At 39.1% G+C, this 72089-nt stretch overlaps 1 protein-coding gene across 1 annotated transcript; it reads left to right on the top strand.

Annotated features, from left to right (window-relative positions):
• Window positions 1-16889: 16889 nt before the first annotated feature.
• On the top strand, window positions 16890-45013 carry psmb2 (proteasome 20S subunit beta 2). Its single transcript, XM_055656276.1, has 6 exons — window positions 16890-17107; window positions 19765-19887; window positions 25237-25307; window positions 42526-42688; window positions 44178-44227; window positions 44831-45013. Exons 1-6 carry the CDS (start codon window positions 17017-17019, stop codon window positions 44930-44932), a joined length of 600 nt encoding a protein of 199 aa, XP_055512251.1. The 5' UTR covers window positions 16890-17016; the 3' UTR covers window positions 44933-45013.
• The last annotated feature ends 27076 nt before the right edge of the window (window positions 45014-72089 follow it).

Genomic DNA, 72089 nt, shown 5'->3' with positions numbered 1-72089 from the left:
AGTTTCCACACAATATCACTCTATGACTATAACTGCAGATGCTGGTTTGCAAAAAAAGACACAACATGCTGGAATAACTCAGGAGGTCAGGCAGCATCTCTGGAGAACATGCATAGGTTCTTGGGTCGGGATACTCTTCAAGCATTGTGTGTCTTTTTTTTAAACTTATTCCAAGCATGTCTCCTGTGTAACTAATAAGATATTAGGAAAAATCAACAAAAATATTAACAATTTATCTTTTTTTAAGACCGTAAGAAGTGATTGATGTCCAATTTGGAAGCAGATTTGTTTCAGTATTGCATCTCCTTTTGTTTTACTACACAGATGACTGCTGCAGATTAGCGACTGGTGAAGATTTGTCATTGGTATTGCATCCAGGGGTCATTTCATAAACTTTTGAAATTATGCCAACAGAAAATCACTGCAAAGTGGTAAAATAGCACTACTTCAGGGTAAACATAAATCAAGAGGAAATGTTCAAAAATCTTATATGTAAATATTGCCTTAAAGGGATCTGTCAAATGTAGTTATTGTGTCCGGATTACAGTCACCACAGGCAAGAGATGTGGGTGAAAGCAATCCCTGATAACCTCAATCTTCAAGGGTCAATCCCAGTTACAGACCCTCTACAATCTTGACAGGCTATTAGATTTGGTAAGAGCAGCGTGAAGAATTGTTAACAATTTGATTCAAACTCCTGGATAGGTAAATGATTAAATTACCATAAACTAGCCGAAATTTTTACACTTTTACAATTTACAATTTTTGTGCATGGGGCCTATGAATCTTTGAAGCAACATGACAAGTATTGGTGATCCTACACTTGATGGATGAAAGATTCATCATAGCCTTTGACATTATTAAGTGAGTGACACAGGCTGACAACTAAATAGTGTCATTCAGAATTAACTGAAACATTGTCACTATTTAAGAGATTATAATATCATTGTGCATGAACAATTCACGTCGACTTCTACTATGTTTTTAGACCTATATTACTGAATACTAATTGAATATTGAATACCTGTGAGATTATCACCTTCTTGTAATTGAGCGTTAGGTGCTGAGAAATGACCAGTTGAGTATTGGAGTATTGATTATACTGGGGAAGAGATTTTCATTCAGATCAAATACATCTTGGGAGCCGAGCAGTTGTGAATATATCTGTGATCTGCAAGATTTGTAACGAAAAGAAAGGAGCACTGATGGATCAAGCAAATGCTGTGGTTTGGGAAAGACAGATGTATACTGCTATTTGTGCTTTAGGTCTATTAAATTTGTGCAATTTAGAATTTTTTTTCCCTCCGTGTACAAAATATAATTTCAGCCACATTTTCAATTTGAAGTGCCTACATTTCAAGTGAGGTAACATGGATTATCAGTTACTAATATAACTTGAGCCTGCCGTCCATAATGTTTCCAATCTTTAATGAACAATCAGATGTCCTCATTAGAGGATTTTTACATCATTTAATAGGTATTTAAATTTCAGAAATTCTTTGGAAGGATGGATGGATGGATGGAACAAACTTCAGCTACTGGTAGCCAGGGGAGAAAAAAACATGGCTCACATATTAAGATGTGATGGGAAAATTGTTTAATGGTGGTATTTATGGTACAGAATGTGGGGGGGGGGGGGGGGGGGGGGGGGGGGGGGGACTAATGAGTTAGCTTCCTTTAATTCTGCAAGATTTGATCTGATGGAAAAGAGGGTGTAATATTATAGTTAGAAACTGTGATCTAGTCAAAAAGTGGTGTGATATAGGAAACTAATCTAATTAATCACGTACACTGTGATAAGAATAACATTGAAGCTATCAGCAATCATTATTGTAATGAAGGATATCTGACAGGGGCTTTTGTAGTACATATGCAGTTAAAGGCAGAAAATTGGACAGAGTTAACATTGATTCTTTGTTCCCTTACAAGGAGCAGTCTTCTATTTCAAAGTTGTTTAGACTTTACTTTCGACTTTAGAGGCACAGCACAGAAACAGACCCTTTGACCCACAATTAACCTACAAAACTGTATGTTAAAACACACAGTCATGGGGAGAACGTACAAACTCCATTCAGTCAGCACACGTAGTCAGGATCGAACCTTGGTGTTGTAAGGCAACAACTCTACCATTCCACCACTGTGCCACCCCAGTTGTAGACTGCAGTTCAATTTTGTTCTTTGCCACATTTGGTGCATAAACAGGCAGCATTTGTTCTTCCTTTCTGAGGCCAAAAGAGGTAAATTCGAACAGCTCTTGAATTACGATCCCCTTTTCGCCTTTCTTCTCCTTCATTTTCTTCTGATCTTCTGATTTAAAATGTGGCACACAGACCGGGTCAGGTGGCCGGCCTGTTTGGGACCTATCCAGCCGATCAGCAGGTTGAAGTAACCTCCTGCGGCCAGAACTCTGGAACTCTGGCTCAACCGGAGCGGGCAGATCTGTTCCCATAGCTGCCTTTGTGGGCCATGTCTCTGCCCCTCGATGGCCTAGGCAGACCGTTCCAGTATCATTATGCTATCGTTCAACTATTCTCAGAGGCCGTGACCTCTGTTGGTCCAGCAAAATGGATAATCCAGAAAGGTTCTGGAGCCAAGGGTGCTGGAAGATTGGTGGTGGACCTGAATTGATAACTGCCTTGGAGCGCTTCCTACACATAAAAAAAACCCTCAGATTTCAAATCTTCACATGGTGCATTATCGGTGTACTCTTCCTTTCACTTTCTGGATCTCTATATCTCGGGGAATAGGGTAGTGACAATCATCTAATGCAAGTCTTCAAATGATCACAACTGTCTCTCCACTATGCTTCCTCCCGTCAAGCCTCTTGCAAAGACTCATTTCTAGTTCTCCGACTCCTTCGTATTTGCTCTGAGCCTTTCCACTTTGTTTTCTCCCTTTTTCTGTTCTGGCATACGATCTTTTATCTGACACATGAAAGCTCATTGTTTTTCTCTTTTCATCGGTACAGCCTTATAGCCAGAGTGTTTGCAGCATTTTGGGGTTTTTTCCAGATTTCCAGCATTTGCAGTTTTTGACTTTTTTTTTTCTCTTCGAATCGTCTCTGGTACAACAACAACATGGATAATTGATTGATTGAAAGATACAGAATAGAAACAGGCCCTTCCGCCCACCGAGTCTATGCCAACCATCAATCACCACTGCACACTTGTTCTATGCTATCCCACTTTTGCATCCACTCCCCACACTCTCGTGGCAATTTGCAAAAACAATTAAGGTACAAACTCGCACATCTTTTCAATATGGGAAGAAACCGGAGCACCTGGAGGAAAACGGGGGGAGGATGCAAACTCCACATAACAAGTACCAGAGGTCAGGATCTCAGGCAGTAACCTTATCAGCTGCGCCAAAGTGAATTTTAACTATTTATAATTTATTCAAAATATACTGAAAATTAGACAGCTTGTTTTACGAAGTGAATTATAATGGTGTAGAAAGCATCAATATCCTATCTGGCCCTGAACATGCATTAGTTTTATACTTCTGAGTCAGCTGTTATTAATTTATTTTTCAAAATTAATACCTTAGTAGCTTTTGTATGTGCCAATCTTTACTCTCCATAATTTTTTTTTAAATATCCCATAAAAATCAGTTTCTTATTTGGACTCCTTCCACATGATTGCTGCTCAGATTGCCTAATGGCATTAGAGTAGCAAAGATTCACTATAAACTGAATACACATTGGAGCAGCAAACCCTTGTGGAAAGCCCACATTAATATTGTAGCCAAAATCACTCATTTGTGGTTCAAAGTTACATAATCAGTGTTTTCATGTTAGTTATCCTCCCCAAGAGGAATCCTTTTTTTTGTGTGGGCTGTCATAACATAGAATTATGGAATGTTAAAGCATAGAAACAGACAATCTATGACTGATCTCTCAAATCAATACCTGGGTTTTTATCCACAATAACCTTGTGCTTAATTCCACTTTGGCTCACTTTCCTATCCTTTGACAATTTGCTTATTCACATAATTCTCTAACTCCCTTCCAAAAAGAATTAATGTACACTACTTCATTGATAAATTCCGTCAGACAATTACACATTGTAATAACGTTTTAGGTGGAATTGGATTACCATGGAAATGGAAGCAAAGATCATAATACGCAATGATCCCATGCCTGCTCTTTGCACTGCAGGCATGACAGATGTAGGACCACCACTGATTTTCCAGCATTTAATGGTCAGGCACTTCCTTTAATCCAGACAAAATAACTAGAGAATTGCATGTGGCGCATGCTCTTTCCAGCCATGTGCCTCTGTCCTGAAAGTTAATTGTTTACTTCTTTGTTAATTCTTTATTTAAGTTTCTAGCACTGCTATTTCAATGTTATGTATTTAAACACTTTGGGGTCCAATTGCTTTGTTACATTTGTAGCTGCTGACAATAGATACAAGTTGTGAGTATGTATTTTTGATTTCTGGTAGTGGTGCTTGTAGAGATGGGAGTACTGCTCCAAGTCGCTCCAGGTTTCCCAACTATATTCTGCTCCATTCACGCCTACAGATCAATCAATTGGAAGGGAAAGCTAGTGATAATCACATGGGTTGTGGCTGCAGACAGCAAGTTGAAGTCCATTTTCACCTTCAAATACAAATCGATTTCTCATAGTTTCCTTTGCAATATTACACTCAAATAACTCTTTCACAGATATAGACCGACTCTGAAGAATAATCAATGGCTCATGCACACTCTTAATGACAGCATTGTTTAGATTAATTTTCTCGATGTGCTTTCATGTGTTTTATAGTAAGCTATTGACCATACACAACGCTGTCATTGTTCATTCCCCAGTATACAACTCTGATTGAAGTATGTCCTATATTGTTAGTCACTGTAGGTTAACAGACACTACCTGACATCTTGACATTGTTCAATTTTGTTATATTTGAAAGCTGCTGACAATGAATTCAAGCCATGAAGCATAGAGTCATCTATGGTTCAGGATGGAACACCCTGACCTTCACTTGTAACTGCAATTGTGTTCCAATCACTGTACTGATGATTTTTGTTAAGTTCCTGCTCTGAAAAAACCACACATTAGAAAACACCAGCTTAGGGTTTCCTTTGTGACTAAGGCAAGACTTGTAGGTAACATCATTTTTTGCCAAATGGATCGCAATAAAGGATTTTAATTCTTCTATGAATGGTGTATAAGGCAACTTCTGATACATTCAAACATAAATCTGCTCCATATTCCTTTCGAAGGATGAAAAATGTTATCTTTGCTGCAAGTAATTCAATGTTTCAAAAATATATATAATTCATGGAACTGAGCAGACAAAATCCTCCGCCAGCTGACAGCTTTTTATGCGTCAGATTCCATGCAAAGTTCTAGATATCACATTAAAATACTATGGAATACCAGAACTTTCAACCCATTATTAAGAAACTGGCCATTCTCAGCTAGATTAGGTGGAGATATTTTGTAAAAACAGTGTCTTAAACATAGTGACACATTTAATCTTTCATTACTCTGCCCCGTCAAATTAATCTCCCATCCACGAAATTACAGATCGAATTCAAACCATGACCAACACTCATCACCATGTCATGGTTAGAGACATTCATGGAAGGAAAGATTCAACAGGGAGATTGATTTGTTTGGGTTAACAGGATTAATTGATTTTTTTTCTCCATGAATGCAAGCGAACAAGGTGATATATTTGTCATGATGTGTTGCTGATAATGACAACAATGTTTGAAAATCAACTGATTTCAAGTCTTCTCTCCTAAAGGACCACAGATATGACGGGTTAGTCTTCAATGAGCAGATGGTTTCATATTGTGTTTACCTTGCACCTTAGTTAATATTGAACTCAACAAAAAATATCAAATCCTTATGTTATAGTTCCAACTGCTTTAGTAATGCACCAGTTACCCGTTACTCAACTGTTTGGAAATTGCTTTGGTTCAGATTCTAGATCATCATGTGTCCATTCTAATTCTCCCTTTCCACTCACCTGGATCCCATTTCCCACATTTGCATTAAACTCTATCATCCCCTGTTTCCCCTACTGCATTAGGGGAAACAGGACCGTAGTGGTTTAAAAAACTCACTGGAGCCCCAGTGTCTACACTCCCTTTAAATCCAGCAGGGCCCCATTTAGCATGCTCTTGTTCCCTTCACCTACATCTGTTTACCCATTCCGTTGACATTAAACGAGACCCTCTAACCATAGCCCATTCCCCAGCTCTCCTTTTGAACTTACATGGACCATGGATTCCGCACTCACTTTAAACTTACCTGAGTCCATACTGCAGCCTTCCTTTTCAATCACCAGAACCCAGGTTCCCACGCTTCCCTTAAACATACCGAGTTCCTGTGCTCCAGGCTCCCTTTCTACTTCTTCTTCTTGTGTATTGCGTAATGGCGTGCACAGCCTAAAGTTGTAGGACAACTTGTTCTATTTGATTGTGGACACCAGGTTGATTGCATTCGCCGAAACAGGGTGGACCACGTGAAGTCTCTGATTTTTCGTTGAACCTGATAGAAGACATGCAATATTCTCACTGATTCCTGGCAATCTTTGGCTTATCACTACTCAATGTGAAAAATGAGCATTTTAGACATTGTAAACAATGTATTATAATCATAATAAGGCTCGCACAGGCCATTTTTTGAGCTGATAATCTCATAAAATACCAACTCACCCCATCAGTCAACATTGCGGAATAGTCTGCTGTTGCCACACTGGCATCACTCGCCACCTCAGAACCCACAAAACCAGAGTGGCACCCAAGGGACTGCCTAAGAAGATCTAATTTAATCTCTGCCAAAATGTCCACCGGGCACATTTTCATTGTTAATTAATTGTTTGAAAGATTCTTCATAAGAGTGAATCCATTTTTTAAAAAGTAAGCACATTGCGCGTGCCATTTTGTTGTTCTATTTGATACATTTATAATAAGCTGAAGGTTGCTTACATCTTCCATTTTGGTAATCATAATGTAAATGCCACTTCTTTTCCTCTCTACTTCCTCTACTGCTAGTTTCATTTTTATGTTAATTCATAATTTATCTGACAACATTTTGTCAAAATATATCAGCATCTTACAGAGTACAAAGAGTGAAACTACTGCAGCAAACTTTCAAATCACTAATTATCGTCACATTTCACAAAGAATTGCATTCTCATATCAGAATGAGTGAATTTAAGTAATTCAGAAGGATAGACAATTGTGCAAGAACATGGCATTTGTTAATAAATCCCCACACCCATCAGCCAATATAAATTGTGCACTAGACCCAGAGCTTTAGTCACTCAGTTCTTGCTTAAATCGCAAAGTTAAAAATTTGAACAAAACATCTGTGAAAAAAAACATTTCTTTGTGGTAACGTTTTCTCATGCCATTTTCCTCTAGTTTTTCCCAGATATATTTCTCCTCGGTATGTAAAACGAATCTTAAAGAATCTTATCATTACAAAATGTAATTTCACAATCAACCACAGACAGGATCTTCTTTCTGCAACAACACAATTGCAATTTACACAAAAGGTTTCCACACAGAAATGTCAGCAGTCTCACTTTATAGCACTACTTACCATTGAGGTTTTAGGCTCCAGTCTGCTGTCCTGCACTGTTATATTTGCCAGCTACTCTACCACCAACACTTTGACGCTTTCTATAACAGAACGCCAGAACTTGGGTACATCTAAATATTGGCTAGGATACATGCCAGTATTCACAGATACAAGCAGAAATTTGATACAAATTGAAATATTTATGAAACTGATCACTGATGTTGGCATTGGTTTAGTACAATCACGTGTACCAAGATACAATGCAAAGCTTTTATTTGAGTACAATCCAGTCAAATTAAATAATCTTATCCATAAATACAATCAAGCCATACACAAGTACAGTAAGTAGTGAAACGAGGAAAATACCAGTGTAGAATATAGTTTTATGGCTATGTAGCATTACAGTTACAGAGAAAACGGTTCAACATCCACAATCAGGTTGGGTTGAAACATTGGGACTACACCCTAGTTTATGGGTTAATGGGAGGAGCATTAAGTAGTCTGATAAGAGCAGGAAAGACGGTTTTCCATAAAGTGGTTTTCCTTAATGTGCTTTCAAACCTTTGTATCGTCCACCCATTGGGAGAGGGGAGCGAAGGGAATGACCAGGGCGAAAATGATCCTTGATTATATTTCCTGGAGATTTAATTCCCAAAGCAGCATGAACTGTAGATGGAGTCAATGGTGGAAATTCTGGACTTTATCTTGGGCTAAGTTGAATACACAACTCAATGCAATTTCTTGTGGTCTTAGGCAGTGCTGTTCCCTACCAAAGCTCTGATGCAACCCAATAGTATGCTTTTTATGGTGCCACTTGGTAATAGTTGTTGGGAACATGCCTTGCAGCCTTGGTCTCCTGAGGAAGTAGAAGTTCCTTAGTGTCCTGAGGAAGTAGAGGCGAAGGTATGCTTTTTTGGCCATAGCTTTAATGTGGTTGGTCCAGGACAAATTGCTGGTGTTATTTACGCCTCGGATCTTGAAACTCTTGACCATTTGCACTTCAGCACCATTAACATTTATTCTGAAATGTACTGCACCATGCTTCCTAAAATCAATAACTAGCATGTTCATCTTGCTGACATTGAGGGAGAGGTTGTCGTCTTGATACCATGTCACGAGGCACTCCATATTCCTTCCATACAATTATCTACAATCCCTACAATAAATTGTTTCAAATTAATTGATGGTTGTTTCAATGTAAAAGCCACCCTGTATCCTCTTCCAACACTCACTCAACCCTGGACTAGAAGACGCAATTCAGTCCTCTACATTTGCACGGTGACTGGGGCATCACTGGAAGAACAAAGAAGTTGATGGCAAAGCTGTAATTGCTACAGGGTTCTGCTATTTTCAAGGTTTTTCTCATTCACATAAAAAATGTCATCAAGGGGAATAAGCGAATAAAAATTTGGGATTTCTATGTTGAGTTCACCTGGGCAGTACTGGAACAATGAAGTGAGATTTATCAGTTTCTAGTTAGGGTGTCACAGGTTATGGTAAGAAGGCAGGAGAATGGGGTTGAGAGGGAAGGATAGATCAGGCATGAATGAATAGCGGAGTAGACTTGATGGGCCGAATGGCCTAATCCTGCTCCAAAAACATGAATTAAGCTTCCCCCGTCAGATGAGAGGTGAGGCATCAAAATAATCAGCAAATATTCCAAAGAGATGGAAAGTTATTTTCATGATTTCATAACCTCTTTACATAAGGAGGCAACACGGACATAGATGAACTGTGGAATGTGGTCACATAATGGCTCCATGTGGTTTGCCTACATTATCATTTTCAGCTGGAGGTGTTAGGCAGACAGACACTGAAGTTATATGGATGCTTTTCTGTCCCATGCATATTGGCTGTCTTTCTTCAGACCCCACAATTCACATTAGCTGCAGGACATTATCCTTTTGAAATGCTGCTTTTGTAGTCTATGCCAGGTTAGAAATATTATATTTATTTGCTGACAACATCAAATTGTGAAAGGGAATGAATAGGTTGTTATTTGACCAGTGCAGAAGTATTCTATTCCAAAACAGAAATAAGTAGTTTCATTGGAACTATTGGTGAACCAACTTCCCTTATATGTGTTTTAATGAATTACTTACATTATTTTTGAGATACAATTGCATTCCAAGGTATAAATTATAGTCCAACAGCTGGATAAACAAAAGTAATTTGTAAGGTTAAAATGTATTACTGTCAATTAAATGGTAAATCATCTTTAAATACCAGGTGTGTGAAAAGTAAAAATATTTGAAATTTTGTATTGCTGCTAATAATCTGTGTTTTTAAAAATATAATCAGGAGTAAACCAAATGATGACGTTCAATCTATATTATGCATTAATCATTTATAAAAAGTAAAACTAATGTGTCGGTTGCACACTTCCGGTTCACAACATGTCACCTTAGATTTTGGTTATGCAGTCCTGGCCACATTCATCACTGTCAATGAATACACTAACATTCCCCATTCAATTTTTTTATGTCAACTGTCACAAGTAGCTTCAGGATCTGGCCATTAGATGGCTCTTTGGCCTGGTTGGATGAGATCTGTCCAGAATCTATCAATAGCCTGAATAAAAAAACAACAATGTTATTATTTTCCAAATATGGGCGCAGTCCTGGTAATTCCTTAATAATATGAGGAATGTTATCAACATGTCCAAACCTCCCATTTTGTTACAGATGATGGACAGTCTTAAAATGCACCTGAGCTGCAGTCTAAAACTGACAAGCACATTGCAGTCTGCGAAATTCTATGCATAAACAGCAATTAAACTCTGAGTGCCCTCGGGCACCATTTGCATATAGCAATTAAACTTTCTAACCTCAAAAGGACATGCTAATGTAAATAAATCTCTATCTTAACGACAGAATAAAACATGATGCATTACCTGATTTAATATTCCTGTCATTATAAAACATCAGCTAATTACTATTATGACCGGTCATCTAATGTCACTATATATCATTCAATTTACAATGAACAATATCACAGCAGATCCATTAGTCTGTGACAGATTAAAAGTTTTACATCTCACAAGCATCCTTCACATTTCAGAAGTTACAATTAAAACTGTCAGTCTTTGTCTCATCTTCAACACAGAAAAATGCTCATCATTGACCTGCAAGCAATTACAACTGCCCTCCAGTTGACTTCAGCAATTTGAGTTGCTACCTGAGTTTCCATTCTTAAAATTCTAACCTTAATCACACTGGCAGGATTAACACCCAAGTCTTCTGTAGACTATCACTGTGGAACATCTTTGAATACCAAATGCATATAACTACATGCGGATGAAAAAATAGAAAGCAGATCTAGAAGAGTTGACTGTTTCAAGAGAATAGTCACATAAAAAAGACCTCCACTGCGATGGATTATTTCTGATTCATCTTTGGCCTACTACTTACAGCACTTAATTAGCATCTTTCTTCACCTGCTCACATTGGAATAAAATAAAGGTTTATTAAGTATTAACTGTAACTTCAAAAATGAATTTGGCTTCACCACTACAGTGGCACCCTGGCCATGGAAAACAATTAAGAGCAAATTCAACTGTCCTCTGATGAAGAAAACTATTTCTCACAGGGAAACTCCTCAACCAGTGGCGGACTGGGTGTAAAAATATTGGTTGCCAGAGGACAAAGGGGGTCCACCCACAATTACAATGCTATCATTTAACAGGGGCCCACTTGCCATCACTTGCTATCACTTCATCAGTGGCCTACTTGCCATCGGGCAAGCTGACACCCTGGCCAGTCCGCCACTGTCCTCAACACATGATAATAACCTGCTCATTAGAAAAGACTGAATTCCAAAGGATTAGCAAACTAACAAGGTTCTTCAGACTTTCAAAAAGTTTGCAAAGGTGATGACGTTTTCATTTGTGGGAGAGATGAGAATGGATTCCATTGAAACTTCAGAGGTTTTACACATAGAAAAATTACTTTATGTACATGCAAGGGCAAACTAGACAGATCAATGATGGAAGGGTTAGAATAGTATATTGATGGGGTTTGATGAACTGGAGTGGGAAAAGGCTCACATGAAACACATACATTAGAACTACCTATTTTGTCAAAGCCTGCTTCTGAGCTGTGAATTGTAATAATTCATCTAGTGCAACCAGTTATTTTTATATTAAAGGCAATTGTGAAAACCTTCCAAACCATTGTACATTACTATAAATATAATAAATAGGCACTATACCAGGTATTAAAATCATATATTCTAAAGCTGTTAGAAGCCACTAACAATAGCAAAACGGTATTCAATAATCCATAACTTTGTGGATTTATATGCCTTTCCAACCAATGCCATCAATGCAAGGCACAAGATCTGATGCAATGAGGAGCGAAAGCGACTATAGCAGGAGCTGCGCAAAGTGTCAACCTGGTGAAGCTGCAATGCAAGACTAAAAGCCTCCTAAAGTAGCAATTATGTTATGGACAGAGCTAGGTGACCTAACAACCAAAAGCCCTGCATTTCAACCACGTCCATCTGTGAATTGTGGCAGACGATTAAGCAGGGATGTTGATGGAAGAGGCTCCATGCACATCGCTGTCCTCGATGTTAGTGAAGCCCAGAAAGGGAAAAAAAGACTGAAATATTTGAAATTTTGCAACTGTCTTCAGTCAGAAGCCAAGTATCTTGACTCCATCTAGAAATCCCTGCCATCACAACAGTTTCTGCCAGTATACCATGTGACACCAAAAATAACAATGTCATGCCTATAGTGACAATAAACTAAATGCAAACTCAAAATGTGAAAACTTTCTACTTTCCAGAGGCATTGGATGAGAGATTTCCTTGATATCAAGGAATCGATTAACAGAGTGTGGTTCATATAGAATAAAAGTAAAAGTGTAGATCACTCAGTCCTCATGCCTTCTCTGGCATTTAATAAGATCATAGATGATCTTTAACATAGGTGCCCCTTTCCTCTACTCTTCTTCTTGCATATGGCGTCCACAGCCTAAAACTGTAGGACAACTTGTTCTATTTGATCTTATTTGATTGTGCACGCCAGGTTGATTGCATTCGTCAAAACATGGCGGACCACGTGAAGGTTGCAATCTCCCACCCCTTTCCTCTACTAATCCCAGGTGTCTTGATTCTGTCAATATGCTAAAATCTATCTTTCGCTTGTTGGAGAAGTCATTGTCTGGCACTTTTGGTGACAGATTTTATTTTTGCATTAATCGGTCTATGCCTGAATGTTGCATGAAGCTTCATTTGCTGAGAGATTGCAAATGGAATTGAGTGTTATACAATCGTCAGCAAACCTCTCCACTTAAGATGCAAACAAGGCCGTTGATGAAGCAGCCCTCGGACCCCACCCTGAGGAATGCTTGCAGTATCCTCAAACTAGAATGATTGATCTCTTTAGGGCAAGTTATGATTTTAACTAATTCAATGTTTTCCCCTCAATGCACAGTAACTTCAGTTTTAACAACACTCCTTGATGGCACATTCCCTCAAATGTTGCCAAGATACAAGGGTAGTCATTCTCACCCCACCTCTGGTTTCTATTTTTTTTTTTTTTTTGATACACATAGGAGCATCATTGGCATCAACATCCATCACTTTATAAATGATTGGGAGAAGACTATGATAATTGACAGATTATATTTGCAACTGTGCTGGAGGAGCTTGGCTCAAAAGAGCAGCTGGTTCTGGAGCACATCTTGTATGGGACAGGTTTAGGCAGCTGGGATCAAGCACATCCCTGGAGGAGTTTCGGGGACTGAGGAGTAAACTGAAAAAGGAGATCAGATGGGCAAAAAGGGGCCAGGAGATAGCTCTGGCAGAAAGCATTAAGGACAATCCCAAAATATTTAATAAATACATAAGGGGGGGGGGGGAAGGTGACTAAAGAAAAAGTGGGACCTCTCAGGAATCAAAGCGGACACCTCCGTGTGGAGCCACAGGAGATGGGCAAGGTCCTCAATGAGTATTTCTCCTCTGTATTTACCAAGGAGAAAGACAGTAGGACGGAGGAACTTGGGGCAGTCAATGGAAGTATCTAGGGAGCAGTCACTGTGACCGTCAAAGAAGTACTGAAGGTACTATCGGGTATGAAGGTAGACAAATCTCCAGGGCCTGATCAAATATATCCAAGGACAATGCAGGACACTAGAGTGGAAATTGCAGGAGCCCTGCTTGAAATTTACGAGTCGCCCTCAAACACAGGAGAGGTGCCGGAAGACTGGAGGGTGGCAAATGTTGTGCCTCTTTTCAAGAAGGGCTGCAGGGAAATGCTGGGAACTATAGACCGGTGAGCTTAACATCTGTAGTTGGAAAATTACTAGAGAGTATTCTGAGGTGTAGGTTATGCAGGCATTTGGATAGGCAATGGCTGATATGGGATAGTCATCATGGTTTTGTATGTGGGAGGTCGTGTCTCAGAAATCTGATTGATTTTTTTTGAAGACGTGACCAAAAAGGTCGATGAGCGCAGAGCTGTAGATGTTGTGTACATTGATTTCAGTAAGGCATACTGTGTCTTCGGTGTACACCAGCATCTGCAGTTCCTTCCTACACATACTATGATTTAAGTTGACTACATGTTTAATCCCATCTCTCAAACTTTCCAAGATGATCTGAGCAGGCAGTCCCTGATAAGTTCTACCGCTGTACCAAATCTTGCTTTTGTACTTGGGAGTTCGTGTCTCACAAATCTGATTGATTTTTTTGAAGACGTGACCAAAAAGGTCGATGAGGGCAGAGCTGTAGATGTTGTGTACATGGGTTTCAGTAACGTATTCGACAAGGTTCCGCAGTATATGCTGCTCTGGAAGGTTAGATCGCACAGGATCCAAGGAGAGATAGCTGAACGGCTCCATAGAAGGAAGCAAAGGGTGATGGTGGAAGATTGTTTCTCAGACTGGAGGCCTGTGACTAGTGATGTGCCTCAGGATTCGGTGCTGGGCCCGTTACTGTTTGTTATCTACATCAATGATTTGGATGAGAACATACAGGGCAAGAATAGCAAGTTTGCTGATGATAAAGAATTAGTAGTTTTGCAGATAGTGATGATGGTTGTGAAAGATTGCAGCAGTGTCTGGATCGATTGGCCAGGTGGGCTGAGGAAAGGATGATGGAATTTAATACAGAGAAGTGTGAGGTGTTGCATTTTGGGACGTCTAACAAGGGTAGGATCTACACAGTAAATGGTAGGCCTCCGGGGAGTGTTGTAGAGCAGAGGGATCTAGGAGTGCAGGTGCATGATTCCTTGAAGGTCGAGTTGCAGGTAGATAAGGTGGTCAAAAAGGCTTTTGGCACTTTGGTCTTCATCAGTCAGAGTATTGAGGGATTGCAGCGTAAGTTCACAAAGTTAATTCCCGTAATGGCGGGACTGTCATATGATGAAAGAATGGGGCGACTGGGCTTGTATTCACTGGAATTTAGAAGGATGAGAGGGTATCTTATAGAAACCTATAAAATTATTACGGGATTGGACACGCTAGATGCAGGAAACATCTAGCCCCAATGTTGGGGGAGCTCCGAACCAGGGGCCAAAGTTTAAGAATAAGGGGTAGGCCATTTAGAACTGAGATGAGGAAAAACCTTTTCACAGAGAGTTGTGAATTTGTGGAATTCTCTGCCTCAGAAGGCAGTGGATGCCGATTCACTGGATGTATTCAAAAGAGAGTTAAATAGAGCTATTCGGGCTAGCGGAATCAAGGGGTATGGGGAGATGGCAGGAACGGGGTACTGATTATGGATGATCAGCCATGATCATATTGAATGGTGGTACTGGCTCGAAGGGCCGAATTGCCTACTCCTGCACCTATTGTCTATGTATGTATGTATTGAGTATAGAAGTTGGGAGGTCATGTTGCAGTTGTATAAGACCTTGGTGAGACCGCATTTACAATATTGTGTTCAGTTCTGGGCACCATGTTATAGGAAAGATATTGCCAAGCTTGAAAGGGTTCTGAAAAGATTTATGAGTATGTTGCCAGAAACAGAGGATGTGAGCTTTCAGGAGAGGTTGAGTAGGCTGGGACTCTATTCCTTGGAGTACAGGAAGATGAGGGGTGATCTTATACAGATGTACAAAATCATGAGAGGATTAGATCAGGTAGATGCACAGTCTCTTGCCCAGAGTAAGGGAATCGAGGACCAGAGGACACAGGTTCAAGGTAAAGGGGAAAGATTTAATAAGAATCCAAGGGGTAACTTTTTCACACAAATGGTGGTGGGTGTATGGAATAAGCTGCCAGAGGAGGTAGTTGAAGCTGGGACTATCCCATTGTATAAGAAACAGTTAGACAAGTTCATGGATAGGACAGATTTGGAGGGATATGGACCAAGCACAGGCAGGTGGGACTAGTGTAGACAATAGACAATAGGTGCCTGCCATTCGGCCCTTCGAGCCATCTCCGCCATTTAATGTGATCATGGCTGATCATCCCCAATCAGTACCCCGTTCCTGCCTTGTCCCCATATCCCCTGACTGTAGCTGGGATATGTTTGCTGGTGTGGGCAAGTTGGGCCGAATGGGGCTGTTTCCTCACTGTATCACTCTGTGACTATGGCTAAGATGCTGTCTTGCCTTGGGAGTCTTAACAGTACTCAATGCTGTAATTTCTTGATTTCACGCGGTGCATTGAACTTCAGTGGTGATGATTTTTGGAAAAAGCTGTCGTTAATCATATATTTGGAGCTTCTAGCTAAACATGGTTACAAATCCTTCAGCCTGACATCTTCTGTCATCAAGAATGCGGATGTTCTTGTAGCCTCCTCCTTCTGGTTGGTGTTTAATTGTCCATTACCACTCTCAACTAGGTTACACAGAAAAGCTGGAGAAACTCAGCGGGTGCAGCAGCATCAGATGCTGCTGCACCCGCTGAGTTTCTCCAGCTTTTCTGTGTAACCTTCGATTCTCCAGCATCTGCAGTTCCCTCTTAAACACCACTCTCAACTAGATCTGCTGACTACCGGCCACCTGCATAGATCATTCCCAAAGGCTGCACTTTCTTGTGATAACTATCCCTGAACAACCCCTTATTCTATGACAATAACCAACCCATCCTGAGCAAAGATCCTTTGATCCTGAGCGTCACACTGTGAAGGACGGAACTGCAGATACCAGTTTACACTGAAGATAGATACAAAATGCTGGAGTGACTCAGCGGGACAGGCAGCATCATTGGAGAGAAGGAATGGGTGACGTTTCTGGTCGAGACCTGTCTTCAGATACAGATTTGTGTAACTGGATGTTCGTTGAGGCGCAAAGTTACACCTCTCTACAATTCTAACAACCAGCGGTCACGTGACTGGCGCGGCTTCCGGGCACGTGGGCTCTGGCAGCGCTGGCGCTCGTGACGTCCATACCGTGCGCGTCGGCGTGTGATGTCATTGCGCCGCGTCGGCAGGCTGTGAATTGCTGTCTCACAAGGCCGGCGCTTCAGTCAAAGCCACGGACTGACTTGACTTGACTTGACTCTCAGTGAGCGGGACCCGCAATGGAGTACTTAGTCGGCATCCAGGGCAGGGATTTTGTACTGGTGGCGTCCGATACCGTGGCTGCCAGCAGCATCATCGCCATGAAGCACGGTAAGGCGGCGAGAAGGGAAGGGGTGATCGGCACGACGCCGCTCTCGGGCCTGAGCCTGGGTCAACCAGTCACCCCATCAGCGGGGAATTAAGGCGCAGCAGCAGCGCCAAACCAGATCCATAAAGAACAGACGGATCTTCCTTACTATAAACACCGCAGTGGAATGCCATAGATAAACACAGTGCTGGAGGAACTCGGGCAGCATCTGTGAAAGGAAACATAGAAAATAGGTGCAGGAGGAGGCCATTCGGCCCTTCGAGCCAGCACTGCCATTCATTGTGATCATGGCTGATCGTCCCATATCAATAACCCGTGCCTGCCTTCTCCCCATATCTCTTGACTCCACTAGCCCCTAGAGCTCTCTCTCTCTCTTAAATCCATTCTACAGAATTCCTTCTGCAGATTCTGCATCGCCGGTGAGGTCCAACAGCAATTTGTTGGTCTGATCAGGATTAAAACCTCGGCAATCTCTTGTGTATAATTTCTGGAAAGGCTCAGGAAGTCGACCAGCGTCAGTATACTGCAAAATAAGGCTTTTTGCACCACACCTGAATTCTGACATTTTGAGCAGTTATCTGGTTACCACTTGTGAACTTGGCCCCAAATTATCCCATAACTAATATTAACAGAAGCAATTGGAACATTGCAATACTCGATAATGTAGCAATTTGAAAGTAAAATCTTCGATCACCCAGCATGTCGAGCAGCATTTGTGGATAGAGGAAATGACTGCCCTATGTAACATTTGTAGTATTTTTTATTTTTCTTTGGTCAAGTTTGGGGTACGTTGTGCAAATTGTTATGTACTCAGAACAGTCATGAACTTTCAAGGTTACTAATTAGGTTTGAAGTGTTGTGAAAGTGTAGTTTTGCTTTTGCACAGTTCATGTGCTTCATCTGAAGTAATGGATTTGGAATTTCCATCCACTCTTTAAAAAAAGATTTCAATAACTGAGAATATTGTCACAAGTTAGATTCAGTCTGAAGAAGTGTTCCAACCCAAAAGTTGCCTATCTATTCCCTTCACCGATGCTGCCTGACCTGCTGAATTACTCCAGTACTCTGTGTTTTTATCGCGATTCCAGCATCTGCAGTTCCTTATGTCCATATTAGCAATTTACGTGCTATGGGAGGTGTTTTCCTGTACTTGCTGCATAACTCTCAGATTTTTATATTAACCCGTGTAGAAAGTTGTGTAAAATTATGTACTGTCAAATTGGAGATCTACCTATACTAAATGACTACTAATAAATTAATTGTCTACATTATACACCCCAATTAATCATAACCACATGTGACTAGTTGTCACAGTTGTTTTATTTGTAAGTCAATAAGTAACTTGGGTTTTTATACTTTAAGTAGAGGATTGAAATGCCGATCACAAAGATGGAGAGCACCACCTTCTCTACTATTTATAGTAATGTAAAAACAGATTGCAACATTGCCTGCAGGCAATTATTTGAACATAATTTATAAAATATACCTTGTACATAATTCACATTTAATGAGCAATTGCAGCATAACCAAGGTACTGTTAAATCATCTTTAAACATTATTTTGGGCTTGTTTAAAATAAATTGATGAAATTGAGCAATTGATTTGATCCTTTACTCCCCAATGCTTGTGATTACTCTGAAAACAGTATAAAAGATCACCTTTAACCACTATGGATGTTGTCAAAATATTGCTCATAATTTCCAAAATAGTTGCAGTACTTGCATCATGCTCTTAGGTTCAGCAAAGCATTTTGTAAACAACGGTGGACATCTGGAATATTTTTGTAATAAACTATAAAGAACATTGAAAACATTGCCTTTATTGGTGGATGCTTAAAAACTCGATTTTCTTTTTGCATTTTAAGGAAACATTCATAAGCTGTCATGTAAATAGGAATTTGATGCATAGAAAAGTTCTCTCGAATAATATGAAAAGGGCAACTACAGTCCTGCGAGATTCTTAATTATATTGCACCAAAATATTTGCATCCCAATCACTTTTCACATATCGAGCTAAAGATCCATTTTATTCTCCAGTCTGTTATTTCATGTTGTGCTTCTGCTCACAATATTCTTAAGCAATCTGAAACTGAAAGTGAAAGAATAGCAAGGAAGGTTGAACAATCAGTTTCAAAGAGACAAAATGGGGATTAACATTTTATCAAAGATTTAACTGTTTGCCATTTACAAAGGCTTTATCTTCTGGGTTAAGATTGGGGTTTCTTATTTCTTTTTAACCGTCAAGTGTCTTACTATACTTCAATATACGATTTACCAATGGTTATATTCACTTCAATTAATTAAAGCATTTCAAAGCAACTTTTCCATGATCAGGCAATCTTTTCAAAACTAAAAATTAAATGCTCTTGGATGCTTTTTCATCTTCTGAATTTGATGTGGGTGTATATTTTGAACCATTTTGAGAGTTATTTAAGTGTTCAAATGTACATGTCAGCATATTTGGTTTTGAGAATTATTTAGGTTTGAGGGAGTCACATTGTCCAATCTACATATTGTCATGTATTTGTCTGTTTCTATGACTAGTGCACAAATAAAACCTTTAGCTCTTCTACTCATTAACATTGGTAGATTTTATTCAACTTATTTCCAGATTTTAATATTGGCAATGCTTTGTAATTTCTAACTTTTGTTTCATTTAGATTATGATAAAATGTTTAAACTAAGTGAGAAGATCCTACTGTTGTGTGTTGGAGAAGCTGGAGACACTGTCCAATTTGCAGAATACATTCAGAAAAATGTACAGCTTTACAAAATGAGAAATGGTGGGTAATTATATCTCATTCAACTTTTATGCTCAAAACACAATTTAAAATATGTTTTAATGTTGATAAATATTTATTAGGTTTGAGAAAGCATGACTGAAATGTTTGTCAAGAACATGGACAGGAGGGGTTTTGGAGGGATATGGACCAAATGTGGGCAGGTGCATCTCTGTATGGTTTGGGGACTGTAAAGTCTCCGACTGGAAGTCCGTGCCGAGGACAATCCAGGACATTGCATGCAAACGTTGCTTGTCCAAGACCAACAGCATCAAAAAAAGACCCCACACATCTCCATCATGGAAAGTTCACTCTGCTGCCCTCGGGCAAAAGGTATCGTAGTATAAGGAGCAGAACGGCCAGGTTCTGCAACAGCTTCTTCCCCTGAGCCATCAGACTCTTGAATTCCACATAATGTGCTGCCACTATCTATTTTATTTTTTCATCCATTTTATCCTTTTGTTGTTTTATGTTGCACGGTGAGCCAGATGCAACAAAATTTTGTTCAGACTTGCATCTGTTGGTGTATTTTTGAATGACAATAAAGTCTTTGATTGATTGATTGAGGTGGGACTAGTGTAGCTGGGACATGTTGGCTGGTGTGGGTGAGTTGGGGCGAAGGGCCTGTTTCCACACTATCACTCTGACTAACTACATATCCCATTTGCATTTCACTTGATCTTGTGCAACAGTTGAATTAGAAGTTCAAAGCTATTGTGGAACCATGAGTCTTAAGGCAAACAAAGCTGTACGAGAAATTAAGACAAAGTGCTGGAGTATCTCAGTGGGTCGGGCAGTATCGCTGGAGAATATGAACAGGAAGGGTCCTGATCCCAAACTTCAGAGTCTGAAGAAAGACTCCGACCCGAATCATCACCTATCCATGTTCTCCAGAGATGTTGCCTGACCCGCTGAGTTACTCCAGCACTTTTATTTTGTAAGCTAGCGCCTGCAGTTCCTTGTGTCTCCTTTACATGAGACATGCTGATCAATATGTGTGGTAGGAACTGCATACACAGAAGATAGACACAAAATACTGGAGTAACTCAGCGTGACAGGCAGCATCTCTGGATAGAAAGAATGGGTGATGTTTCGGGTCGAGGCCCTTCTTCAGACTGAAAGTCAGGAAAGAGAGAGGCACAGATATGGAAGGGTAAGGTGTGAAAACGTGACATCAAAGTGGATGAGATCAAAGAAAATGTAGAACATATTGTTCGCTCGGGGAAGATGACAACGAAGCATACAAAGTTAATATTTATTCAGGATGACAGTCAGACTGGTCGGAGAACTAGAATGGGGAGGGGTGGAGAGAGAGGGAAAGTAAGAATTACTCGAAGTTAGTGAAGTCGATATTCGAAGTCGAAGTGAGGTGCTCAAACGAAATATGAGGTGTTGTTCCTCCAATTTGCGTTGGGCCTCATTCTGACTGCAGGAGACCCAGGGCAGAAAGATCAGTAGGAGATCATGTAGGGTTAGGCGGACTGAGCGAGGTGTTCAGTGAAACGATCGCCAAGTGTACACTTGGTCTCGCAGATCAATATGTTCAGCTACTGAAATGTTCTAGATAAAATAAAATTGTGTTGCAACCTTGTTTTGTTTCATCCACAGTGCTATCATTCATCAGATTATTTATTTGTTGTTGCATATCTAAAAGCTTTCAATTTGAATACCAGGTATGGTATTTGCATCTTTGCAGCTGGTTCAAAATTCTTGTGTGACAATGTAATGTCCCGAACAACATCTTGAAATTGTTTCTTGTTGCAATGGTGTTCACTGAAATTGCATTTGGTGAGGACTATCTCAGAAATGTCCACAAATAGTGCATTGAAACCTGTCCATTCTCCGACACTCCATAATTTAATATCCCAACAACCAAACTAATTTAGTATGGGTGAACTCTGCATTATTGCTGCTCGTGTAATAGAATTTTGCCTTTTCGGTATCTCAAATCATGATCCAAAAATTTTAGTTATGGAATAAAAGTGAGAACTTTTGAGATGATACAACTTTGCGAATTGGTGAAACAGTTATTGGAAAATAGTGATGCACACCGTTTTCGGTGACGACAGTGGGCCGGTATCTGCTGGAGTTTAGAATGATGAGGAGGAACCTCATTGAAACATTGAATATTGAAAGGCTTGGATTGAGTAGATGTGGAGAGGATGTTTCCACCAGTGGGAGAGTCTAGGACTAGAGGTCATAGCCCCAGAATTAAAGGACGTTCCTTTAAGAAGGAGATGAGGAAGAATTTATTTAGTCAGAGGCTGGTGAATATGGAATTCTTTGTCACATAAGGCTGTGGAGGCCAAGTAAATGAATATTTTTAAGGTAGTGATAGATAGATTCTTGATTAGTACGGGTGTCAAGGGTTATGGGGACGAGAATGGGATTGAATGGTGGAGTAAACTTAATGGGCCGAATGGCCTAATTCTGCTCACCTTATGACCTTTCTAAAAATGCATCCCCCACCAACCCAACCCAACCCAACAGACTCCTAATAGAATTTTTGTTTTTCCTCTGAATGTTTGGGAAATGAATTGGTGTCAAAATGCTGGGGATGCTGCTTTAATTCCACATTAAATTTAAAGATTTGCTCAGAGTTGAGGAATGCATTGTGTAATAAAACCCTCATTCAGTTGTTTATTGCAGCACAGTAACTAACAGTTGAAAGGTTAAATTTCTGTTTCACACTTGCTCTGTACTAGCTTCTAAACTTTTTGCAAGCATCCAGATTGAAATTAACGCAGGTCCAACCATGTAGTCTGAAGAAGGGTCTTGACTCGAAATGTCACCCTTTCCTTCCCTCCATAGATGCTGCCTCACCCGCGGAGTTTCTCCAGCTTTTTGTCTACCTTCGATTTTTCCAGCATCTGCAGTTCTTCCTAAACATGTAGTTTGGTTTATTACATGAAATATTCAGAAACCAATCTCATTTTCAAATAATTTAATGTTAAAAATTGTTGATTCTCGTAAAGGAATTTGAAATGCGACTGAGTAAATAATGTAATTTTTACAATGCAATTCTCTAGATTAACAGTTACATAGATTAATAGATTTGTTACATTGCTTTATCTGTTTTTAAATGTAAATATAATTTTCTTAAACTTTGGCATGGTCGTGCGTTTATAGAACAGTTGGTGGCAATTCACATTGGTGCACCAGAGTGTTACATTGTTGGTTATTTTATCTTCTGTTCACTACACTGCAAGTCCTTTATCTTAACTAATCAGGTGCAGTCAGGCATGAAGTGGAAACAGGAAATTGGCAATTAACTTTCCTGAAGTGTTTTTACAAAATTTGGAAATGTTGCCGCTTTGAATATTTGTCGAAGACAGAGACAGACATAATGGTGATATGCCATAATCATCTTGGTTTATTATCTCAAATTAATTCTGAAACAGATTATAATGAAGAGAACAAAGAAACGAGAGTTATTTAAAACATTTGCTCAGAATAAAATAATATTTGGAACTGTTTCCCACATCGGAGGGAAGCTAGCCTTTTCTACACCTGATAGAAGTTCAGTGTTAATCTGGTCAGCCATTCACCATATTTTAGGATTACTGCATTTCAGAGAGTGATTAATAAATCAACAGTAGTTCACGAATCCTTTAATCCTCGCTATTTTATTTCCTAGGATTGGAGAATATTTGTGTTTTTACACTCCATATAACAATGCAAATGAACTTGATGATAGGTTAATTCATTAACTGTGGATAATTTATAATTTGCAACTTTAAGGCATTCTGTTTCAGCTATAGGTGTTACGAGCCTTTATTCTAAATGGTCAGAGGTCGCCTCGAGGTTTGGTTCGTATCAGAAACATTCTCTCCACATGTTTCCTGTCAGGAACTCTATGGATCTTTTATATTTCCATCAAGTTCCCTTGCATTCTTCTCAATTTCAGGAGGTATAAGACTATACTTGAGGCAACCTGCCCATTCTGGATATCAGTTCAATAAACCTTCTCCAATGTATTTGGATCCTTGCTGAAAAAAGGAGACAAACATTGCGTACTGCTGCTGTGGTCTCACCAATACCCTAAACAAATGAAAAATTAGTGCCCTAGTTTTATATTCAGTTACTCTAGTAACATTAACATTGTTAGCTTTCTTAATGAATTGCTGCACTTGCATACCACCTTCTTACAATCAGGCACAGAGACAATGGATCCCTCTGCATCTCAGCATTCTGTCAAAAGATAATGTGCAGATTTTTTAATGTTTTTTGCCAAAATGGACAAATTCACATTTTCGATGCTATGCTCTATTTGCCAGATCTTCACCTACTCAAGCTCTTTATTGCCCGTTTTAGCTTTCGTGTCATCTTTCTAACTTTGGCATTTACTACAAAACAGATCAATGTGGCTATATACTATAATATAAATATATACACACATGAATAAATAAAATAATAAAGTGCAAATAACAGATAATTGGTTATTAATAATCAAAGTTTTGTCTGAGCCAGGTTTAATAGCCTGATGGCTGTGGGGAAGTAGCTATTCCTGAACCTGGTTGTTGCAGTCTTCAGGCTCCTGTATCTTCTACCTGAAGGTAGCAGGGAGATGAGTCTGTGGCCAGGATGTTGTGGGTCTTTGATGATACTGCCAGCCTTTTTGAGGCAGCGACTGCGATAAATCCCCTCGATGGAAGGAAGGTCAGAGCCGATGATGGACTGGGCAGTGTTTACTACTTTTTGTAGTCTTCCTTTCCAGGGTGCTCAAGTTGCCGAACCAAGCCACAATGCAACCGGTCAGCATACTCTCTACTGTGCACCTGTAGAGGTTAGAGAGAGTCCTCCTTGACAAACCGACTCTCCGTAGTCTTCTCAGGAAGTAGAGGCGCTGATGAGCTTTCTTGATAATTGCAATAGTGTTCTCGGACCATTAATACCTATTGTTTCTTGTTAGCTAGCCAGTCTTCTATCCATCCCGATATATATTCTTTAATACTATGACTTTTATTTTATACAGTAACCTTTGCAGCACCTTCTCAAATACATTGGGGAAATCTGAGTGTATCTCATCCATCGGTTTCTATATCCTTAGCAGTTCAAAGAACTTGAGTAAATCCTACTGTATTGTCTAATAGCTCCTGACCACTTTCCAATGACATTAAGCCTGTTGGCCTTTTTGAATAAATAAATTCTAATCTAATGGGACCATTGCCATGTTTGGAGAATTTTGGACATTCGAAACCAATGTTTCTACTATTTTACTAGCCTTGTTTGAAAGTTCTGTCATGGTGTTCAGTGTTGATATGAAAAAGAAAAGAGTGCAGTTTTGTTCAGAATTAAAAATCAATTTAGGGATAAAATTGGAGATCATTGTGTCCTTTTTCAACTTTACAGGTTATGAATTGTCTCCGACAGCAGCTGCTAACTTCACCCGCAAAAACCTGGCAGAGTACCTCCGAAGCCGGGTAGGTGAACTGAATTAACTTAAGACTTTATTAAGAGTCTAAATGTTATATTTATAGGAGGACGGTAAATATATAATTAGAAACATAGAATTTATAAAATATGAAGTTACACTACTTGATTGGACCATTAAATGTTTTGGATGTGGCCAGTAATTTACTGTTTCTGATGTCTTTTTCCATTCTTTAAATTGAGTAAAGTGATATATTGAAGAAATTTGAGTTGTGTTGAACATGAAAAAACTGTACTTTGAATAATTTCCATTTCATCATAAATTGTGAACCTATGGGAGCAGCATTATTTACCCACGGTTTCATGGCATAACTAGGATTCTCAAGTTTAGGGCATCAATGCAAATTTAGCTCAACTGGTACAAGTACTGTTTCCCCAGAGAGTAATATGTATCTAATATGATAAATCACTTGCGTGGGGAAAGTGAGTGAAGATGGGTTTGTAAGGTGTCCTACACAAGCATATATTGTTTTAGGATTGTCTAAGATTACATTATTGGTCTCAAGTAACATGAATAAATCAAGAAAGGGCATCAGATTTGATCACTTTTTTGTCAGTTGGGGGTGATTTAAAAAAATTGAAGATATGAATTTTGATATTCTATTTTGCCCTTTCAATAAAAGATATGTTGCATAGCAATCTATTTACACCTGACATTATGGAATGTCACTGCACATCATTTTTTGCACTGTTAGTTTTCCATAGCCAGCTTACCAGTAAAACTTAAAAAAATATGTTGTACGTGTAGCCATTTAGCTGTTATTGAAGTGTTTGAACATTTACTGCAATCTGTTGTCATTCATAATCCTTAAATTGTCCTTTTGTTGGCTAGGATAAAACAGATTAATCTTGACTTAATTCTTGGAAAAAAATCTTCTTCCATGTGTAATCTTGCCTTTTCATCAAGGGGATTTAGTCCTCTGAGGAGCTAAATTCAACAGTGGTACAAATCATGGCGTTTTCTAAGATAAAGCAACAATGTGCCATACTTCCCATTCATTGGGTGTTTTTGGTTCCTAGTGTGTTCAAGTTGGTCCAATCACATGAATATAAATGTTACTGTAAAACAGCTGTTGGTTAGGTTAATGAAAATATATGGAAAACACCTACTTTACCTTGTGCTAAAAGTAGACTTGTAGATTTAATGACATTTCCATTAACCCTTTTGGGAAATACTGTTTGCAAAGTGTATTGTTACTGTAGACTTGTGCTCTGGCTTTGATGCCTGAGCAAGTATTTTAGCAGAAGACATCCTTATCTTCTCCCCCCCCCCCCCCCATCTTTCAAGGAAAACACATCTGTCTGTGCCAGTGATCCCCCTGCTGTGCAGTCCATCTGGAACATGCATGCTGTTGGGCAAGTCCAGGCATAGGCAAGCTGTGGGGATCAAACACTAGGGACTTTAGCTGCACCTCACGACCTCCACTAACCAAAATCTTGTTAATTACCTTATTACAGAATTTATTTTAATCACTTGTAACAAGTCACAATTGCAATGCTCTGGCAAGGGAGCTCAAACCATTCGCAGCATTTACCTGGGCCATATGTTGCTAATCACATGATCAGTGACAGACATCTAATCAGCTCGTCTCATCAGCCCCCCCATTGCACTTTGCACAGAAGGGTGGGCAAAACATCCCAATTAAATTATCCATAATTGATGATGTTGTATTGGCACTGAACCTTGCCCTCCCTTGACACCTAACGTTTTTAGTTAGCCAGCTGTTTAATTTTCCCCGGTGGATTGGAATTGTGATCTCAATGGAAGAATGTGTTTAGAATGAGCTAAGGGATGGAACAGCGTTTATCTTCCAGCTCCGTGGTTGCAACCTATCCTCAATTCTAGACAGCGAAGCCAGCTGCAATTATTAATTTGACCCCCCCCCTGTGAGTGATAAAATTCAAGATGCTGAGTATGTTTGACAGGGTGTTAGTCTTGTGAGTCTCAAATTTGTCAAGTGTGATTGAAGATTATAATATTTATCATGGCTAAAGTTAATGTCAGAACTTTGATAATTAGTGCACAGGTATTTTGTGTAAAACCTATTTTCAGATTGCTATATGAAGTGATTGTGTGCTGGGTAAAGATGGTTGGCAGATATGATTCCAATGTTCCATTCCTTATTAAGAGTTGACATTCAAATATTTCACTATTTTCAGAATGACACTCTTGCATGGTTAAATGCACATTGAATTCTGGAGAGTAACATGGTGACATCACACTGAACAAGTCTCGGCTCGTTCAAATTATGTTACTCAGTGAGACATGTGTCAGTCTTCCATCTGATAGACTTGGTGTCGATTGCATCAATGTTAGTTTCGTTATATTGTTTAACAGTAACATAGAACATGCACATCCTAGTGCAGAACCTAGCCAGGACATGATATTTCCTTTCAAGGAATCGGGATGACATTTTCTTAATCTTAGGTAGCATTCAAATAATATTTGTGGTAATGCGTGAAATATATATAGAATATTCAACTTGTAGTTTAGGGTGGCATGGTGGCGCAGCCTTACAACACCAGAGCCCTGGTTCGATCCTGACTGTGGGTACTGTCTGTATGGAGTTTGTACGTTCTCCCTGTGACTGCATGCGTTTTCTCCGGCTGTACCGGTTTCCTCCCACATTCCAAAGATATACAGATTGGTAGGTTAAGTTGGCTTTGGTAAAAATGTACAGGGATAGCCTGTCGGCGTGGACTCAGTGGGCCGACGTTTCTGTGTTTCCGTACTGTACTCAACAAAATATTGTAAAAGATGAATGACCGAACACTACATTCGCGAATTTGAACCTGGCATTTCTTGAAACTTTGTTGTGGTCAAGCACAATATTAGGTCAGAGCACTGTACAGCATGGAAATAGGCCCTTCAACCCACCTTGTCCATGCCAATCAAATTGGCATACTAGGCTTGTCCCATTAGCTCATTTTCTTCTGTCCACATATCTTTCCAAAAGTTTTTTGAAAGTCATAACTGTATCAACTTCTATAGCTTTCTCTGGCAGCTTATATTCCAGATACTGACTACCCTCCAAGTGAAAAAAAAAGTTGCCCTTGTGGTCCCTCTTGAGTCTCTTTCCTCTTCTGTCTATGTCCTTTAATTTTTCAATCTTCTACCTTGAGTGAAAATGTCTGTGACCATTCACTTTATCCATGTTTGCTTGTTTTTGTATGATTCTTTGCAACTTGATATTTTTTTAGATTCTTGTACTTGTCAGCAATCAATTAAGCACGACCATGCTATTGAGAAATTGCCGAAAGGTGAATCGTTTTGTTGGTGATGGAGCATTAAAGTGCACAGATGTCCTGTTTTAAAATCCTAACCTCAACATCTGCATTTCGAAAGAGACGATGTATCATGTCATTGAAATTGGGCAGATAGTTTTTGGAGACCAGAACATGGGTTAAATTCTACTTCTTCTCCAACTTTGGACAGTTGAACATCCAATTTTGGATAGTTAACTTAGTAGGATTTATCAATGTGAAATCGATGATCCATATAATTATTAAATGGCAAAGATCTATAGTTGCAAATCTGAAATTCAACACTGAATATGCTGGACAAACTCAACAGATCAGACAACATCTGTGGAGATAGAAGAAACAAACACTACTTGGAGTAAAATGCAAAACTTATACTTCTAGGACATTTCCCCCTGAAAATCTTGCTGGTCATTTCCTGGGATGATTTATTGTTAATGATGTGATTTCTGTTGTAGTCACACAGAAAACATTATTCTCTGTTCAAGATGTTTAAGGAGGAACTGCAGATGCTGGAAAATCGAAGGTAGACTAAAATGCTGGAGAAACTCAGCGGGTGAGGCAGCATTTATGGAGAGAAGGAAATAGGCAACGTTTCGGGTCGAGACCCTTCTTCAGGGCCTCGACCCGAAACCACCTGAAGAAGGGTCTCAACCCGAAACGTTGCCTATTTCCATTATTCTCTGTTCCATACTGCCCTTGTAGATTGTAGGGGTTTCCCAGAAGTGACCATCATGGGCATTCTTGAGACAATGGGATTTTAATGTCACATCCCTGTACTTGGCGCTCCACAAGATACTCTCATATTTTGATCATTCTTCCCTCCACCTCATCAATATACATGTTCCAAGCCTTGAGCCTTCAAACTTCCCGAGTCCAATGCATTTATCTTTAATTGCATATCTCCCCTCCTCGGATCTAGTACTTCCCCCCCCCCCCCTCCATTGAGGCACTTCTCGGGCCACCCACATACCTTCAAGGTATATAGAAATGGAATCACCATCAGCAATAATGTGAACATTTGAAGAAATAAAAGACGCCTCAATTATTTCCTAAGTGCTATTTGATATTCACATTCATCTTTGTCCATGTGTCCTTTTTTAGGGCCTGTAAACCATTTAATAAAAATATTAATTCCTGATAATAGGGTATTTTTTATTTCCAGCACTTTCCGCTGGTGCTAGTTGACCCTAAAGATGCTTAAAATTTGAGCGATTCATTCAGGAGCTGGTTTGGTTTTTAATAAAAACCTAGTCCTATTACATATTACATCTGTGAGGCACATTACATATTCACTTGATGGAATAATTATGTCACATTAGTGCCTCTTTTATGGGATGATTTTCAAGCTGATTCTGATATTGAGCTAAATCTCATTGCTGAATGGCCCATAAGCCGAGCAGATTTTGCACTGAATAATCTACAGTTTTAAAGCAAATGTACTTGTGTATTGGTAGGGTTGAATTGGCAGCTATATATTTTATGTTTCTCCATAATGCATTCCCCTATCAGCAGCAATATCAAAGATGCAGTCTGGGCCAACACTTTAATTCTGCTTGCAATTTGTTCAAAAAAGCTGGATAAACTCACTGCTAGATTCCATTCCAAATGATAAGTTGGTAAGTTCTACACAGGATTATTCACATTATAGGGTTCATAAGATCATACAGTGCCCTCCATAATGTTTAGGACAAAGACCCATCATTTTTTTATTTGCCTCTGTACTCCACAATTTGAGATTTGTAATAGGAAAAATCACATGTGGTTAAATGCACATTGTCACATTTTAATAAATGCCTTTTTATACATTTTTATTCATTTTGGTCCTCATGTTAATAAACAGCAATAAAAGTTTCCAAAGGTGATGGAAAGACTGGAGGAAAGACTAGGTGCTGAGAGCTCCCTTATACCTGCATTAAGGAGGCAATTAAACACACCTGAGCAATTACAAACACCTGTGAAGCCACGTGTCCCAAACATTATGGTGTCCTGAAATGGGGGGGGGGACTATGCATAAACACAGCTGTAATTTCTATATGGTGAAACCAAAATGTATAAAAAAGGCCTTTATTAAAATCCTACAATGTGCACTTTAACCACATGTGATTTTTTTTTTTTTTTTTCCTTTTTTTTCTCCTCCTATTACAAATCTCAAATTGTGGAGTACAGAGGCAAATAAATAAATAATGGGTCTTTGTCCCAAACATTATGGAGGGCACTGTAAGTGGAACTAGGGGTAGAATTAGGCCATTTAACCCATCACGTTTACTCTGCCATTCAATCACGGCTGATCTATTTCTCGCTCCTAACCCCATTCTCCTGCTTTCTCCCCATAACCCCTGACAACTTGTACTAATCAAGAATTTATTTATCTTCCTTAAATATGTCCACTAACATTGCCGCCACAACCTTCCGTGGGAAAGAATTCCACAGATTCACCACCCTCTGACTAAAGAAATTCCTCCATCTCCTTCCTAAAAAAAAGACCTTTAATTCGGAGGCTATGACCTCTAGTCCTAGACTCGCCCACTAGTGGAAACATCCTCTCCACATCCACTCTATCCAAGCCTTTCACTATTCTGTATGTTTCAACGAGGTTTCAACCCCCCCCCCCCCCCCCCCCCTCATTTCAGAGAGTTGCCTCAATCTTTGAAAAGTGGCTACTTATCCACGACATAACATATTTGCCACTCTTTGTTTACGTGTCATGTCACCTTTCATGATGTTGCGATGTTTCATTTGTCTTTAGCACTTTATACAATACTTAAACTCTGGATTCTACACTCATGATTTTATCTATTTTAAAGTGATTTTTCTTTTGAGATTGTAACACAATTTCATCCACATGCAGGATGTACGGAATAGCTTTTAATAACATCTGGAAAAATTAGAAGCCTCTTCAATTTTCAATATTTCATTTTTTTATTTCTTAAATACATTTGCTTCTAAAGACTCTGGAACAGTTGAGTGAGAAGTTAGACAAATTAATGAAATTAATTCCCACATCAGTTTCTCTAAATGATTTGCACCATATTTCAGCATTTAAAATTTGCATTCTCTTAATGTTGATGAATAAAAATAACTTATGGAGAAATACCATGATGAGCTTCTGGGTATGGGATTATTCAGGGGGATTTTCAAGGTAGAAGTTAGAGATTAAGAATGAAATGCATGTGGAGTCTTGAAACCAATGTATCGTTTGATTCCATAATAAATTGCCAAGCTAGTGGATTGTTCAGCAAAATATACAATTTAAAGCTTATTGCCTGCCACTTGCAGTGGGCAAGTGAAATTGGAACAGTACATTCAGCACTTAAATGCCTGTTATTACTGTGAATCTTTGGAATGTGGGGATGGTAGATTTTTATTCTTAAAGTGACTGATAGTAATTTTGAACTCTGTTTTGAAATGTTTAAATTAAATTCTGGTACTTTTAATGCTTGTGGTCTGTTACTGCTTACAGCTGCAACAGAGGCTGAGGGATGACAGAGTTGTAGGAATCGGAACATTAAGTGGGAAACCATTTCCCCACTGCCAAATCTGTCACTGATTCGGATAAATTAGAACTATTTACATTTGAAATTAATGGTCTATTCTATTTGGTGTAAATAGAAAGAGGCATTGAAGTTCCTGCCAGGATCTCTGTTTAAGACTCCAGTATTGTGAAATATTTTACTCAAGTCCTCAAAGGCATGCTCAAATATATTAACATTTTAAGCAATGGAATTTTTACAGAAGACTAAAATTTTTCTTGCCATCGAAACAACTGATTTTTGGTTGGTATATTGTCATTTATACAACATAGTGAACGTTTGTGTGCTATCCAGTGAAGCCATATTATATATGAATACAATCAAGTGTATGAAGTACAGCTTGGCAATTCATTAAGGAATTGAGACATATGGGTTCTAAGACTCCACATGCATTTCACACTTAATATTCAACCTTTAAAATCCCCCTGGTCAAATGCACACATGCAGCAGGTAGTGCAAAGTAATAAATACTAGAATGTAGAATATTGTGCTGGAGCATTATAGTTGCAGAGAATGTGCAGATAAATAATAAGTGCAAGGGCTACAATGAGAGAATTTGGGAGATTGGGTCTGCACCCTTGGCTTATTTGACCTCTTCTTGCGTATGGTGTTCACAGCCTAAAGTTGTAGATCAAGGGTAGACATCCAGGCCAGGACAGCATCAGTTAGTAGGTGGATGGCTTTGATGCCCCCAAGGTAAAGCCGCAGTGAGCAGTCATTCATGATGTGTGGGATGGTCTGGTCTTGATGTCTGCAATCACAAGCAGGGCTGCCTGTCATCCCCCACTTATGCAGGTGATGGGCTGTTCTTGCATGGAGGATGCAAATTTTGTTCAGGGTTAGCCATTGCTTGCGATGGAGGTCAAAACCCGGTGGTTTCACTGTGGGGTCAATAATGCTATCAGTGACACATGACAATAAACTCACTTGAACTTGGGTCTGTGATGACCTCTCCATTGTTGGTGTTGGCATCTTTTTAGGCTCTGCGCCACTCAGTCTTGGAGTCAAAGTCTTCCAAGGATTTAACGGAAGTAATTTGACTGATAACAGTGGGAAGGAATTCCTGAATCTGCTGGTGCTTTCAAGCTTTGTATCTTCAGCCTAATGAGATGAGGAAGAAGAAGGAATGATCAGGGTGTAAATGGTCTTTGTTTATGGTGCCTGCTTAAGTGTAAATGGAGTCATGGGTGGAGGGGGATGGTTTGTGTGATGTACTGGGCTAAATCCATTTCTGCACTTTCATTTGGTCTTGGACATTGCTGTTGCCAAACCAAGGTGATTTTTTTTGCAAAACCTCGTGGATTTTAAGATTAAAGCTTGAGTTTAATGTTATACTTTAATTCTATAACTTAAAATCGGTACATAAAATTGCTTTAATGATTGTCCAACCTCTGCCATTAGATTGTTTTGGCTTATTCATTCATAGCTGCAAATATAGTCTTTTACCTTTGTTCTGAAAGAAAGTACAGTAAATGTTCATTTATTAAGTCATTTTATGTTTAGGGAATGGGCTGAAATTAATGATTTTGCCTAATAAGTATAAAGTGTCATGATTACAAAGTGCCGGTAATCCATAGCACATAGGAAATCATTAAATATAACCATTTTAATTAAAAGCTGGTGCAAGAATGTGTAATGGGAGGAACTGACACGCTGCACTAAATGGTGTGAGTTAATGCTACTTTGACGTTTGCACAGGAGTTGTAAAGATATTGAATACGATAATAAAACGAGTCAGACAATTCATGATGTGGTGGGAATTTGTGCACCCTGATCCACGTACACTTTGTGGGTCCAAAGAATTAGAGGCCTTTTTCCCAACGTGGTTCTGAAGAACAGTAGCCTGCAATAAACATTGATGCCTTTATCATCATCAGTTCCTGCACCCAAATCACTGGCCTTTAAGTGGCTTACTCTTAAGGGCCCTTTTTACTGTCTCCGATAACTGGAGATATTTTTTAAAAACAGTTTAAGGGAGTTAATTAAAATGATCTACAATTAAAACACACTTGACTGATATAAGTTAATTAAAAACATTAAACCTAATTAAAATGAGGGAAAAAAATCCACTTAACTTTTCTATTTGAGTCGGGGACCCCATTCTTATGAACGGTCTGCACTAGACACGCTGGCCTTGGCTGGCATAAAGCCAGAGATACAGATGCGAAACACATCTGGCCACTTCGTTCAGCAAATTTGTGTTCTGCCTTCGGATTCAGGGCTGTATTAAGCGGCAAAACAGGAAGTGGAGTATGGCAACATCTGAGCTCCAGCATATTCCATAATTTAACGTGGGAGCACACAGGTGTAGAAGTCAGGAGTATGCTGACCTGCACAATGCTGTTAACTGGCATTTCTCTACACAACAATCAACTGAAGACCTTGATCTAGGCCAATGGAGTTAGAACGTCTATGCCCTAGTTCCCTTCCCAATTTATTCACCAGAATACTTCTAGATTATATTCTGACAATTTTGTTCCTACACTTGGTCGATACTTAATATTTGAATATCTGTATGCAAGGCAGTGTTTAGGAAAATCAGACCCATCTTTGAGCATGATTAAACAATTTTGTGATGTATTCTCAGCAGCGATGGTGCACTTAATTAAAATGCTCCCCTTGTTTTTTAAAGCTTTCCCAGATTAATTCAACAAATCTACTTTAAAACTTGTCTTCTGTTTGTTGTTCCACGACCAATCTGGTGTCCTTTTGAACAATCTAGGCCAATGCTGCTTTGCACTTTTACTTGTTTGGAGTTCGTTGCAATTCCAGAGGGAAATGGACTTGCAGAAATAGTGAATTTTTACTTCATTCAAATCTGTAAGGGAAAATAAACATGTGAATGCCTAATTCCCCAGCAATTTATAAAATGTATTTGAACTCAAGGGGCATGCTTTACGTTCCCTTTCTTAATGCCTGGACATTAATAATAAAGGTAGGCTGTACATGTGTGTGATTGTGGTTTTAACATACAATCCAGAACCTTTTGGTGCCTTTTCGCTAGCTTGATGAGGATGCAACATGATGGGTGCAGTAAAAATATTTTGTTCCAAAACTCTTGTCAGGTTTTTGCTGTGTGTCTTTGTTTACTAGTTACAAATATTGATTATTTCCTTCTGACCTTATTTTGTCACAATGTGCACAGACTCAGAAGAAAGACAGCAATGGAATTGAATTTTGGAAACTGAGCAATTCACTACCGCTATTAGTAGCGCATTTAGTTCTACTGGTTAAGGATTAATTTTTAGGCATATCTAGTTCAAGTTCAAGTGGCCAAGGGGATCAGAGGGTATGGAGAGAAGGCAGGTACGGGATACTGAGTTGGATGATCAGCCATGATCATATTAAATGGCGGTGCAGGCTCGAAGGGCCGAATGGCCTACTCCTGCACCTAATTTCTATGTTTCTATGTTTCTAAGTGAGTTTATTGTCATGTGTCCCTGATAGGACAATAACATTCTTGCTTTGCCTCAGCACACAGAACATAGTAGGCATTTACTGCAAAACAGATCAGTGTGTCCATATACCATTATATCTACAGCTCATTTCCATTCATGTTACCTGTGTGCAGGTTCATTAATTTTTATGCTAACAGTTAAGAGTGGAATCCACCTAGGATGAATATTTTATTGTAACAATTCCATGGCCAGTAATTCGCACTGAGATTACTGCGGCTTCTGGTTGCTTGCCACTGAACTTGTTCTTATATAGAGTGGACACCATGGCACAAAGTTCTATGAACTTCCAAGACACTAAGCTGATCGGAGATGCTCTGCACCGTGCAAGGCCTTTCCTATCTTGAAAAGCAAACCCTTGCACGGAATTGCTTTGGTGGTGAGTTAAAACATCTCCCCAGGCTTATTAACTGTCAGAGAGAATTAATGAATATGAATGTCTCTGGCATTCAGAAACATTCAAAAACTATTTTAAAAAAAAAAAGCATTTTATTACAATGTAACAATTTCAAATGTAAAAACAAATAATAATTAAAGTACTTTGATACTTAAAAATACAAAGATAACTGAATGTTCAATTAAAGGGCAGTAAACTAACTGTATACTTGCCGTTTTCCCTTGTGGCCAAAGATCCTATAGGATCTTTGCTTGTGGCTGCTCTTTATTCAAATGAATAAACTTGCTTTTCCTGTAACTGATGCACCATTTAAGTACTGGGAAATCTGTGGAAATTCACACTCCACTACTGGACTCCAGGAGTGGCAGTGTTTGAAAGCAATCTGGAAATAGTCTGTGCAGTTCCAAACAGAAGACTTGGTCAATATAATTTGTAAGCCATGCAATTGTAGCTTTCTAATGCTGGGGCCTATTCTAAAGTGTCTCGTTTTCTCTCAAACAAATACAGGAAGCCTTGTTATTTTACTGTCTTTCAAACTAGAGGTGATGGAGGAATTAATATGATCTTGAATGCAAAAGTAGTAGAGCTAATAGAACTTGATGTTTCAATCCCTGTAATAAGTCGTCACTTGATATTTGTAGTGGGATTGGAGTGGTGAAAGGTAGGGTAGGTACGTCATCGGGGTCATCAGGTGGGCATCCTCCTCCTTTGACGTTTCATTGATAAGCCCACGACGTCTCCAGAGTGCTCAACGGTGATACCTGGTGTCCCAGTTACATCCCCGTCAATTCCATACCCTCCTGTCTTCATCTTGCAGCCCAATATCTTTTGCTTGTTGGAGGGAGGGACCCCTCACCCCCATTTTCTTTAATAGACTGGTCGTAGATGCAGCAACAAATCCCCTGCATCCCACTTCTAAAGGGAAAATCTTGGTCTTTCTGGCCATTCTGGGCAGCTTCAGTTGCCAGTTCAGATTACTTTTTCTTTTTCCTCTCATATGCTTCAACACCATCTTCCCATGGAAGTGTCAATTCCACAACATATGCCAACTTGGCTGTTGTGGACCACAGGACCATGTCTGGCTGGAATGTCGTAGCCACAATGTCTGAGGGAAACACAAGCTTTTGTCTCTGTCCACTTCCATTTTCCAATCCCGAGCAGGCTGCAGAATGCTTGCATCCTTTGATGTTATCTGGTGCTCTGGAGGTTGGCCTGCTGGTACAAATGTTGTGAAGTGGACATTTCCTGCCAAATGTTTGTGGGGAAGTATTTGTGATCATTCGCCTCTGTTCCAGGATTGATGCCAGTTGTCTGAGAACTTGGTTATGCCACCAAGTGTAACGCCCTTGGGCGAGGCTCGCAGTTCATCCTGTTAAAATTTATGCAGGTGTTTGGCAAAGGGAGCAAGAGGGGTCTTCTCTGAACCACTGCTTCAGGTTCTGGGGTGATGGTAGAACATCATAAGTGGCTCTGATGACAAAACTTAGCCGAGATCCCTCCATTTGCCAGATGTCACGCCAATTGAGTTTCCTCTTTTCCAGGCTCTCCCAGTTAGTCCATTGGCCCTGCCTGGCCATTGAGACGGCCTTGGCGTGTCGCTCTGCCTCCTCCCGTCTTCTCACCTCCTCCACCACGAGCCGTCTTTTCTGCACTGATGTTGCCTTGTGCCATTGAGGAGCTTTTGGGACAAGCCGGAGCCCGGCTCTCCCATTTTGGACTTGGCCAACCACATCCAGGAAATGCCACACAGGGGGCCGCTGTTTGAATAACCGTATCTTCAGATTCAGTGAGGGTCACGACCAACCTTGCTTTAGTGTATTTGAACTCTTCCACAAGACCTGCAATGGGTAATTCCAATTTGCCACTCCCGTACAGTCCAACAGCACTTAAGCATCGTGGAAGTCCAAGCCACTGTTTCATGTGTGCTGATCATTCTTTCCAGCTTATCCACTTTGTTGATGGGGATTTCATACATAAAGGCCACATGATTGTTGGTAGTATGCCAAATTGGAAGCAACACAGCCTGGGTTTTCCTGGTAGCAAGGTCTTGTTGATGCGAGCTATGTGCATGATGGTATCCTTTTTGAGTTGTTCAAACTGCTCGGTGTCCTTGAGCTTTGCATCATACCATCGGGCCAAGCTCTTCACTGGCATTTCTGAAACAGTTGGACCAGGTATTCCGTCAATATGAAATCTTTGATCATTGACTTTACCTTTGACAATGGAGATGCTTCTGCACTTGCTGGGTTTAATCTTCATCCTTGCCTATGTGATGTTTTGATGAAGTTTTTCCGGAAGTCTCTTGGTGCAGGGGACAGTTATCATTAATGTTATTATATCGTCCATATTGGCTAGTATAGGTGGCAATCGCTGGCCACACTGTTGCCGTTTTCCTTCTACAATCCATTTTGATGCTCTGATAATGAGCTCCATTGTCAGAGTGAAGGTCATGGTCAAGGTCATAGTGATGGTGCACCCCGCCATGATGCCTACTTCCAGTAGTTGCCACCCTGTGGTAAAGTCTGATGTTGCGAGCCAAAATTGCAGATCCTGGAAGTAGTTTTTTACCAGATTTGTTATTATTGCAGGCACCTGAAAGAATTTAAAAGCAGTCCACAGTAGCGAATGAGGAACTGATCCATAGGTGTTGGCCAGGTCGAGGACATGCAGATTATTTTGTTCTTTCTTGGCAATCTGGATTTGATGCCATATAACACTGGTATGTTCAAGGCATCCCGAGAAGCCTGCTATGCCAGCCTTTTGGATTGACGTATCAGTGAAATGGTTTTGTTTCAGATACTTTAAGTCTTTTTGCCACCGCACTGAAAAAGATCTTGCTTTCTATGTTAAGAAGGTTTATTTACCTAAACTGTTCAACGGAGGACAATTTTTTTTTTTTTTTTTTTTGGGATCAGCATTCCCCCTGCTCTTCGCCAGGCTTTGGGGATAATTTGCTTTTCCCACGCAACCCTCATGTTCCTCCAGAGGAATTTCAGAATATCCGGGGTGTACTTGTAGACACAATACGGAACACCATTAGGGCCTGGTGCCTTCCTCACCACTTCTTTTACCTCACTCAGCTTGGATTGATGTTGTGAGGGTGAGATTCGTGGGATGTCACGGGGACAATATATTTATTTAATAAAAGCCCACTGTGTACTCCTCAATTCTCATTGAAAAGAAAATCCACCTGTTGCTTGCTGCTTATTAATCTGGGTTTATGGGATTCAAACCATCTTGACTGTTATGCCTGCATATATTGGTTCACGTTAGCAACCTGGTCCATCCTGATCAACTAAATTGTAAAATAGACGTACAAGTCTGAAGAAAGGTCTCAACTCGAAATGTCACCTATTTCTTTTCTCCAGAAATGCTGCCTGACCCGCTGAGTTACTCCAGCATTTTGTCTTTCTTCAGATATAGCATGGGTCAATATTGACTGTTTTCAAGGGGTATCTGGAGTTGAGACATGTTTTCTCTCAATCAAAATAATTTTGATGGTGTCGACTTTGCAGCAAAATTGTACAATATATGAATCTAAATTCAGTATAATGAGCTTTAGCAATGCTGGTGGTTTCAATATGGATGTATCTTGTGGTACAGCACTGAGCCTCATATATATTCCCTCATTAGGAGTGGGGGAATCTGACACAAATCAAATGAGAATTAGGTTATCATCTAAGTGTTAATCCCCATGCAGATGCAGAAAATATTAGTACCTTATAAATTACCTGTGAAGGTAAACCAGCAGCTGTTTCAAACTTCCAACTCGTGTATGATTCTTATTTCTCTCAACAAGAAAAGGACAGAGGCTAAAGGGCTTATTTGACTTGGTTTTATTTTGCGGATGCATCGCTATTCTAGACAAATGGGGTAATTTTTTGCAACATTGAAATGGTTTGCTGTGATTGGTCAAAGTCAGTCGGTGAAACTTCCTTCATCAGTATTTTGTTCCTCCTCAAATTGTGCCGGCTGTTGGTGCAAGCTTCTAAAGATTTAATTATTGCTGCTGGGGGTTGGAAGAGGTCCAATATGAGATTAACGCTCCTGCTCCACTGCTCGGTGGGATACTTCCTTGCTCTCTGCCTGAACTGTTAGGTTGTTTCACCAGATGTCGCAGAAAAAACCATCAATAGTGTGCTTATCTTATTTGTTGCTTCATTTTTTTTTATTGAACTTTGTTAGCTTAATTGCCCTGCTTTAGTTATATTGCACAGTTCACTTTCAATGATTTTAATCAAACCAATCTTTTAAAGTAGTGAATGCCTTCACTGACTACTCAAACATTTATAGTAAAGCTTTAGCTGATTGTATATACTAAAAATTGATGTTGATCATCTGTTATGATTTGGATATAACAGCAGCTGTTTCTATCTTTGCTTGATGCTATCTTCAACATCCACAGTTAATTTGTTAATCACCATTCACTTCATTTTTCTTGGTTGTTTGTTTTCCTATGCTGCTTCCACTTGTTCCTTGACTGCTTGAATTTAGTATCATCTCTTAATTGGTGGAAAATTCCTTATTCTTTATTGTCAGTATTCAGCATCAGGGACTTCCTGTCTAATTTTAATTGATATGGAGCATTATTTTACAATGATAAAGAAAATTAAACTGTCTCTGGATTTTCTTTATAATAGCACTCTGGAACTGCTACATACTCCTGGAAGCTACCCTTAAATTTGGTGTAGCTATTTTGTAAAAATCATTCTGTGATGCATTTTTTAATGCAAGAGGAAGACCTTTTGTCTTAGATCCACATTAGTTATTCTGCCCATCTGATCCATGAAGCCAAGGGGACGCGCAGCCTGTGGAGCTGCGAATTGTATCCAGTGTGTACAGATTTGCAGTACATGGTGCATTCAGCAAACCCTTCTCTTCTCACTCTTAATTAATGTGTAGTTATGGTTTTCCACAAAATACACACTGTTCTTTTTGACCAATCGCCTTAAATTGACAACACCATTGCTTATTAGCAATTTTGCTCTACTCCCTATCAAAATAATTTTGACAGGAAAAAACCCTATTCAGGCCACATCTGTACTAGTTGAAAGAGCCACCCGACCTAATGCCCCCTTTCAGCACTTGTTCCAGAGCCTTGCTAGTTGTGGATTCAATTACCCATCCTAGTATTGCTTGAATGTGATGAGCTTCTGCCTCTGCCATCATTTCATGAGGTGAGTTTAAGATCGATATCATCACTGGGTGAAAATCTAAGTTTTACTCATTGCCTTCTGATCCACCTGCCATTTGCTTAAAATTGATACACCTGCTCAGGGGACTGGGTCTTTCCTCTTTACTCTTTCTCGGCCATCCATAATTTTAGTGTTCCTCCTTGTTTCCCGCTGTCCTGTTTATCAGCTGTAGAAGAAAATCACTTGGTACATTCACTGCATGATGGGAGTGAACTGGAAATGCATGGGGTAGTCTGTTATGTTTTGCATATACAAAAATACCTGTGCAACTAATAAATGTACAAGTCTAAAGAACTCTGGAACACATTAGCCATATTCACTTTTATTTATTTTTAAAAAGGAAACACGGTTGCAGTGTGACTAAGCTGGCCGGGTAGCATCTATGGACAACATGGAGAGGTGATGTTGGAACCTTTTTAGACTGCTATCTGCGTGACCAATCCATATTCGCCAGAGATGCTGCCTGTCCCGCTGAATTACCCCAGCATTTTGTGTTCATCCTTGTCTCTTAACCTATATAACGGTGGATTTAAGATGGATGGTTTCTCCCTTTTTGTTATATTGTGAAGAATTATCAAATGTGCAAGTCATAACCGGTTGTCGTTGCTTATCTCATGAATTGCAAACAGTTTTAAATAGGTGATATGCATGATCTTTATATTGATAATTTTGTCAAGCTTCATAATTCAGACCAATAATGAGGTATGGTGCCATTGGAACACTGGTCATGCAGTATTTTGTGTTCTATGCTCACATCTTTAGCTTTAATTACCATTATTGGATTAACAAGGAAACAGCAGTGTATTTTCTGAATATTAAATCTAATAGAAATCAAATGTTATCTCTATCTTGGGTAAACAAATATTGGGGGGAGGGGGGAAGGGTAGGGGGGAAACTAGTTTAGAAAACTTTGATTAGAACACATTTGGAATGTTGTGTGCAATTCTGGGCACCCTCTTACAGGAACGATTAGGAGGCTTTGGAGAGGGTACAGAAGAGGTTTACCAGAATGCTGCTTGGATTAGAGGCTATAAACTGAAAGGAGAGGATATTAACTATGAGGAGAGTTTGGACAAACTTGAATTGTGTTCTTTGATGCAAGTGTATAAAATTTACGAGAGGCACAGATAGGGTAGACGGATCAATCTTTATCCCAGGTGGAAATGTCAAAGATTAGAGAGCAAAGCTTTAGGTGAGAGGGGGACACTTTCAATTTGATTTAAGAAACCATAATTCTAAAATAAAATAATTGAATACTAATAGGATATGGGCAACGCAACTGAGATGTATTTACAGTGCTGCTTATCATAAGAGCTAAGTTAGTTTGTTATGAATAGTGATTATGGTCCTTCCATTTTATTTTATAGACACCGTACCATGTGAACATGCTCCTAGCGGGTTATGATGAGCATGACGGCCCTGCACTTTATTATCTGGACTACCTGGCAGCTCTGGCTAAAGCACCTTTTGCTGCCCATGGATACGGAGGTTTCCTGACGCTCAGTATTTTAGACCGATACTACAAACCAGGTGAGTGTATTTGCGATGAAAGGAATATCGTAATCTTGTTCATTAACTGAACCATTGTGTCCCAGCCCTTTGTTCTATCTGCTTTGCATCACAGGATTGAAAAGCCTTGGTTAAACAATCATGATCTGTAGCTGCTCTGTTCTAGCGGGCTTGCATTTTTTGCCACTTGCCCACTGATGACCCTCCAGTGTCGATTATTTAATTATGCTAATTTAGTCAACATTGATTTCATAATTCAACAAAACAGTTCATCCCCATTTCTTTTTTACTTGATCTGTTGTAATACTCAGTAGCTGAGCAGGGTATAGTTGCTGACTTTATGCCAGTCCACAGGTCAGTTTCCAGAGGGAAGTAAATTCTTTCCTCTGAAGCAGCCAATGTACATTTAGTGAAGCCAGCTGTGCAAAGCTGGTAAAAATCAGTCTTCCATGTACAAAATAATTTTGAAATGGTTTCCCCTTTTAGGGTAAAGTGGTTAATTTGGTTCATTTCTTTTTCTGGATGCCATATCAACAATGTAACTATTTTTATCACCTTGTGGTATAATCAAAATTGAAGCTGTGTGGACATCTGTCATTAAAATGTGCAAAAATATTTTCTTTACCTGAGAAAGGAAGGAAATTAAATTAAAAAAGTATCCTGTCACTTTTTTTTCTCCTTCATCCTCTTAAACAGGCATTATAATTGCATTATAATCCCATCATAATTAGAATTTGATCTTATTTTGTAAATTCTGAAGCACATTATAGCCACTTAAGATGAACACGAACCACAGCTCCTCTGAAGCATTTCAAATGAAGGAAGAAATTCTTTATTTTGGATTGTACAAATGTAATTGAAATAATTTTTACTAATAAAATGTGCAAAAATAATTCTGACAATTAAAATGAATTCTGGAATAACATGGCGCACTAGTTCTGAGCTTTTAATTATCTGATCGTAATGCTACATTTCATCTTTTAAATAGAGTTAATCTTGAATTTCTGTTAAAACATGTAATGAATAAAATTGCTTCCACTGTGTTAAGTGGAATAGACTATATCACGGATCGTTATGGCAGAGTAAGCACAGGTCTTTACTCTTAGAAGTCAAAAGCACGTGTCACTTGCATTGATGAATCTAATGCTCAGCAGGAGGCCGGTTAAACGAAATGCGCTAAGTGCAGCCAGCATCTGCAGATGGAGCTCATTACACTGTTTGTAATAAATTGAATCTAAGAAGTGCCTGTCCTTTTCCCGGGTTTGGACCAGGAAAAGGAGGCGGATTCTGATGCGATTCGATTTCCAAAAACTAATTGATTCGTTCCAGCTTGCAGTTTGAGTGGGCCTGATTCTGTTTAAAACCCCTATTTTACATATGGACCGTGTTCAGCTGTGTGTCAGATAACTTCTGTTTTCTAGTCTGGACTTTATTTAATTTTGCAGAGGGAGGGGGTTGGGGCTTGTTTTTATTTGAGAAGATTTCAAAAATTGAAACAATGTGTTTGCAGATCTCACGCGCGAAGAGGCCATTGAGCTCTTGAAGAAATGCTTTCTAGAGGTGAGATCCAAGTCTGAGTGGAATTCTGTAGCAAAATTTGTTCTTTTTATAAATACATTATTCACCTTTGGGTTTCTGAAACTTGCTGCACATGTTTATTTTCACACGTTGACATCAAAACATACAGCCTGGTAATTTTGGCCTTGTGCTTTGAACGGGTATCACCAGGTCTGTTCAGGACGAAGGTTTCCTTTAAAGAGTGCATTCTCAGCTTTTATTGAGTTTTGATATTATCAACTGCTCTGGATAAACGTTCAGGGAGTGAACATATTTTTCATCTTCTGCATGTGTATCCTGATATCAATTGATTAGGAGTATTGACGCTCATGTTTTCATTTTTCTCTCTAATTATTATGCTGTTATTAAGATTTTCTGGGTGGGAGGGAGCTCCATTTAAGACAAAGGTAGTTGCTGCTCCTCCATGCACTGCTGATAAAGGGAATAGCAAATGTGAAAATGCCCTGTTACTCGAATGCACCCCATCTTTCACCAGTGCTGTATTTCCATATTGGGCTTGTACGTGACAAAATGCATCAGTTGACATTAATCATATGTTGACATTTTGGATTGATTGAATTCAGTTGTAATTGTTTTGTCTTTCAGATCCAGAAACGATTTATTCTGAACCTCCCCACCTTTACTGTTCGGATCATTGATAAGGATGGTGTTCATGATATGGAACAGATTACAATGTCAAAGATATAATTGTCCTTTTTTTTGGCTTTTTTTTTACTTGTAGAAATTTATTATGTATATGAGCCCAATAAAGCCTAAGGTTCACACAAAGTTATGGAGTTTGTTTGAAAATATGACCTCACTTATGCACAAACACACGATTTATACCCTTCAAATTTATGCGGGTACAGTATTAATTGGCCACGAGTTTCAGAAAAATGCTCATACGTAATTTGCGGAAACTGTAAAATAAATATTTCTGAAATACCGGTTGATGCATCCTTGTGACCTGACCTGTGCTGGACCACAGAAATTATCCCCTGATCATCTTCTTCTGAGTAGGAGATAGGTTTGGTGCCAGAATGACAGGAAATGGAAGCTGGAGAAGTCCAAGAATGGTCCATGATCTGTTTTCCATAAAATGGAAATGCTATCAGCTAAGATTGTAAAACTTGCACTGGTAGGCTAATTAGCTGCAGATTAGTACAGATCTTAGTTCATGGTAAATCTGAGCTAGATTTAGGTAATTAGTAAAGATGTGTAGTACAATTTAAAAACATGCCAGACCAGAGAGCTTAAATGTGTGCTCTGCAAAGAAATGTTTTGTCACCAGCAGTTTGCCAGTCTAATCTTTGATTTTTGAGTCCTAATTATTTGAACTGAATCTCGAATGTACATTTAAATTTTGGGTTGTGATGTCTTACGCAAAGCATTCGAGTTAATTCAATTTTTGTTATGCTGCAGTCTTGCAGCCACAGAGGAACAAGGTGAAAGTGATCAGATTATTGCACTTAAACCCAAGCTAGAAGTGCTTGTTGATTGGACATCTGCTAAAATTTAATTGTTTTATGCTAGAAATTGGCATGTATTTTTTTTAATAATCTTAACTCTTTCCGTGTGTATACTAATGTTATTTTGGAAAAGTTATCATGCTCTATTACACGTGACAGATTAACTGAACACTTAGTATACTTTTACAAAATATAAATTCAGCTAGTTTGCACCAAGATCGAATTGGATAGATTGATGTATATTCCCCGTTTTTTTGTTGGTTCCAGCTTACTCCATTGGAGGATCTAAACACCTGTTTTTTATTAAATAAAACATAAAAATGTTGCTCGTTTCTGTTCCACCATGGGCCATAACGGAAATATTCAGAATTCTTGTGAATAAAATTTATTTCGCTCAATTTTGAATCATTATTTGTTGTTGTAGAAGAATTTTAATCAAAATTGAAATTAATTTAAACCCATCAATTGTGTCAGATCCACTGCTAGGACTTGGTTTAAACCAAATATCAGTCATTGTTTGAAAGGCTAACCTTCATGGTCAGATTCAGGCAAGTGTGTGATCTTGTCGCTGATTTACATAAGATCAACCACAGCTGCTGTGTATTACCCCCCCAAGTAAATCATCCCCAAGTTAGTGAACCAGCAAATGCTAATATATTGAACTTACATTTCTCTGTACTACTCATCTCAACACTTCAATGTAATGACATTTACAGTGGTTAAATTTTCCCCGCATCAAAGAAGTGATAGTTATTGGTATTAAAGGTTCGAGAGACTCTGAATTCTTTCACATTGAAATGAGCTACCTTTTAAAAAGTGGAATGTTTCTCTAAACGTTTATCTACACGGGCCTTCTATTATGCCGGGTTTAAAGTTAATTTGTCAATCTGCAGCCTCACTAAGGATTGTTCATTTATATTGTTGGATGTGAAGGGAGATGGGGTCGGTTAAGAAAAGTGGCCCTGGGGCAAAAGACCAGGTATGATTTATTCAATGGTGGAGCAGGTGCGAAGCGCCCAATGGCCTACTCCTGATTCTATTTTTGTTCGTATCCGTGGATAAGATTGAGTTAAATCACTTTTTTCCTGAATCGCATCAACAACTGTTTTTAGCCTTCTATCTGTAGGGCACAGCAGTCATGATTTTATTGCTGTTTTCTCCTGTGTATTAATGCAACATTTTATCATTTATCAGTCAATCATTTCCATTGCATCTCCACTGAGAGCTTGAGCATTGTCATAACTTATCACCAAAGATGCTCCTTTTTTTTTTTTTTTAGCAAGAACAGGTTTCGCCTGGCTTTTCTGAACATAAAAGAAAGTCATGCCAGCCAGAACGGCGATTGAAGTGCTGAGCATTTTTGTTGAGTAAGTTTGTGTTTTGCAGCCAGATTTTGCTGCAAGATCCCCTTGTGAAAGGAAATGTCACTGTTCTGATAGGGATCTTGTATATCTAATTATTGCAGATGTGTGCAAAGTTTTTATGATTTAGAAAATTGTGAAACCTAACCATATTTACATTCAATGTGTTTGATGGGTCCAATAGCGTGACATACAAATATATCAGATACTGAGAGACGGAACACTTATCAGCCCCTTCACCTGTCCCTTTGTTTTATTTTCTGTGCCTGTCTCAATGCGGTGATCTTTATTCAGTGGTGCTCATGTGCACAGAGGTGATTAATAGACATTTGATAATTATTGCTCCAAAATAAACTCGTATTAATCAGTTTGAAAGTAACATATGTTTTGCCTGAGGCTGGAGACCCTCCAGCTTCCCCGCTGAGAGAGAGAGGCTGCAAGGCAGCAAGGGTATTACCCCTGTCATTGCAGGCACAGGACCAGCCAGCAGCTTTCATTGAGAATTTCATGCCATTTGGAATATGATGAGGATCCTTTTCATATACAAATAAAAATGTGAGATTATTATTTGAAGCCTTTTGGAAATAAGCAGTTGGGAGCTGCTTAAAATATGGCAATTCTATAGTGCAGATAATTTTTTTTGTGAGTAATTCCCCACGAGGGAGCATAATCTTAATATTCGTCAGGCTTTGCAGTTGAATCCGGATGCCTTTCTTCAAACAGTTGTAGAAACCAAGAACTGGCTTGTCCAAAAGGGCAATGGATGCTGGGTCAACTTAATTTTGAAAGCCTGAAATTATTTTTTGTTGGTTAGCAGTATCAAGGGAGATTAATCAAAATAAGCTGAGGCAGAGAGCAGTCGTGCTGTAATTCAAAGTTCGAACTGAAGCAGCAAGTTTATTGCTGGTTGGCCTTGTGCTCCACACACCTGTGTAGACTTCTTCAAAGCCAAGTTTCCACGTTTAACATTGCTGCCATTCGAACTCGCCTTTGTTCACAACTGAAATATTTTGATCGGTTCGCAAATGTTAAAAATTGTACTCGAACATGGCAGAAGGTGTTGGTGTTACTGGTTCAGTGGGAGAAATTGTATTAAGTGAATAACATTCATAATGGCCTACCATAATTTACTAATTTTAAAATAAAAAATTAGGCGTTGGAAATATTCAGTCAACGAGGCAGCGTCTGTGGAGAGAATGTTTCAGCACAATGACTCATCAGAGCTTGAAAAGCGAGAAAGCCAAAAGTACTAAATTGCAATGAGAACAAAAGAATATCTGACGGAGTGGAGATCGAAGTTGTGCAGGTGACAAAAAACTGCTTTTGTTCTGCCAGAGAGAGAGAGAGATGTGATCTATTTGGAGGAACATACTGTCAATAGAGACATAAATGAGTGAGGTGGAGTAAACAAAGCAACATGCAAGAACTTGGATGTAGAATACAGCAGTTACTGGAAATATTAAATAAAGAGTGCTAAATTGTTCTTATTAAGTTTGCACTTACGGAGAAAGCAAAATTAAAACTGAAATATTGTTGCAGGTGGATGACTTTGTTTCCGAATGAGGCAGCTCTGATACAAACAGGAAAAGCTCATCGGTAATGTTGAGTCCTGAGGGCTGCAACCTGGAAGTCGAGGTGCTGATTCTTGATTTAACATTGGACTTGGATGGATAGAAGGATGGTCAGAAATGGAAATACAATCATCTTCTTTTCGTGTCTTTGAAGTTGGTTGGTTATATGACAGTTTCCCATTCCTTTACACAGTCCTTTGCGTTTTTATTGAACACGGCAAGATCTTTTGGGCTGCACTGGTTGGGTAGTAGGGGGCAGACAAGGCAGTGCTGCATTGTATGGTCCTCTTCTCCACATTCACAGGTGGTTTGGCCAGTTTCATAGCCCCACCTGGCCATGGCAGCTTTTGATTGCCCTGTTCCTGTTCTCAGGCGGTTGAGCGTCTTCCACTGGACCCATGGTGCTTCTGAGCCCGGAGGGAGGGCTTCAGAAGGAGGGATACCCATGTCAGTAGGAGGGGGGTCGTCCTCAAGCCTTTTTGTCCATAGTTGGAGTCTGGTTTCTTCCCGTGATGCTATTAGGGGCTGGACATGGCTGAGAAAGCTTCTCCTGGACTTCAGCCGTTGGGCCGGGGGTACACGTCAGTAGAGGAGGTGGCGTTCATCACTGGTGGCCTTGGTCATCTCTACTCGGCTGGCGACTTCCCGTCTCACATCAGCAGGGGCAATGCCAGCGAGGAGGTGCAGGTTGTTTATGTTGGTGGGCTTCAAGCAGCCAGTGATTGATCGGCAGGTGTTATTCAACGCTGGGTCTAGTTTCTTGGCATGGGATGATCTCTCCCAAACAGGACACGCATACTCTGTACAATGTACGATGGGAATGAGCACTTATATGAGTAGTCGTATTTCTTGTGATTGTAAGGTAAAGTGTCATGTGAAATGGAGCCTTTAGGCTGTAAGATTGGCACATGAACCTGCAGAAAATGGAGAGATCTGGATCACATGCAGGCAGAGGAAAGTAGATTAACGTGGCTTCATGTTTAGCATGGACATTGTGGGCCAAAGGGCCTGTTCCTGTGCTACACTGTTCTATGTTAGAGGGGATTGAGAGGAAACGAGAGAAGGGATCAGCGAGTCACAGAGGGAGCAGTGCCTTTAGAAGGATAGATTTGTCTGGCTGCAAAATCTTGTTGAAGGTTGTGGGAATTAGGGGCTGCTCCTTTGGATGTAGAGTCTGGCAGGGTAGCTGTGAGGGCAGTGGGTACACCTTGGTGCCACTGTGTTGTGTTGTGTCGTGGACTTTCTGCGTTTGTGCTTTTTTTTAAATTTCTATTTTATTTTTTTAACATGTTTTAATATTTATTATTTATTTATTTTTATGATACTGACTGTAAAGGGAAATTCATTTTGTTGTCTCTAATTGAGACAATGACAATAAATTTGAATACAATACAATAATTGCTTTGGCTGTGCAGGCGGGGTGAAAGAAATGCAGGAAATAACTGAAATGTGTTGTGAATCCTGTCAACTATGAGGGGAAGGGAAGGTGACTAAATTACAGTCATGTCATTGGAAAAGGTGAGATGAAGAAACTGGGGAAAATGGAATGGTGCCCACACAGGGAGCTGGGTGAGAGAGGTACAGTCTAGATAGCCATAGAAGTCAGTATTCTCAATCACTTAAAAGTTCGCAATAATCCTGGTTCCAATGCTGTAAAAAAGGACACAAAATGCTGGAGTAACTCAGCGGGTCAGACAGCATTTCTGGAGAAGGTGACATTTCAGGTCCAGACCCTTCTTCAGACTGAGGAAGTTTCCCAACTTGAATCCAGAGAGGCTGCCTGACCTGCATTTGGTCTCTTTTTTTGTAAACCAGCATCTGCAATTCCTTGTAGCCATACTAATAAAGTATGCTTTTTTTTTTATAATCAAACTTTTCAACATCCTTTTTTTGACAGGTTGCTTCCTAATTTTCTGCTTACAGAATAAAAAATATATATTTTAAAAATCTGTGTAATTTTGTGCAATGTAGATGTGCATAGGGAAACTTGTAGTCAGAATGAGTTCACGTGGGTATTGTAGCATGTTGGACTACTGAACGGTACTACAAGCATCTGCTAGAATTCAGGTGAATGACTTAAGTATCTACAACTTTATTCACCAATAGGTTTGGCTTATGATTATTTTTGATAGTTTGATAATATTCCATTTAGTTAGGTTACCTGATATTAAAGAAAAATGCATATGAATAAAACTTTCCCTTTACATTCTTTCAGAAGGAAAAACATTCCCAGATACTCCCAGAGCACCCATAATCAAAGATTTATTTTGGGTTTGTTTTTTGTTACATAACTAAGTTACTAAAAACAATGGGTAAATATAGTAGCCAAGTGGAAGCACATTGAAAATATATTTACATGTTAATATGGACCAGTTTTATGATACATAATGACACCAGATACTTTTTTGAACTTAAGTTAGTAATTTCCATTCAAAGCTAAACTGATTCTAATATTTTTTGATGAGCAAATTGTCAACATGGAGTTAAATTTCACTGTATTCTTTGAAGTGGAAAAGGATAAATGATTCTGAAAATCTTTCACGTTAAACCTATGCCCTCTGCTTGATTGCCCAACCCTGCGAAAAAGATTGTGCATTCACCCTATTTATTTCCCTTTCTCCTTTTTTCTGATGAGGACTTCACTTTTTCTCGTCATCCTGAGTTCCCAAATTGTACCTATCTTACCATTCACTTTAACAGGAATATGTATAGCTAGAACTTTCACTATCACACTTTTCAAAGCATCCCACTTTCTAGACATCCCTTCACCTGCAAACAACCTACACCAATCAACTTTTGTCAGTTCTTGTCTAATATCATCAATGTTGAGCTTGTACTGATTTTAAACTTGTGGGCCAGCCCTGTCCTTATCCACAACTATTTTAAAGATAATAGAACTGTGGTCACTATTCCCAAAAGGGAATTTCCACTATTCCCATCAGTTGGCTGAACATCGCATTTCAAAGCAAAGATACAGTATCCATTGATTGCTTGTGTAGTTAATTTATTGTTATCAAACTTCTTTTAATTCTCTATGACTGAGGCATCGGAAGTTACATGAACAAATCTAGCAAAGTTTGATCTGCTTCTTCAGCTTAAACTTGAATAAACATTTCTGCTTCGCTATTTGTGAAGATAGTAACTGTAACGTGTGGCCTTTGCCGCCTAGGTTTTTCTTGCATAAGATGCCATATGTTTGATTCATAATGATGAGGAAATCCGAGGTCAGGTTATCGGAGACCACGAGAAAGCACTTGGTTCCGAGAGTGCCAGGCTAAATGATTCAATAGCCGAACTAAACGCTCGTGTGCCTGTGCCCTCTAATTCTGTTATACTCATGAAATTCATTGGAACAAAGTATTAGCCTCTTTTGCTAAATGCTGACGTTTTGTTTTGGTTAAAGAGCATTGTTGGTGACAGATTAGGGTCCAATATGAGTGTATGTATATATGTGTGTGTGCGTGTGTCTGTTTGGAAACAGCTGCAGCCATCAGCTGCCTGTCCCCATTGTTGAGGTCAAAGGTACTCAGTCATTTACAATACGTCTATTATTACCACTTTAATGAAGCGCAGAGTGACAGGGTAATCCTGCCTGTCACAATTCACTATTCTCTGCATATTCTTGGCGACCCTCTCACATACCCTCCAACCCACAACTTGGCAAGTGAACACCAGCCTTCAGAGAGTTTAATTGCTAATAATCCCAGTTAAATGAAATGGGAACTAAGTGATCCCTCCTTTTTATCATCATCTATATATGTATGTAGAATTTCAGTGGTCAAACAAAATCAAGTTCAATATTTTTAACTTTTGGGAACATTTAAGAGTGCTGTGCATGGGAATTTTTCTTGTTCCACTTGACAATTGATAATTTAAAACTTAGGGAATTTGCTGGAACGGGAATTGGCTTGGGTGCAACCAAAAGTCTCTAACTTCTTGAATAACTGCAGCAAAAACATAGCCGGGTAAAAGTGGAGAGACTCCACTTTCTTTCTCATCAAAACATGGAGCCCAAAGAGCCTCCAATTAGGAAAATTCTGAAAACCAGCCAGATTTCTCAGTTATCTGCAGCATATTTGCCATAAGTATCATAAGGTTATGGGTTACAATTGTTAATTCTCATGAAGCTAAAAGTTTCAAATGCAGGACAGAAACTAAAAGCTGAGTGAACAAACTATACCTAAGATCATTGACTCCCAAAGCCTAAGAACATACAGTATATATTTTATCAGTCACTAAATTATAGTTAAATAAATCCATTAGTACTTAGTAAAATATTATGTATTAAATTCATCATAAATTAAAACATAGATCACCATACAGTAGGCTCCTATTTAAGTTACTGGACCAGCAAGTATGGGCTTGCGTGATTATGCCAGCTGGGGAATTTAAGATTTTTAAATAAATCTAGAGTAAAATCTTCTTATTCTTATTGGTGATCTTGAAACAATTGAATTGTTGTAATATTAACATTCTAGTTCACTGAAGTCCTTTGAAGAAGAAAATATATGGACTAGCCTGGCCTATACTGTGCGTGTCTCCAGACCCATAACAAGATCATTGACTCCCAAAGCCTAACATTAAAAGATGGGTCCAGGAGCAATCGGTGATAGGGTCATTAATGCATTTCGTTGTCTCTGTACTGTACACTGACTATGACAATTAAATTGAATCTGAATCTGAATCTGAATAGGGTCAGTGACGGTGATGGAGAACAGGGGGCGGTGGGGGATTGGAGGGAGGGAGGGAGGGAAGGAAGAGGGACTATATTGAATACTTTTGTAACTTTGTTAACTCCCTTTATGTAGCGACTATTGCATACTTGTACTGTATACGAACAAAGAATCTCACTGTACCGGTTACACTTGACAATAAAGTAATCAATCAATGAATGAAATACACAATAGTAAATCCGATTATTTGCACTGCACTAACTTTATATCAGATATCTGTTACCAGTAAAAAGAAACAAAAAAACAATATTCTCCATGTCTCGATGAATCATAATAATCTGCACTCCAGGATATTGACCCAAATTAGTTTGTAGGCGGTTTGGCTGTTGCAGGATTTGACCATAAGTGCGCACGCATTAAATACTCACATCCCCTATATTTCTCTGAAATTATGATTCAGTCTTTGTGTAATTTAAAGTTGTAGTTTTCATTCAAGTACACCCTGTATATTTGATTCAAGAGAAAAAAATATCAGATTTCCTTGTATATCACGACAGTTTGGTCTTAACAAGACCTAATTTCCTTAATATAGTTCTAACATTGTAGTTAGCTGTAAAAAAATAATCCCATTAAAGCAACTACAAATGTGAATCTGAACTATTGGCATAGGCAGTCCCCAGGTAACATAAGAGTTCTCTTCCTGAGAACTGTTCATAAGCTGATTACTCTGTAAATCAGGAATGTCTGTTTTCTATAGCTGCCGAAATTATATCACTCCAGGTACACTTGCTGTAGTTCTATAATTTCATTGAATAATTACCCCAAAACTGTGCATAATTAAACTACCGGAATAAATGCATCACCCAGCCATGAATGAATATAATGAAACATTTTTATTATTGCTACTAGCATGAAAAATGCTTTAAAGATGTATAAGCGAATAAAATCAGATGTCCTTAAATCAGATGTTTCAGAACCTGGCGAGCCACTGGACCAGAATTATAAACTTGGAATCCTGATAGCAACAATTTAGATATAAATCAATTAAAATATAACAGTTGACATATATCAACCACATAATTATTCTGTCATACTACCATAACTCAAATTAGGAATTAGCTTTGGTTGAGTAGATTAATAATCAGAGTTCTCGATGTTAATTGAGATTTGCTTGCACCTGAATTGGAAGGAGGGAAGTTAACCAGTTGTGCAGTGTCCATGTTGCAGCCCTCAGGAATACATATTGAATTCAACATTTTCAGATAACCAGCCTTTCCTGATGATGTGAGAAGTGGTTGCTACTGACAGTGGTTTCTTTGCATTCTTTCCCTCTGACTGCCCCAGTACATCCGTTAACTCGATGACACTTTGTGTCTCCTGGGCTACCTTCAGTGTCCATCCTATCACAACTCCTTTAAAATAGCAATGTTACAAAATTTTGAGATTTAAAAAATCAAGTCTGCAATTTATCCCATCAGATAAAGCATAACAATAAGTTTAATTTGACACCTAATTCACTTTCATATCTCAAGTAATAAAAAAGTTATGGCCATTTTCATACTCGGAAATTAGCATCTTGTTCCCTATTGATTTTCTATGGACATAACAAAAAAGCTGTGATCGAGGACAGTCAAAAGCCCATAACCTTCTTAAAAATTAAGAGAACTGAATGAAATTTTCAGTTATCATAGATTGAAGCATTCTGAAACAAATATAAAATAATCTTACTTGGATGACCTGAAATTAAAGCATATAATTAGTTAGTTACCCAATTGTAGCTAATTTCAAACTTAAATTACTGAATCTAAACATCTATCCATTTCTTAATAAATGATTAACATTTTTAAATAGCCCAAGTGTCCAAATAATATTCACAAATAATTCACAATAAAACATGATTTTTAAATCTCATTTACATCAATTTATAGGCCAAATGGAAGGAATTTAGTGTTCATTTGCTGTAAATTAAAGTCAATTTAAATCAGTTTTCTAGTGGGTTCCTGTGAACGCGCTGGTTTAGAACGTTCACATTGCGCTGGATTTGTGCCCTCAAGTGCCCAGAAAAATACTGCGGGATATAAAGAGCCCAAAATGAACTACTCGCTATAGAACCCTATATACAGGGTTCTTAAGAAGCCCCATTTAATGTAAAAATAAGGTACATACCTTTAATTGTTTGCTTTATAAAACCCTGGGGCTGCGAGAGGTTGCGGGTTGAGAGAGTGATTTTTAAACTACTATAAATATTATACAAGGCCATAAAAACTAATAATACCTTTTGTGACAGGGTCTTCCAGCGATTTTCCGTTAATGATTTACTAGGCTGAACATTTTCGATTGGAACAGCCTAGTAAAAATCGCGTTTTAAACCCGCCCCCTCTAAACAGCGCCAAAATCGCGCACAAGGGGTGGGGCAGATGCTCAGCCACGATTCAGGTAGGTTTTGTAACATACCTATTTAAAACACTTCTGTTTTCTCCCTTTCTGATGATGGGTCATTGTTTCTCAACAGTAGCTGCCTGCCTCTCCCTATAATTATTTCTTCCATTCACATGCAACCTCCATCACGACCCATTTCAACAAACATAGAGTCAATTGCATAAAGATACAATGCCATTGGACATTTACATGAAACATTAACAATAAGATGAATCATAATGCGTTGTGATCATCCACTTCTATCAAACAGATCTAGTAGCAGTTTATATACAGCGTTACTTATGCGATAGAAAGTTTTGATCTGAGTTTCCATATTTGCTGAGGTCCAAGCCTCATAGTGTCATAGTCGTAACGCACAGAAACAGCCCATTTGGCCTAACTTTCCCCATGCTGACCAAGGTGCTCCATCTACACTTGTCAACCTGACTGCATTAGGCACATAAATATCCATCTAAACCTGTGTTAATCTATCCATGTGTTCATCTATTAATAACTGTATTGCATTGAAAGGGAGCAGTATTTTCAAACGGGAGCTAAAGGAAAAATATTAACAGGAAAATGACAGATCTGGAGCAGCACTTGCTGTTATTGGATTAGCTCTGACGTGAAACTGGTGCTTTGGGATGACAATTACTGAAAAGGCCAAGACTGAATTACCTTGTAAAGTGGATATCAGTCGCCACTCTGGAATAGTCCTCCATAACAGGTGCTGCAACCTGTAGTTCTCTTGTGTTTCAATCCTTAAAATATTTAATGTAAGATATAATTGGTGGTGTGATATCATCATATTCCCAATTGCATGCCCCTTAAAACACATTTAAATGGTATTCCTATTAAAGACCAAATAAAGTGTGTCATATAGCTTCTTTATATGAAATGCTCAGATACATTGACCATGACGGCACAAAGAGGAAATGTGTTTAGCGTTAGTCTTCATTCCTCCTGAATTGCAAAAAGGCCATAATAATGAGAAGCACTGTGCGCTTCTCTGTCATCCCTTTGTTCTAGGCCATACCTCAGATAGTCCACATAACATTAAGTTCAGAGTTTGTTACTGGGGCACATGTGGTAGAAAGCAGGTCAGTTCACCCCCCAGGACTGGGAGGAAATGATTGACAGCTGTTTGCAAAGTTGATTTTGGTTAATGTATTCTACTGCCACTATAACAATAAATTAAAACTTATCAAGACAATATGTGGAAAGGATATGTAGCCTTTCTGCTAATAGAATTGTTCCAGCTAAGCTAAAACATCTGGGTCCCACGGCCCATCAGATATTAATGATCCTGGTACATAAAAGCAATACAGAAGTAAACCATGAAGAGATCACTTGGGATGTAACTTGTTGGATGATGCTAATTTTCCCTCAATCTTTTGTCTCATCCTCAGAACAGAGTCATCTGCAGTGTTATGTTATTGTTGTATCATCACATATATTCTACAATCAACGTGTATATCCTTTTAACAAACGCTGTACTTAGGTTGTAAACAGATGCAATAGAGTGCAGGGAATAAAGGAGCAGGATTTTACTAAGCAATAATAAACAGTGTGTTTAGTCATTAATATGGGAATGAAATTGTCAGTTAGCATCATTTAGTTTAGTTTATCTGGAATAAGTACACCAACAGAATAGGTTTATGTTTTGGTTTATTAATTTCACGTTTCTCGAGCTAGAGTGAAAAGCTTTGTTTTGGATGCTATTCACTCAGATCAGAAAATACTGCACATAAATAAAATCAGGTACAATGAGTAGAGCAAAGGGGAAGATACAGAGGGCAGAATATAGTTCTCAGCATTGTAGCGTACAGTTCCATAGACAAAGTCCAATATCCACAATGAGGGTAGAGGTGAATTGAACAGTACCCCAGCTTATTGAAGGACCATTCAGAAGCCTGATAACAGGGGAAGAAGCTGTTCCTGAGTTGGCTGGAGCACACTTTCAAGCTTCTGAACCTTTTGCCTGATAAGAGCAGGGAGTGGAAAGAATGACCAGGGTGAAATAAATGCTTTTGATGGCACATCTGTAGAAGTTGGTGAGGGTTGTTGGGGACATGCCTCTACTTCTAAGGAAGTAAAGGTGTTGGTCTGTTTTGCTGGCCATTGCTTCGATATGACTGGTCGAGGACAAATTCCCCGTGATATTTATTCCTAAGAACCTGAAGCTTTCAACCATCTTTACTTCAGCACCGCCAATGTATTCACCAGGAATAGCTACCAGATGAAATATAAAAGAAACTGCGATGAAATATAAACCAGTTCTGAATTCACTCCACCAGGATCAGATATAACCCCTAATGTTCTGTAAAGATGTATTTAGTCAATGAGCTCCATAGCCCAGGATACAGCTACTGCTCCGTTTCATTGCCTGGAGACTCCATCTACCTGGACTAATTTTATCTTGTTGCAAAGGGCAAAACCAGCTGATATTTTGCACCCGAGAGACATCCCATGACACAGACTGGGCTCCAAGCTTGCCAAAGCCAAAGGCCTTTGAACAGATTTTATATGCCTTTGAAAGCAGAAACATTTAAAATCGATGAAAATACATTAGCAGGTTAAATAAATAGTGTAATTGCTGGTGGGGGGGAATTAGGGATGTTAATGGGTTTATGTGAGAGAATAGGTGACTGGGAAATAAGTGAGGGAATGAGATTGATAGAATTGCTGTGAATGCATGGACTCAATGGGCCAAATGGCCTCCTTCAGGAGAAATGTAAATATGACTAAGCAAACTTTGAAGAATTAATAGAGATGATCTGTACTACTTTTAAACAGTACTTAATGTGATGTATGCAAGGAATTGTGGAAGTTCTGGCTGGTACATAGAAATTATGTGGCAACGCTGACAATACCAGTGATCGAGAGGGTGGCAAAGGTGTCAGCCCTCTTCAAACAGGGCAAGAGCAAGCCGGTCATATATGTTATCTACCACTTTAGTGAATAAGGATGATGGCAAAAGAACTGGGGTTACAGGAAAAAGATGGCTTGAGGGCAGAATTTACAGAAAGAGTTAGAAGCTGGAATCCCAGACTAGTGTGGCATGGAGAGCAGTATTACATGGAGTCACTCCCACCTTCTTCGTGTAAAAATGATCAGGAGTTACACCATAATGGGGTGTATTGCAGGAGATACAGAACAACAGTAATATCAGTGCAGAAATGATGGGAGATGGCATCACAGAGACAAAGTATGGATCCTTGCATCCAGTGGCAGACTGGGTCTAAAAATATTGGTTGCCAGGAGACAAAGGGGGCCCACTTCATCAGTGGCCCACTTGATATAGGGGGCCCACTTCATCAGGGGCCCACTTGCCATCGGGCAAGCTGACACCCTGGCCAGTCCGCCACTGCTTGCATTATGGAAATTAAAATGGGGAAGATTACACTTTACAGCGTTAAGTCTTAAATGGAACAGAAAATCAAAATAGACAGTGTATACTTTGTTTAATGTGATTGGCCAGTCAAAATGCATTTGTTTCATGTGTTTTGACAAGCTAATCCATCTGCAAACTAATTTCTCATATTTCTGGAGATACCAGAAAAAGTTTAAGTATGTATTATAGATTTATTTACCTATCTCACTGAAACAATGTGTAATCTTAAGCACGTAATAATAAAAATCTGAATGAACATACAGCTGGCTACATACATACATTCCCTGTTAGACTCATGTTTCCCTTTTGTTGCACATGTTTTGAGTCCGCTATATAATATTTCTATCCAATGTCCACCTAAAATCTGAACTCAACCTCAATATCCCTTCATGTTTTTCAAGATTGCCCCGTTCCTTACATTCATGTTTGAAACACAGAAACAGGTTCCATTTTCTGAGCCAAAATCGGTGAGAACTGACAGCTCTCAAATTATGGCTTGTTGGTGGCACCCAACCAAGAGAGATAGCTGTAATTAAACATCTCATTAAAAGGTTTCGAAGTGTAAATAAAATCTGTAGTGCACGACAGCTCTGCCTTCTCATATGTGACGCAACCCGGAGCTGAGCTCCTGACTGGTTCCATACCAATATTCAGGTGTTTGATGGCACGGTGCAGCTCAAGTAGGGTCAATTATTGTCATAAAGGTCCTGCAAGCCATTAGGTGGTGCCCTGCCGTTGTCCATCTCTCACTTCAAAATATGAGGAGACCTTCAGAGCCTGGGAGCGTGCAGCAAATGACGTGGTCAATAGTCGACTGTAGCAGCTGGTAATAACAATGGGACAAGTGTCAGCTCGATACAACAAGCAAATCTTTGACAAACCAACCCATCTACAATCCAATTGTCTCATATTTCTGGATATACCAGAAAGAGTTTAAGTATGCATTATATATTGACTTACCTTTCTCTCTGAAACAATGTGCAATCTTAAACATAAGTAATGATAAACATCTGAGTGAACATGCAGACTCCCCGTCTTATTCCTGCAAGATGCAATTTTGGTTATTTCTGGTTTTGATTATTTCTGGTGCTGAATTTTATGTTCAATTCTACCTTATTCTCACGTGTTTTATGTATATTTGTTATTAGGTTCTCAAAGAATTACATTTATATTTTATGTATCCATACATGACATGACATCCACATAAAGTGTTGTTGATTCAAGTCCCACTCCAGAGGTTTGAACACATAAAACCAGGCTAGCCCTCCACTGACGGATGGAGGAAGTACTGCAAGATCAGTTGCTGATTTTTGTATCATTGAGTTACAGAGTACAGAAATGGGCCCTTCAGCCCACCTTGTCCATGCTGACTAAGATGCATTTCTATGCTAGTCCTATTTAATCAGGTATCGACCAAGATCAGGATCAGTTATTAAGCAGCCTGGCAATCCTCCAAGTGAAAGGGAAAGATCTCATTGCACCCTATTGAAGGAAAGCAGGTGAGTTAGTCCCCCGCCCATCCCTGACCAACCTTTTCTGCAACTTTAAACAATTTTTTCTCACTTTTTCATTTCGGACCAACCTGAAATGTTTTCTGATTCTTTTCTGATTTCTCTTTCTAGTGATGCTGCCTGACCTGCTAAGTGTCTGCGGCATTTTCTGTTTTTATTTTATGAACAATTCCCAGGATACTATTTGTTTATCAATGAATGTTACAGATCAAATACGGATGAACTGGGCATTATCACATTGCTGTCAGGAGAAGTTTCTCATGTGCAAACTAGCTGTTGCATTTCTTACAATTCAACAGCAACTATGCATGAAAGATATTTAATTGGCTGCAAAGCATTTTGATGCATACTAATATGGCATGGAAGGTTCTATGTCAATAACATATTGTGAAGTTATTGTAAGTAATTTATAAACCTACTGAACTTTCTGACTCCCCAGTGCCTGGTAGAGGAATGCAGAGCCTGGACTAGTGCCAACAATGAAAGCTTGGAGAGGGTCAGGGGACTCGTGTAAACTTCACTCTTTATTATTTAAAGGATCAACTGAAAATTATTTGGTCCCTTAGCCATGTCTAGAGATAGATGTGTGGAATAGGTAGTCATGGAAACACATTTTGTCATTTGCGTGATTCCACTGGAAGCCAAGGTCTGGGAGCTTACTTACTCTTACTTACTCTTACAGAGGAGGAAGAGTGAATTATTAACGGTTGTTTATATATAACGTACAGTATATTCTTTAAGCACACATATGGATATATATCATGGGATTCGTTAAATGGCCTGAAATATTTTGATGGATTGAATCATTTCCTCATGAATCATCACCACTTCGCAAACTGTAATTCTATAAATCTCCATATCACATGATTGCAACAAGCGTTTTCTGCAGCTTCAGGTGGATTCAGATCTGAAACTGCACTCTCATCTGCTAAATCCTAGTACTCACTTTTAAGATTTGAATGTAAACAATTTTTGACTTGAAAAGGTAAAATCTATTAATATAGATAATATTGTAAATAATAGCTTTGTTTTTTTTTTTACTTTGCATGATCTTGTCGTTGGCAGGAGAGATTTCCAGGATCCAACGCATCATCCCAAACTAAGAAAGGTGCCTGTAACTCAGGAATGAGAATAACTCCTGGGGTTTTCCTGCCAACCTGCTTGGAAAGAGGGGGAGTGAGTGTGAGAGAGAAGGTGTGTGCGAGAGTGAGAGAGAACGAGCGAAAGAGATTGAAAGAGAGTGAGAGAGTGAGTGAGAGATAGAGAGAGAGAGAGTGAGAAAGAGTGAGAGAGCCCAACTCATTGGAGATTATTTATGCCCTGTGGAGAGCCGTTGAGATGTTTAAAAAAAAATGACATACAAACATTAATATTTCCTCCTATAAAAGTGGCCACGTTATCACAATCATGGGAGCCGGACTTTAATGAGAGAAATGGGGCCAAGTCCCAACCACTGTCCTGGTTCACTGGGACATCAGCCCTCTCTATCTAGACAAGTGAGTTCATAAGTTCATAAGTTATAAGAGCAGAATTCGGCCATTTGGCCCATCAAGTCTACTCCGCCATTCAATCATGGCTGTTCTATCTTTCCTTCTCAGCCCCATTCTCCTGCTTTCTCCCCATAACCCCTGTCATCCATACTAATCAAGAATCTGTCAATCTCTGCCTTAAAAATATCCATTGACTGGCCTCTACAGCCTTATGTGGCGATGAATTCCACAGATTCACCACCCTCCTCCTCATCTTTCTAAAGGTATGTCCTTTTATTCTGAGGCTATGATTCAATCCATGAAAATATTTGGCCCTACTCTCCCACTAGTGGAAGCATCCTCTCGGTATCCACTCTAGCCAGGGCTGATGTCACTGTGCCTCCCAGACCCAGGCATGAATCAGTAGTCTCAGCACCAGTGTGGTCTCAGGCTACTGGGCCTTGTCCCCGAGATATCCTTACAGGCTTTAACAGAAGATGCAGCTAAAGGCAAATTAACTTTGTTAGATGTTAACTAAAATTTATTCAAATTAATAGAAATGATTAAATCGTTAAAATAAAAAAACAACATTATGCTAAAATTAAAATAATTCTAAACATTTACTTACAGTACTTTCCTTGTCGCCTAGAATCCCCATTGAAACTGGGGTCTTTGATTCTTCTCCAAGTCTGACTGTTTCAGATTGTGTTTCCAATTAGGTGCCATATGCACTTGTTCATAGGAAACTTATAGAGTAAACAATATGCATTGTAATGACAGATATAACTTTAAATACAACAATGAATATGAAACAGCAGAATGGTGCAAAGATTGTAGTGCCAAAATTACTAAACTGCAATAACTGAATAACCAAATGAGGTAGAGTTAAGAGGAAGAGTTTGTGGCAGCACCTCCAACAGATTAGCAATGTTACAAAATTTTGAGATTTAACAAATCAAGTCTGCAATTTATCCCATCAGATAAAGCATAACAATAAGTTTAATTTGATACCAAATTCACTTTCATATCTCAAGTATTAAAAAAGTTATGACCATTTTCATACTCGGAAATTAGCATCTTGTTCCCTATTGATTTTCAATGGACATACAAAAAAGCTGTGCATCTTGGATAGTCAAAAGATTTCTTAAGAAAGATTAACATAAATAGCCTAAGTGTCCAAAGATTATTCACAAAATTCACAATATAACATGATTATAATTTACATTAATTTATAGGCCAAATGGAAGAATTTAGTGTTCAATGCTGCATAATGCCCATTAATCGGTTTTCTAGTGGGTGCTGTGAACGCGCTGGTTTAATGTTCAAATTGTGCCTTTAATTGTTTGCACAACCTTTAATTGTTTGCTTTATAAAACCCTGGTGCTGCTGCGAGAGGTTGCGAACTGAACGAGAGCTTTTAAAATTATTATATCTACTATTCGAGGCCTATAAAACTAATAATAGCTTTTGGGACCGGGTCTTGCAGCGATTCTCCGTTAATGATTTACTAGGCTGAACAACTGCGATTGGAACAGCCTAGTAAAAATCGGGTTTTAAACCCGCCCCCTCCAAACAGCTCCAAAATCACACACAAGGGGTGGGGCAGATGCTCAGCCACGATTCAGGTAGGTTTTGTAACATACCTAAACAGATGAGTGTGAAAGAGGTGATTGGTTCAGGAGTCAGATAGCAGTGGGGAAGGAGCTGTTCTTAAGTCTAAATGTCAAGGCTTTCAAGCTCCTTTATCTTTTCCCTGATGGTAGAAGAGAGAAAGAGGAATGGACAGGGTGGCTGACATCCTTAGGTCATAAGGTCGACATAAGGTCATAAGGGTCATAAGTGATAGGAGTAGAATTAGGCCATTTAGCCCATTAAGTCTACGCCATTCAACCATGGCTGATCTATCTCTCCCTCCTAACCCCATTCGCCTGCTTTCACCCCATAATCTCTGACACGTGTACTAATCAATAATCTATCTATTCTGCCTTAAAAATATACACTGGCTTGGCATCCACAGCCTTCTGTGGCAAAGAATTCCACAGATTCACCACCCTCTGTCTAAAGTATCCTTGACAATACTCTCAGCCTTCCGGAAGCAACACCGCATGAAAATTGACTGGATGGATGGAAGTGACAAGCCTGCAATGGACTGTAATGTTCATCACCCTGTTCAGGTTCAGGTCATCAAAACACCAGGTATTGGCCATACCAGGCTGAGATAATCTAGCATTGAATTGGAAACCCCAACAGCAAGAGAGTGCAGAAATGGGTGTGACACCATCTGTCATTCATTACGCTGGTCCTTTCAATGTTCCCACAAGTCCAAGGCACACTTTTACATGAATAGCTGAATGCCAGTAGTTTCTGCCTAAATAATCATCATAGAGTTGATTTGTCTTCTGAAAGACTCCAAAGTTAAAATCCTTTAATTTCTAATGGGGATATACCTGTCATTAATGAGAGAAATGGGGCCAAGGTGCTTCCAACACCTGAAATTCCTGTCACTAATCCGTGATTTTGGTTTGAAGCGCTAAAACATCTGAGAAATTGACATTTTTGTAAATTCTGAGGCTGTTGTCATGAGCTCCCTAGGGTAGATGCTCCCCCCCCCCCCCCCCCCCCCCCCCCCAGGCAGTTTTTGTATGGCCTACCATTTGCACCATTCATGACTGTGATCAAGACTGTTCACTGTTTCATTACTGTCAATGTCAATGGTTGGCTGTGAATGAGTAACTAATTTGATGCTAGACTTGTGTTTTTATCTTAAACGTATATTTCTCTCCTGTTGACTTTTTAAACACCTGATGCATCATTTCAATGTCTATAGTCTGAAATTGTATTCTTGACAAGAAAACAATGTTACAAATACAATAATAATAAATTATAATAATCAGTTTAACCATAAGGCAAAACTTTGGTCATCTACAATGCTCGAGACTTGCTTAAACCCATGCCTTCAACTTGACATTACTGGAAATGGCAACAGTTTTGTTTGTGTACTTTGTTAAACCTTTGTCACACTTATATCTCGAGTGTTGTTTTTCAGTTGTACACCACAAAATGGCTTTCCGCTGCACTCTAATTATTTTTCAAAGTAAGCCAATTTTAAATCTGGTGCAAACCTGTCACAGACTTGTTGGAGAATCTGATGTTTAAGCCACATTGGAGCTGAAAACTACTCCATATGTTCCAAGGTGACAGAAAGCTGCTATTTGTGTGTTAGTTTAACGGTAAGAGAATAAAAGCTGTAACCCTCTTATGATTAGGAAATGTAACAAGATTCTTGACAGATGTAGACAGATTATTTAATGCAATTTCATTCTTGTGAAGCCAAGTACCCCAGTATATTTAGTAAGGTAGAGAGCAAATCTTTCCAAATGTTTAAACAAGTGTATGGCAGCCACTTGCGTTACATGAGAACTTTTAACATTGATTTTAAATTAGGACCTGGTTGAGCTTTGTGGAAATTACATGGTTACATTCATTCCTTGAATAAAGTGCAGGGAATATTTCACTGAATGGGAAAGCTAGCCAGTAAAGTTAATGCCAACCATCCAGCATCCAGCCATGTCCTCTTGTAGTTCTTTGAGAAATATTTCAAATAAGTTCAAAGATCACACATGAATGGAAAAGAAAATCTGAAGGAGAATAAAACTGACATCAAATTTACAACCATCCTACTGTACAAGACAAACTTCTATTCTACCTCACAATGTTATATGATTAAATAAAGAAAAATGAACTTCCTACTGTCAAGTTATGTGTGCAATCCTACCTCTGTCATTCATAGACCTCACTCCCTTCCACTGGTAAACTTGTATCCCTGCCAATCCAGGACATATAACACTCGCGTAATTGGCATCAACCCCTGCTAACCAGTGATCTTAGTCTCTGTCAAACATGGAGCCGGTCCACTGCTAAAGAATTCTTGATGTCGATGCTGCTCAGATTTATTTGTGCTGTATTTTCTTTATTTATTTCTTTGCCCTCTTTGAAGGTTTAAGGGTTTGGGATGAATTGTATCACTCCTGGTGTATTTAAAAAGAAAATTTAAAAAAAAAATTTAAAACATTTACAAATGTTCCCCCGCAATGCTGATTACACTGTGAGAGGCATAACTGAAGTCAGGTCGGGTTTACTGAAATGGCGGAAGTTACGCTCCGTTGCGTACTACACGTCAGCCCATTGGATTTTGCAGGAGTGGCCTATCTTGCTCCGCTCTAGTATCTTTGCTAGTGGCCTCTGAGGTTCCACAGACTCAAGGGAAAGAAGCCATCCTGCTGGGCCATCCTGCTCTTTAACATTTAGCACGATTACTTTTCATCTTTCAATTGGAACCTTTTCAACTGGCTAAGGGGAAATATTTCTGTATCCTTATTAGCACTGATATGATTGAGCAGCAAAATGCTGCATTACAGTGCCCTCCATAATATTTGGGACCAAGACCCATCATTTATTTAATTGCCTCTGTACTCCATAATTTGGGATTTGTAATAGAAAAAAAATCACTTGTGGTTAAAGTGCACACTGTCAGATTTTATTAAAGGGTATTTTTTATACATTTTGGTTTCATGATGTAAAAATTGCAGCTGTGTTTATACATAGTCCCCCCCCCCCATTTCAGGGCATCATAATGTTTGGGGTACATGGCTTCACAGGTGCTTGTAATTGCTCAGGTGTGTTTAATTGCCTCCTTAATGCAGGTATAAGAGAGCTCTCAGTACCTGGTCTTTCTTCAAGTCTTTCCATCACCTTTGGAAACTTTTATTGCTGTTTATCAACATGAGGACCAAAGTTGTGCCAATGAAAGTCAAATAAGGCATTATGAGACTGAGAAACACGAATAAAACTGTTAGAGACATCAGCCAAACTTTAGGCTTACCAAAATCAACTGTTTGGAACATCATTAAGAAGAAAGAGAGCACTGGTGAGCTTACTAATCGCAAAGGGACTGGCAGGCCAAGGAAGATCTCCACAGCTGATGACAGAAGAATTCTCTCTAATCCCCAAACACCTGTGTGACAGATCAGAAATGCTCTTCAGGAGTCAGGTGTGGATTTGTCAATGACCACTGTCCACAGAAGACTTCATGAACAGAAATACAGAGGCTACACTGCAAGATGCAAACCACTGGTTAGCCGCAAAAATAGGATGGCCGGGTTACAGTTTGCCAAGAAGTACTTAAAAGAACAACCACAGTTCTGGAAAAAGGTCTTGTGGACAGATGAGACAACGATTAACTTATATCAGAGTGATGGCAAGAGAAAAGTATGGAGGAGAGAAAGAACAAACCACAATCCAAAGCATATCACCTCATCTGTGAAACACGGAGGTGGGGGTGTTATGGCCTGGGCATGTATGGCTGCTGATGGTACTGGCTCACTTATCTTCATTGATGATGCAACTGCTGATGGTAGTAGCATAATGAATTCTGAAGTGTATAGACACTGCTACAACATGATAATAATTCTGAAATCATTACATATTAAAAATAATCGGCCGGCATGACATTCAATAAGGGCTTCCATGATTTATTGATGTCAAAATAGAGTTAGACTAGCTTGAAAATCAACAAAAAAATGCCAGAAATCTAAAATTAAAAATGGAGAACTTTGGAAACACTTAGCAAATTAGGCAGCATCTGTTGAAAGACAAATGGAATTAAAAGTGCACAACAAAGAAAGTCTTTGATCTCTTCAGACAGACATTACTGAATATGAACTGAGGCGTACTTACTTATTATAATTTCAAAGATATTTTTGTTAATTGTTAATTTTCATAAAGCCCCATGTAATTGGGAATAAAATGGGCAGTAAGTATCTGTACCTGGATATCAACACGAGACATCAGATGCATCTTCTGCGAGCTTTGTATTTATTATGTCTCGGCCATTTAATGGGTAATAAGTTCATGTCATAGGAGCAGAATTAGGCCATTCGGTCTATCGAGACTACTCTGACATTCAATCATTGCCGATCTATCTTTCCCTCTTAATCCCATTTTCCTGCCTTCTCCCTATACCCTTTGACAGCTTTACAAATCAAGAACCTGTCAACCTCTGCTTTAAATATACCCAATGACTTGGCATCCACAGCCATCTGTGGTAATGAATTCCACAGATTCACTACCCTCTGATTGAAGACATTCCTCCTCATTGCCTTTCTATAGGTACGTCTTTTTATTCCGAGTTTGTTGCCTCTGGTCCTAGACTCTCCCACTGGTGGAAACATCCTCTCTGCATCCACTCTATTCAGGCCTTTCACTATTCGGTGACGTTCAATGAGATCTCTCCTCATCTTTCTAAACTCCAGCGAAAACAGGCCCAGAGCTGCCAAACGCCCATCAAACATTTACCCAATCATCCCGATATCATTCTTGTAAACCTCCTCTGGGTCCTTTCCAACACCAATATATCCCACCTCTGATATGGAGTCATATCAGCTCACAATACTTCAAATGCCGTCTGATCAGTGCCTTATAAAGCCTCAGCATTATATTCCTGCTTTTATGTTCTAGTTCTCATGAAATGAATGCCAACATTGTAATTGCCTTCCTTACTACCGATTCATCCTGCAAATTAACCTTTTGGGAATCCTGCACGAAAACTCCCAAGTCCCTTGATTTCAGATCGATCATCTGAGCTAAAATAACACAGATAATGTTCGGAATACTCAGGAGTTCAGTCAAAATGAATGAAGGAAGTGCCTCAGAGTGCCGGCATTTGCAGTATTTTGCTTTTCTCTTAAGGTTATTGCTTAATTCTACAGGTAACGCCCTAACCAGATTAATCATGACTCATTGCTGGTTAAAGGTGGTTATTCCACCTATAGTCGAGTGTTTGCTGTCTTATGGGAGACGCAAGTGACTGCAAATGCTGGAACCTTGGGCAAAAGACAAACAGCCGGAGGAGCTCAGCGAGTCCGTGATCAAGGGTTTTCAATGGTCACAACCCAAAACATTGTCCGTCTATCTGCCTCCGCAGATATTGCCTGACACACTGAGTTCCTCCGACAGTTTAATTTTTTGGTGTCTTACCATTTTGCCAATTTGACCAAACTAGTCTTTGATTTTCATCTCCTGAACCATTGTCCAGATTCTGGTTTTTATTAAGTATTTGTTACTTATCTGAAGAAGGGTGTTGACCTGAAACGTCATCCATTCCTTCTCTCCAGAGATGCTGCCTCTGAGTTGCTCCAGCATTTTTGTTTCTGTCCTTGGTTTGGACCAGCATCTGCAGTTCCTTCATACACATGTATTACTTATCCCTGATTGTCATTGAGAAGGTGGTGGTGAACTGCTCCCTTTAATCACTGAAGTCTTTCTGGTGACGGTGTTTCCACAGTGCTGCTGGGCAGATTCTAATAGGTTCCAAGTTCCAGAATGAGAGACAACGATGGCCCATTAATTTATTACCAAGTCAGGATGATGCTCAATGTGACAGGAATGTGCAGGTGGTGGCATTTCAATGCATGTGTTGCTCTTGTGCTTCTTAGTGGCAGAGCTAACCAGTGACACCCGCATTCAGATGTCTGAAGTCACCTTCATTTGAAGCAATCCCTGCCAATTGTGGCCAATGTGAATAGATATGAACCGTGCACCTTCAGGCTAATTGTTAAAGAATAAATTCAGGCTACAGCTACCAAGTGATGAGTCAAAATGTCTAAAAATATGATGTAATTATAGTGCTAAGGTTTCAGATTTTCAGCGAGGTCCCAATGCACAGTACTGGTCTTGAATATCATTCACCGTCTCTGCACGATGCCGGTCTTAGCTTGGTTAACCAAAGCAGCTGTGAGAGCAAGGGAGGAAAAAAAAAGAAACTGCAAATGTCTTAAACAACCAAAGTGTGGTGTTAGCAGACTGTGCAAAGGCGTTTTAGCAGTTTAGCAGCCAAGAAAGGTGCACTTATGGGAAGTTAACATATTGGGGAATTGGGAGGAGGAAAGGAAAAGCTCTCAAATATTTTAATAAAAGCAAATGGAAAAGTCAATTTTTCTTATGTAATGCAGGAACCTTGCAAAATATTTTTTGGATCCATAGAGAATTTGCCCAGTAATGTGGGTGGGAACATGTGCTCCAAAGCATATTGAGAGCAGGATTATTTTATTATATTGCTGGTTCTGCAATAAAAGTTTGCACTGGTACGATAGTTATACATGCATTTTTAAAGGCATTTAGAAGGACCAAGTGGCTGGTGAATAATACTGACATCCAGAGAAATAACATAATAGATATTTATAATCAGAATAGTTGCAAAGAACATTTGATGCCACAGAATATATAGTATATGTAGAATGTGGGCCATCAATGAAGGTCAATGGGCTGAAATGTCTATCACAACCACTCCAAAGACGTACAGGTTTGTAGGTTGATTGGCTTGGTAAAATTATAAGTTGTTCCTAATGTGTGTAGGATAGTGTTAGTGTACAGGGATCGCTGGTCAGTGCGGTCTCGATGGACTGATGTGCCTGTCTCCATGCTGTATCTCTAAACTAAACTAAACTAAGCTAAGCTAAGCTAAGCTGAACTAAAATAAACTAAACTAGAACTGTGGATGACTGTCTTTCTCATGATCATTTTTTTATTATTCACTTATTTGATTCCTTAATTTTCTCATGCAGTTTCTTCTTCAAGACCACTGAATGTAAGGAATAGGGCAGAATGATTCTAGCAGAAATGATACTTTTAAGATATTTATTTTCTCCAGTATCACACGCCGCTCTATTTCTTTTCTATTCTCTTTCTGTCTCCTTTTTCCTATTTAAAAAAAAAAATTAAATAAGAAGCTATACATGAAATGTATACATGGCAATATATACTAGGTATCTACGGTACCATATTATTGTACTTACTTCTAATAAAATTTAAAAAAAACTTTAAAAAATATATTTATTTTCTAAAACATTTGTAAGAAGGAAACATTTCTAAGTTTCTTATTTTCCAACTCAGCTTGCAATTTCTAGTGTAAGAATGCGCACTTGAAATGTGAATGATATTAGTGTGTGGGATTATCGTACCCTACACTAACACAGGACATCATTGAAAGCCGTCTGATTTTACATGGGGCGAAAACCTGGGATTTGGAAGCAAATTATTAGACTCAGGGCGTTTCCTGAAAGTGTCTGTGTGGCTTCTGCTTGAGTTGCAATGTGGCTCTGCTTGAGTTGCTGGATTCATGTAATGTGACTTTATTTACTTCAATGTTGACACGTCTCTCAGTGTGCTCCCTCCCATATCATAATGTTTGTTAAATATGTTTTCTTTGTGAGACTCCAAGTCTGTCTCTGTGAATTAACCCACTGAGGAAGATTTATTTTTATCTTAGCTACAGTTCAAAACTATTCAGAAGTTGACCTCCTTGAAGCATTGCGCAATGCTTGCCATTGTTCTTTCTCAACCTTTTTTTTTAAACTGCAGTTTAAGTTTAACTCATTCACTACCATCCATGTTCATTTAGGATTGAGTGAAATGTCCCCTGAACAGCATTAGCTCAAACGAGCCTGAGGGGAGATAAGTCAGGCAATAATGTCATAGAAATTCTGCTCTTGAATGCACCAAATTCCTCTCTCGGTTATTATGACCAAGATGTTAATCTGTTCAGAATAAATGAGGTAAAAACACTGTTGCAAAGCAGAAAAAGCAATCTGATAAAATAAGTTATCGTACAATAATAGGTCATTGTGAAACTTCCAAGCTAAATTGTTGTTATTTTTCAAGAGACATTATGTTCCCAACTCTGATTAAATCATAAAATCTTAATCTCTTATTGTTTTTTTTCAATTCTGATAACCCTACTGTATATGGTCAGCATTTTCTCTTCATATAATAAATTTGCATTCTTCCCTGCTCGTCTATGTCCAATGTAACCTTTTTGTGTCATTCTGGGAAATACGTACAGATGTGGCTGGTTAGACCAATCTGGGCTTGAAGGTTTCTTTCACACAGATGACATAGGTGCAAGGATGACAGATTTTCAGGATTGTCTTTTCCTCTTTGTTT

This window comes from Leucoraja erinacea, chromosome 26, assembly GCF_028641065.1.
Source record: "Leucoraja erinacea ecotype New England chromosome 26, Leri_hhj_1, whole genome shotgun sequence".
In the NCBI taxonomy this organism is placed as follows: Eukaryota; Metazoa; Chordata; class Chondrichthyes; order Rajiformes; family Rajidae; genus Leucoraja; species Leucoraja erinaceus.
Note: the sequence above shows the minus strand (reverse complement) of the source record. Positions and strands in the feature narration are given on the sequence as shown.

Excerpts from the sequence above, each read along its gene's own strand:
- psmb2 (XM_055656276.1), top strand. The coding sequence starts at position 17,017 with ATGGAGTACTTAGTCGGCATCCAGGGCAGGGATTTTGTACTGGTGGCG. Across the intron at positions 42,689-44,177 it reads AGACCGATACTACAAACCAG|ATCTCACGCGCGAAGAGGCC; the intron begins GTGAGTGTATTT and ends ATGTGTTTGCAG. Across the intron at positions 44,228-44,830 it reads TGAAGAAATGCTTTCTAGAG|ATCCAGAAACGATTTATTCT; the intron begins GTGAGATCCAAG and ends TTTGTCTTTCAG.